The 69,122-nt window shown below is 46.9% G+C and overlaps 4 protein-coding genes and 1 non-coding gene across 7 annotated transcripts in view; 3 read left to right on the top strand and 2 right to left on the bottom strand.

The window, feature by feature from the left end:
- Nucleotides 1-10,093, top strand: part of RBMX (RNA binding motif protein X-linked) — a 10,386-nt gene extending 293 nt beyond the window's left edge. Inside the window, exons 2-9 of one of the 2 annotated variants that reach the window (XM_048959270.1) lie at nucleotides 1,117-1,243; nucleotides 1,431-1,537; nucleotides 6,776-6,947; nucleotides 8,021-8,137; nucleotides 8,464-8,578; nucleotides 8,678-8,803; nucleotides 8,895-8,983; nucleotides 9,482-10,093. In XM_048959270.1, the coding sequence (XP_048815227.1) occupies nucleotides 1,135-1,243; nucleotides 1,431-1,537; nucleotides 6,776-6,947; nucleotides 8,021-8,137; nucleotides 8,464-8,578; nucleotides 8,678-8,803; nucleotides 8,895-8,983; nucleotides 9,482-9,789 (1,143 nt within the window). In that variant the 5' untranslated portion in view covers nucleotides 1,117-1,134 and the 3' untranslated portion in view covers nucleotides 9,790-10,093. Of the gene's footprint in view, nucleotides 1-1,116; nucleotides 1,244-1,430; nucleotides 1,538-6,775; nucleotides 6,948-8,020; nucleotides 8,138-8,463; nucleotides 8,579-8,677; nucleotides 8,804-8,879; nucleotides 8,984-9,481 lie in introns of both variants that reach the window. The other variant, XM_048959269.1, reaches the window with a different exon arrangement.
- On the top strand, nucleotides 1,294-1,358 carry LOC125699985 (small nucleolar RNA SNORD61). Its single transcript, XR_007379752.1, has one exon. It is a non-coding gene; the product is annotated as a small nucleolar RNA SNORD61 (small nucleolar RNA).
- Nucleotides 10,094-16,827: 6,734 nt separating the features above from the next.
- On the top strand, nucleotides 16,828-47,401 carry ARHGEF6 (Rac/Cdc42 guanine nucleotide exchange factor 6). Of its 2 annotated transcripts, XM_048959545.1 has the most exons (22): nucleotides 16,828-17,048; nucleotides 18,041-18,124; nucleotides 23,591-23,675; nucleotides 27,878-28,005; nucleotides 28,401-28,602; nucleotides 30,737-30,807; nucleotides 31,746-31,840; nucleotides 32,841-32,936; nucleotides 33,518-33,640; nucleotides 34,395-34,533; nucleotides 35,513-35,572; nucleotides 37,328-37,474; nucleotides 38,078-38,164; nucleotides 38,915-38,993; nucleotides 39,146-39,279; nucleotides 39,360-39,485; nucleotides 41,704-41,724; nucleotides 42,691-42,784; nucleotides 43,288-43,377; nucleotides 44,083-44,182; nucleotides 44,984-45,038; nucleotides 45,335-47,401. In XM_048959545.1, the coding sequence occupies exons 1-22, from the start codon at nucleotides 16,884-16,886 to the stop codon at nucleotides 45,473-45,475; spliced, it is 2,322 nt and encodes a 773-aa protein (XP_048815502.1). In that variant the 5' UTR covers nucleotides 16,828-16,883; the 3' UTR covers nucleotides 45,476-47,401. The 2 variants fall into 2 exon arrangements, with proteins under 2 accessions (XP_048815502.1, XP_048815503.1); XM_048959546.1 differs by lacking the exon at nucleotides 41,704-41,724.
- Nucleotides 47,402-50,369: 2,968 nt separating this feature from the next.
- CD40LG (CD40 ligand) lies at nucleotides 50,370-54,589 on the bottom strand. The gene is made up of 6 exons (XM_048959519.1): nucleotides 54,360-54,589; nucleotides 53,135-53,272; nucleotides 52,290-52,335; nucleotides 51,999-52,046; nucleotides 51,748-51,810; nucleotides 50,370-50,901 (listed from the first exon to the last, which is right to left on the bottom strand). The coding sequence occupies exons 1-6, from the start codon at nucleotides 54,513-54,515 to the stop codon at nucleotides 50,534-50,536; spliced, it is 819 nt and encodes a 272-aa protein (XP_048815476.1). The 5' UTR covers nucleotides 54,516-54,589; the 3' UTR covers nucleotides 50,370-50,533.
- An 11,980-nt stretch (nucleotides 54,590-66,569) lies between these two features.
- Nucleotides 66,570-69,122, bottom strand: part of VGLL1 (vestigial like family member 1) — a 6,291-nt gene continuing 3,738 nt past the window's right edge. The window contains exons 4-5 of the mRNA XM_048959605.1: nucleotides 67,969-68,028; nucleotides 66,570-67,273 (exon numbers count right to left, since the gene is read on the bottom strand). Coding sequence (XP_048815562.1) covers nucleotides 67,233-67,273; nucleotides 67,969-68,028 — 101 coding nt within the window. The 3' untranslated portion in view covers nucleotides 66,570-67,232. The remainder of the gene's footprint in view (nucleotides 67,274-67,968; nucleotides 68,029-69,122) is intronic.

The following is a 69,122-nucleotide window of genomic DNA, read 5'->3' as shown; positions in this document are numbered from 1 at the left end:
AGCCCGGCCTGCCGCCTTCCCTCCCTGCCCGCCGGCCCACGTGCGGGGTGCAGGACGGCTTGGCGGGGCGCGGGGTCCCCGGCGCGAGAGGCGCTTGGCCGCCATTTTAGGTGCGGGGGTTTCTTGGAGCGGTCCCGTCGCGCGGGCTCCGCTTCCTCGAGGAGGACAAAGGGAGGGCTGCTGCAGGCGCGCCCTGGGGCCCGAGCAGAGGGTTCGGAGCGAGGCTTGGGGTGCGCGGTCCGCTCAGCGCTGAGACGTTCGTCTGGCGCCGGGAGGGAAAGAAGGCCCTGCTAGAGGTGGCCGCCATTTTGTGGAGGTGTGTGGAAAACGCGGAGGGTCCGGCGCCCCCTCCTTGTTCTCCTCTCTTCCTGGCCCGGTGCGCCGCTTACGAGGCTCGGAGCGGGGCGGCCGCCGCTTGTCCGCCCGCGCGATTGGGGCGGCCCGGCCGCCGGCGGCGCCTTGTGGAGCCCTTTGTGCCTGTGTGCCGAGCGAGCTGGGCGCCGGGCTTTCCCGCCACTGGCCTGAGGCGTGCGGTAACGGCGGTCTGCAAGGCTGGGCGGAACGCCAGATGCTCCGAGAGCACGTTTGTCTCCGGCTCTTCTCGTCCCGCTCCTCTAAGCCGTGTTGGGCTGGTATCCGTTCAGGCTGTCGTGTTGTGTAGGCCTCGGCTTTGACTTAGTGTGGATGTACTTAAAATACCATAAAAGATTGGGGTTAATTTTGAATGTTGGCGCACCTGACTTTAAACATTTCGGTTTTATCTTAAAGTTAGTTGTTTTCATAGAAGAAAGAATCTGTGACAGGAGTGTGACAGATTGAATGCTAAGATGACCATCGGGGGCAAAAAAGGCAGTAAGCTTAGCTTTTCAGTGTCCACCATTGTCTATTCTAGAACTGTTCTCATTAGAGCCCTGCTTTGTTTTCTGGAGTTTCTGCTGGAAATAACTGCTTCAACCTTGTAGTTATTCTTTTTCCCTTTGTGCTTAACATCTCTTCTTTGGTATTTTGTTCAAAGAAAACTGGCTTGAATTTGAGGAAGAGAGAATATTCCATGCTATTGTCCAGTGATCTGCTGTAGTCTAATGTTTTGTTAATGAGAACTGTATGTTTTCTTAGGTCTCTTGTATCATCAAAATGGTTGAAGCAGATCGTCCTGGGAAGCTGTTCATCGGTGGCCTGAACACAGAGACAAATGAGAAAGCCCTTGAGGCTGTATTTGGCAAATATGGACGCATTGTGGAAGGTAAAAAACAAAGGATACTCTTGCCATCTTGATTGAAACAACAGAAGACAGCTATGATGACTCTTATAATGTTGATCTTATGAAATGATCATCTTCTCTAAGAAGTTCTGAGCTTAAAGGGTAAATAAAGGTTAAGTTTTGTTGCTTAATTGCAGAAGAGGGTAACATGATTTTATTTCCACTGCAGTCCTCCTGATGAAAGATCGTGAAACCAACAAGTCAAGAGGGTTTGCTTTTGTAACGTTTGAGAGTCCAGCAGATGCTAAAGATGCTGCCAGAGACATGAATGGAAAGGTAGGAATTGAGATCATCTTTGCTGTTGCTGCTAAGCAAAAGTGCTGTTCTATGGAGCTAATTTAACTCATAATAAGACTTGGAAAGATAATGGACTAGAAGATTCTGGAGACAAGTCACAGGGTTAAATTTGTCAGGATGTCTTTATTTCCTGTTGTCTCCATGAAGCTGGACTCACTTTTCTCTGACTCTGGATTTGACAGTAGAAAGTGAAGCCTGGCTGTCATTTGGTTATCAATTTCTTTTTTAGTTAGCGATGGAGAGCTTTCTAGTAGACAGCTTTTCACTCTTGCATGCCTCCTCTAATTGTTTTGTACTTACTGTATTTGAACGTAATACTGCATAAATCATATTTTAGGGGAGTGAGTTACCTGAAAACTAGGAATGTTTCCCCTCATATGGGTTTGATGTGATTTGCCTTCACTGTGGTGTGTTGATGCATTGTTAATTTGTAGGTATCCTTATATATGTGGCATTTCTTGCCAATTACAGTAAAACTGTTTTGCAGTTAACCAACACTTGAATTTGTTCATACCCTGCAACAGAGCTACACAGCTTAAAAAAAAAAAAAAAAAAAGTACCAAACTAATAAATACTATGTCTTTAAAAAGGAAAACTGAATTTGGAGCAGAATTTGAGATTCACGTCAGGATAGCTTGCTGGAGGAATGTAGGTTATTGTGATCTGATATTGCTTTGGTATGTTTGAAAAGCTGAATGTCGGTTTGTGAGTTAGTGATCAACAACAGTTCAAAGAAATGCTCTCTTTAGATGGTGTAAGCTGTCATGTCAGTTGATTTGAATTTCAGACTCTTGTCTGTCATGTGCAGTCAGAAGAGTTCACTTGTAAAGATCATGCTGAACTGGGCTTTCTGCTAACAGCATCTCTTCTAAGGTTAAGAAAGCCTCTGTTTAGAATGGTTGAATAGCACTTGAGCTTTTGATAGTTGTTAGTGCGAAATAATGACTGATGGTTTTCTTTCAATTCAGCATAGTCCATAAGTAAAGCATAGCGAATACCTGCACTTATGGAGTAAGAAAATGAGTTTGTAGTGTTCACAGATGATGCTTATAATTAAACTTAGTTATTCCTAGTTTTGTGTTAAAGCAGACTTTCTGGTGTGTGTGCTGCTTAGTTTCTGAGTTCTTGAGGACAATCTGTTGATGATTATTGTAACTTTGCATGGAGATTTGCTTCCACTTTAAGCTAGTCATTTTTCTTAGTGTGGAGAATGATAAGTCAGATGTTCTTTCTATACCAGTCCAAACATCCCTAAAGGTGCATCTGTTAATGAATCTGTCTCCGTTGTGTAGCTTGCTACAGTTCTGAAGACCTGTTTACTGCAGTTTCAAAATCCTGATTTTCCTCTGAGTTAATAATTCAATTGAACCCCACAGACAGTAACTTTGAGCATCAACAACGAATTGTGGAATTAAAAGGAGTTCAGTCCCTAATCCTAACAACTGTTCATGGAGTGCAGCATTTAAATGAAAATAAATGGAAACTCAGAAAATAAACAGCTGTTCTAGGTCTTTAAATGTTGTATATTCACGCTGGAAACGTTCATAAAAGTAATGTTCAGTAAAGAAGCGTTAAATGGCATGTAGCTAATCTGAGTTTGCCTGTATTTTGGAATGCGCCGTCTGGATCACTTGAGAACTAGGAAGTACTGACTTGTGGGTGATCACTGTCATGGCTTCTGTCTTCAGAGCTGCAAATCTAAGCATACTTTCATCATCTTTGAAATTTGAACAGCAGTGTTTGGAAACAACATCCTCACTCAGGATTTGGGCAAGAATGGCCTTCAGTGTAAGCCTGCAAGCATAGCTGTGTATAGTTCCAATTCTGTACCTATCTAGCTTGGTTTAGTTGTGAATGTGGAAGAGGCAAGAATGTTATAAGGCAGTACTTCATGAGAAAGCCTTCTGGACAACAAGTGATGCCAATACTTCAAAAAGACTGCATTCTGTGTCAGAAGAGGAGTGATGCTTGAGGCATCCTGTGGGAGGAATTCATTCTAATCTGTCCAAAATGAGTTCTTCTGACTGTTTGGAAGTGATGGAGTGCTCATGAAACATCCAGGCATTTCAAAGGAGCCAGCAGCAGAAGCACTGTGCAGAAGAGCTCAGACAGTCTGTAATGAGAAACTTGACCTGCTTAGCCAAGGGGAAACAGGTGATGTATGGGCAGTGTGTATCTCAGTCTGTCATTCCAGTGAAATTCAAAGTTGCAGCCAGCAGAAGAGGTGGAATTGGTTGAATTCTGCAAGAACATCAGAACGTATCTTCAGTTGCTGGAGTTGAGGGAAGAAATGGGGTTAAATATTTCATTCTGAAATGGAACAGGCATGAATGAGTCTCAGCTTGCTTGTTGAAAATTTTAGTCCTGAGGAAGGAGGTCAGGAGATAATGGTTTTGGGGGAAGGGGAATTTCTCAAGTTAAATTACTTTCTCTGCAAAATTGGATCAGTTATAGCCTGAATGGCACAGTAGAAATCGTAAAGCATTTTACAGCAAATTCTTTAGGAAAAAAATCTTAATTGCAAGGCAGCGAAGTCATCATCCTTGTGTCATAAAATGCACTTTCTTGTCTGAGTACAAGGGAATACTCCCAAGTCTGTAGTGAACTTTCTGTTAAGCTGTTCTGTTCTTCATATTTGAAGTCCCGAGTACAAAAATCTGTAAATAAAGAGAATGTGATTTTAGAGGAAACATCTGGGTCAAGCCAAAGATAAAATTCCATTTGAAGCATTCCATTCTTCCAGTTGAAGACCTGTCAAGCCAGTTGGAGCATGTTAAGAGCTTGGAAGTGAATACTACTATCCACCACGGAAGATTATTGTCCTCTAATGAACAAACTTATTTCCAAATCTTCCTGTGAAGAAGTGTTATAATACAGAAAAGCTTGGATTGATAGGAAATGATCCTTGGTTCTTCCATGTATTTGATGAAGAAAAGTGCTCATGTTGTGTTGTCAAGAAACACACAAGTGACGATGGAATTGCAGCAGCATCAACAGTGAAGTCCATCAGAGAGGAAGCACCAGCATGATGTTAGGCTGCTGGTTCATGCAAGTTTCTTTGGAATATTTGAATTACAGCTACTCAAACTTTACAAATACACCTCATTTAACTTCTGTTTTGCAACATGGAGCAGTTTACAGGACAATTCTCTAATTGTTTGCTTCAGGTTCCTTGGGCACATTTCAGGACTGTATAGGTTGTTCATTGCACATGCAGGAGTTTTTAAAATTGTGGTTGCAAATCTACTACTATCCTTAAGTGAGCATATATAGTAGACTTTATTTTTAGCACCAACATAATACCACAAAATAGTGCCCCTTTCATATTAAAAGTACTGTTGCAACACTTGGAATCAAGATTATAAACACCAGTTGATGAGTGCCTGTTTTGACAGATGGTGTTTTGGACCCATTGAAAATTTCTTGCTCTGAGATAACTTGTCTTGAGTTCTGTCTCATCAGTTAGATGAATTTTCGTTTGACTGAAAAACCTATAAAAGAAGATGGTTTTCCCATTCCAATCTTATATTTTAAAACAAGTACCTTCTGGTTAACAGCAGCAAAAACAAAGATTTTATTTTTGACATAAGACATGAATTAGGCTGCTTAAAAGCAGTTTTAAAAGCAACTATGTTTTGCCTCAGTAATGTGCATAGGTGCAAGGCAGAAGAAAATAAGGAATAGAAATCATTAGGAAAACCATGCCTCCGGTGTTTAAGCAAACAAGAAGTTAAAAACACCAAGTTGGACTTGACATCCAGGTGTTCAGAACCCCTGCTGGTGGGAAGGGATGATATTTGGGTTCAAAAATCCAAACAAATTGTTAGTAGTCTGCCATAAAACAGGACTCCTGCGGTCATGGTAGCAAAACTTAAGGCTTTAAGCCTACCTTTCCCATTGTGAGAAAGGTGTCTGGAATATGAGAGATAGCAAAACTAGTTATGAACTAGGTATCAACTGTTAGATTCCAGTGATTAGCAGTGTTCATGCGTGCTCCTGGAATGTTCTGAGCTTGTCATGCTGAATGTCATTGAGAAACTACATAAGCTAAATCAAAAGCAAGACCAATGTTATGTTGCTAATTTTTTTTTCTCAAGATGGATTGAGTCAAACCTTTGGATATACACTCTCAGTTTTTCAGTAGTAACTACGACTGTGTATAGTGGTGGAATATGTCCACTGCTAGAGTGGATGATGTTGGAAAGGGGCAGATTTCATTGGACAAGGAAGAAGATACAGTTTTACCTCCATAAACAACCACTAGCAGTGCAGACTGAGACGCTTACCAGGAATTCTTCTATTGCAATAATGTGCAATTAACAAGACTGCCTTATTCATTAGTTACAGATATTTAGCTTACAAAAAGTCAAGCTGCATTTGCCAATAAAGATGTGCAGTAAACTAATTTCAATAGAGCTCTATCTTGACTGTTCTCCTGACCAAATGTGTATTGTCTGAAAGAGGATGCCATGGATACACTTGCTGAGCTGCTCAGTATGTCTTAACGCATGTTCGTATTTGAGGCATAATAGCTGGCTGCAGAGTTCCTGTTACTGCAGGTCTGTGCTCCAGAAAAAGCATCCACTTAAGAAAAAAAAAAAAAAAGTTCACTCTGGAAAAGCAAGTAATAGAGTAAATTGTGTCAGTCACCTCTTTTTTTTGAAAACTCACCTTGAAATGGTAGGAAAGGGCTGAATTGCCATACTCGGTCTGCTTTGTAGATGCTGAAATTACTTCTAAATACTTCAGTGATCACCGTTTAATCAGGACATCAAGAAAATGTACTTAAAACGGCCTCCCCATTGCCAGAAACCCCAACTGAAGCTAAGATATCTTCAGCTTAATCCTGTAACTACTGGTGCAGTCAGTTTGGTGCAAAAGTCCGTGGCAATTGGAAGTAAATTGGAGCTCATAAATCATATTTCATTTACGCAATAAATGACATGGGGCTGCCGTAGTTATTGGACACTTTTATTTTGACTGAAAGTGCTTTCTGATGCTGCTCTGTGTTTTTTCATCAATACCACAAGAATGAAGTACTCTAGAAATTAGGCCCAACATGCTGCTGAGTACGTGGGGACTAATACTGAAGACTGAATCTGTTCTAGAGTTGCTCTAACTTTATAAAATGGAAGCCCTATAATAGTGAAGCAAGAAGGGCTTAATTTAAGAAATACAAACATGACTGAGCAATAAGTAAAGCAGCTTCTTCTTTAGTCATTAGATGGGAAAGCAATTAAAGTGGAACAAGCAACCAAGCCATCCTTTGAAAGTGGTGGTAGGCGTGGGCCACCACCCCCTCCACGAAGCAGAGGTCCTCCCAGGGGCCTTAGAGGTGGAAGAGGCGGAAGTGGCGCGAGAGGACCACCTTCAAGAGGGAGTCACTTGGGTATGTATTTACCTATCTCATTATATACTTGGACAACATACAAGACAATCCCATTGGAAGATGACAATAATCCTACTGGAAAAAGTCAAACAGCTGAATAGTGCACTCCTTGTTCATTATTAAAATCATGAAATGTAATCTCGGCAGTTGAGTCAAATTTTTGATTAGGCAAGTACACCTTAAGAAAAAGGCTTTCAAATGTGAAGATTCCCTTCTACATCTAACGCTCTACTTGGCTTTTGGCTATGAAAGAAACAAAACTCCTGCCCTGCACGTGTGAAAGGAAGCTTTCTTGTATTCAAGGTGAAAAAGTGATTCTCTTCCACCAGGGTAAGGGAAGTGCTTTCTGCTCTTACTAGCAAGAGGTCTAAACTCACTAAACTGTAGCTGTTTAAATGATTGGGGTCACAGTGACAGTTAGGAAAGCTAAATGTTGCTCATGACATTTTTGAGTTGAAGCTCTCTGAAATGAAAGGATAGTACACAACTCGATACTGGATGTGCTTTAACTTAGATATACCTACTTATTCAGCAACTTTTCAGTACTAAAACAGTCACATAAAGCAGCATGTGTTTTATAACAGTAAAAGCTGTAGTGCAGGGGAAAAAAACCCTGACAATAGTGAAAATTCTATTCTTGGAAAGTCTATGTAGTAGGTCCTACGGTATCTCTGTTCCCTCTTTATGTAGGATCTTCTCTAGTAAGTCTTCCCAGGTCGCTTTTGTCTTCTGAGGACAGTAACTCGAGCATTTAACCTGACACTGATGACAGGAAAGAGTTTTCTTTCTCCTTCGCAGCACACACTGTGGCTTTTAGATCACTTCTATAAGACAGTTCTGAACAGGAACTTAAGCTGTGAAAAAAGTTTATCTGGCATGCTTTCAATTCTGTCAGCAGCATCTAGTAGTGACTGAAAAACAAGATAAAGGTATTTTTAGGGTCTAATGTTAGAGGTTTACTGTTGATGTTACCACTACTGTGTAAGATCAGTTAGATTACTGGAGTTGAGGCTTTAGGGGCATACGGGTAAGTATTACAGAAGTAACAAGGTGGTACATGGCTTATCTTCTAGGGTCTTCTCGAGGGCCACTTCCCATGAAGAGAGGTCCACCTCCACGAAGTGGAGGCCCTCCACCTAAAAGATCTGCACCTTCGGGACCAGTGCGTAGCAGCAGCATGGGAGGAAGAGGTAAGAACTTGATAAATTGCTTTGTTGTCTAGTCAGTGTCTTGTAATGCCTTACTCATCAGGAACTTATGGAAAGCATTGGTTTCTTTTTGAAGTTAAATCTTCTGTGGGCTAGTTGATCATTTTTATTATCTATCAGTTCTCATCGTTCTCTGGTGTGATCTGTTGTGCTCCTTTTAATGCTGCTTTAAGACTCCATAAGCGGAAAAGTATTGTGGATGTAGGCTGCGCGGTGATGCTTCTAAGTCTGTGTGAATCATTCAGTAGTAATTGCCTTGAGTCTTCTGTGTGGTTAAGTGCAACTATATTTTACAACTTGTATTTAAGCTCCTGTGTCACGTGGAAGAGACAGTTATGGTGGTCCTCCACGCAGAGAACCGATGCCATCACGAAGAGATGTCTACATGTCTCCAAGAGATGATGGCTATAGCACTAAAGATGGGTAAGTTTTCTTAATGATTTAGATTTGCTCAATGTTTTCATTCGTCAGAGGATTTTGATCCCTGATTACTCTGATGTAACCCAATTTTGTTTGTTGTAGTTACTCGAGCAGAGATTACCCCAGTTCCAGGGACACACGGGACTACGCGCCACCTCCCCGCGACTATGCGTATCGCGACTATGGTCATTCCAGTTCACGTGATGAATACCCCTCCAGGGGCTATAGGTATCTACTACTGCATTTCTGTCTGTGTCTGTTTGCTTCTGCTGTGATCGGACTGGTTTATACTGAGTCTCAGTAGCCTTTCCTCTTACAGCGATCGTGACGGATATGGTGGTGGACGTGACAGAGACTACTCAGATCATCCAAGTGGAGGTTCCTACAGAGATTCGTATGAGAGTTATGGTAAGAATCCATTTTGAGGATCATGCAGTAATTTGTACGGGTGTCGTGAAGTCTGACTTTTACTAGGTTGATGCTGTTTTAGGGGGAAGTGGCGCATTTTTTTTCCCCCTACAGTGAAAGTGCAGTTGTTGGTTATCATTTGATCCCATTGTTAAGCTGTAAGTTAAAGAAGCAAAGTCTACGGTTCAGAATTGCATCTATCTCTGGAAAATGTGGCTGAGTTTCTTCTCTAAAATAACAAGCTGTTCTGGAATGCCCAGTAAAGAGCCTGCCTGCATAAACACCGTCTTCATTCCTTCAAAGTCTGTTAAATCCACTCACTGCCTGATACGCAATTCCCACTTAAAATACCATTAACGTGGCAGATTATATAAAGAACATCTCAATGCATACAAAAGAGTAAAAGTAAACATTTAATACAGCAATTCTGTAAATTCAGATTGAAATTGTTTATATAACTTATGGTGTTGCCATATTACCTGACCATTGACCCTGCAGGTAACTCACGTAGTGCTCCACCTGCACGAGGGCCCCCGCCATCTTATGGTGGAAGCAGTCGATATGATGATTACGGCAGCACACGTGATGGATATGGAAGCCGAGAAAGTTACTCAAGCAGCAGAAGTGATGTCTACTCAAGTGGCCGTGATCGTGTTGGAAGACAAGACAGGGGTCTTCCCCCATCCATGGAAAGGGGCTATCCACCTCCTCGTGATTCATACAGTAGTTCAAGCCGCGGAGCACCCAGAGGTGGTGGCCGTGGCGGAAGCAGATCTGACAGAGGTGGAGGCAGAAGCAGATACTAAAAACACTCTTAACTTTTTTTGGACCAAGACATTACTTCTCAAACAAATTAAAAAAAAAAGTGGAAGTTCTATCTTTACTACCAGAGGACTACTAAAAGGAAAAGTTGTTTTTACCTTTTTTTATTGTTGCCTGTTAAGTTTTCCCCTCCATGACTTTTATGCTTTTGTGAAGAAAAGTTAAACCAGTGTTTAATTTCATTTCAAAATTGTTAACATTTCTTTCGAAAGGCAGATGTTAAATGTATAAAATTTGAGCTGTGTACTAGTGTTGTAATTTCCAAAGTAAAGTTTCCCTGAAATGCCACACTTCCCATCTGACTTTCCTCGTGAACAGAATAAGCAGTTCTTAAGATCTTCCACACGACATCCAACTATCTAAAAGGAGCTGGATTGTTCCACGCATTCAGCATCTCGCTCTTAAAGTATTGTTTGTGATGTGGAGGGTGGTGGGGATGTTCCACAGGAAAGTTCATTTTTGTCTAGAATTCCAAGTCAGTGTTCCCTGGAGTCAGTGTTCCCAGTAGAAAATGCCTTCAGATCCTTGTGTTTAAAAAAAAAAAAAAAAAGTCAATCCACCTGAAAAAACATGTGGATAATACTATTTTTTTTTTTGCCTTCCTCCTGTTTCTTGGGGAGTTTAAAAAGTTCTCCCCATCAAATGAACCATGTACATGTAAGTCAGCTACAGTATACTGTTAAAAAAATTAAAAAAAAAAATAAAAAAGTTTGACCAATTCATCAAAGAAGCTACAAAGCCATGCTTACTCATACTGTTTCAAATTTTTGCAACTCTGTAGTGTTTCACTTTTAAAGGAACATCTTTGATTCCAAAGGAGAAAATAAGATAAGCAAAGAAGTCTTTCTCTCCAACTTCTCAAAGGCTTATGGCTTCCTAAAAACAAGTGAAACTTTCAGCATTCCACAGCTGATTTAAAGCAGCAAATGCCTGTGAAACAGCAAAGATGGTAAGCAAAGCAAACTAGTTTTTCAGTCTAAGTCAAAATTGAACCAAGTTTCTTCCTCTAGTACGGTAAAACAAGCTGCACGTCATGGCAATGGAAGTGCTGTCTAGATTTAAAAAAAGTAAGGAAATGAAATACTTCAATGCATTAGAAGTTCTCAAAATTCAACATTTCTTCTTGGATAAAAGCATTTATGGCACCAGTTTTGAAACTAAAGATAAGAATGCAGCTCGCTTTAGAGAGAATGCTGTGAAGTAGGGTTGGGAGGGGGTATTTTGTGCCCAGTTTCTTTCAGTGAAGACGCTCAAACAGACTGCGTGTGCTGTTATTTTAAGAAAATTAAAAGACTTGTGAAGTCAGGAATTGGTTTAGATTGACAGATACCATCTCAGCTATTGGGAGTTTGAAGCAAGCCATTGCAAACTTGACATTTAGTTGGATGCCTGACTGTTCAGTTTTGACGCAGCGTTACAGGGATACCTGGTACATGTGGCAGAACCTGTGACAAGTTATGACTCAGGTAAAGCCATGAAGTTCAAATGATGCTCTTGAATATAGTATACGTGAAGACCTCCAACTAAAAGCAAAACCAAAGCTTTTTACTTCTGTTTAGTCCTCAGTATGTTTTGTCGTTCAACTTATGGATTTTACATGGCAGTGCACCATTGAAAAGGAATGAGAATCCATAAGCCATGCAACCAATCACTAAGTCATTCCAGTCCATTCCAAACCAGTGAATCCTCCACCACTTAGAAGAGAAGTAGTAAAACTTGAAACAGACTAATCTGCAAACCCAAGCTTGTGACTCTTGAAATGGGGGGAAGCACGGGGAAATGGGGAAATTGACTCGTGCTGTAAAATGTATTTTTCTCAGCTTGTTTTATTTTGATTACAGGATGATAACTTCTGGAAGATGCTTCTGAAGTAAAGCAGGTTCATCTGGTTTGGTGGCAGAGATGAATGATGCCTGTACTGGTAGATCAGGTAATTGCTGTGTTTCTGTAGTAGCTGTATGGAAGATTTTTGATGGATCTGTGTTGGGGTGGACATCCTTGGTGGTTAAGTAATCCTTTCATTTCTGAAAGCAAATTTTGGAGGAGCAGATCTGAGCAGGGTTTTTAATTGCCAAGTTAGAAATTTCAGTGAGTGACTTCCCCCTAAAGAAAATGGTCCACTTGGGAACCACTGATCATAAAATATGGTTACAGATGCACCATAAAGTGCATTTATGTATGGATGCACCATACTTAGTCTAGGAGTCTTCAAAAAATAAGATGAAAACATCTGGATTGGGATAACAGCAAGGGTCCTTGGATTAAACTGCGTACTTTCCATTTGTGTCAAAAGAAGCTTAAAACTTCGTAGTTTCATGTTTGATGAAACTACATGGAGTTGTGTTTCATGCCTTGAATTGTACCGTGTTAGAATTAATCTTCTGCAAGTGGCAGAACAAGTAGATACTGTTCAGATCTCATGTGTAATAGCAACTGTTGTGTTTCTCTGCTATTAACCAGCAAAAGAGGAAAGCAGTAATTGCTGTCCTGCTAACAGAGTTCAGGAAAACTTTTTCTCTGAAGAATCATCATCCAAAAAAAAACCCCACACCACCCTTACTGTCTTCATTGCCAGTTTAAAAAAAGAAACAAAAAAACATAGACTGAAGGGTATGTACAAATTGGGTTGGTTTTTTTTTTGAGAAGATTTGCCAGAATTTTTTTACTGTAACTTTTAAATTCATTTTCCAGTACTTAATAAATATTAAAAAATATTTTGCTGCTATTTGAAAGTACTTTTGAGGTCCAGCTTTTAAAAAGGTGAAAAGAAAATGCTGCAGTTGATACTGTGGTTCATCTGACTAATCATGTTTGATTTTAGGTAAGATCTATCTTGTATAAAGGAGATTACTGTGTACTGTGTGATATTGTAACGTCAGGTTGCTTGCAGTTTTTTCTCTGCGCAGTACTTTTGTCAGAATATGCCATTAATTATTGTACTTATTCCTAACAAATTCCTCCTCAATCTCAGGGTGCTGGATTTTATTTCCGATCAATAAGGGGTGTGATACAGTGACAGGACCCAGTAAATCAGGTTGGTGGCTGGACTGAATGATCTTGAAGGCCTTCTCCAGCCTGGATGGTTCTGTGATTGTGTGAAATACAGAAGCACCACCTGTAGTTTTTGCTTTGAGTTGGATAAAGTACATAGTTAAGTAAAAGCTGCTAACTCACCAGCCTTCTATTTTGCTGTTACTGTTCAAAAATTTTCAACAAACGAGTGTTAATTTCTGATCTTTGTGGTGCTCTTGAATGTGGCTGCATTCAAGTATTCAAATCACAAATCCTTCTGGAAGTGACACTGAATTATTGGGCACCTTTTTTCATGGAAAAATCACTGGTGTCAGTTATTGGGCACTGGGGTGGAGTCAGGAAATAAGTCTTGAAAGTGAGCTCTTCCTCCACCTGCCAAAAAATTAGTAGGGATCAGTTTTTAAAGTTTGAGACTGGTGCATCCAGACCATAAGTCTTGCTAACAAAAAGATGGCTTACTATCCTTAATATGCAGCATCCTGGGTGACTTTAAAAGGTCTTACCAAATCATCGTGCAGGTGGTGTCAAAATGTTGTCAATTTGTTTTTGTACTTACATGCCATGTTATTGTTAATTCTCTGCACCGCTTCTCTGGGAAGTGGGAAATTAGTTACTCCTGGCAAGTGAAAATTTCTCTCTTTTAAAATGAAGACCTTCTTTATCAGTTTACTAGATGTGTTTTGTCACTTACAGGTGCTTATTAGACTGTGTTGGAATTAATGAAGATAAAGCTGTTGATGTATTTTTTATTCTTGGGACAATTTGGAAGTAACCAAAATATATTCACTGTATGCAGCAACAACTCAGTGATGTCACTTTGTCTGTCTCTTGCTTTTTGAGAGCATACTAAGTTGAATTTCCTTTCTTTCAGGCTACAGGAAGGCAGTGCAGCAGTGGACATGCACTGGAAAATTGAAGAACAACAAAATCCAACTGGCAAAATTGACTTTTGAGTGTGGTGTCACCCAGTATTTGCTTCAGAGACGTTAACAGTTTAACGAACTTAACGTTACAGTTTAAGGAATTCTCTTTGAAAGTAGCCCATCTAGTCTCTTGTATCTAAGTGTTTCTTAGATGAAAATCAGTTGTCTCCTGTAGCTTACATCTTCCAAGAGCCAGGAGTTCTATTTTTATGCAGTAAACATGCATCAGTAAATTCTGCAGCAGAAGAATACACAGGGTTCCTCTTTACACGCACTGCTTTTCCTCTTTCCTGAAAGAGGAGCCAGTTATAGGAAAGTGAGTTAAAGTCCTCTAAAACATAGAGGACTAAATAGCTCCAAACTTCCCCACCAAGAAACCAGCAGTTTTACAGTATTGTTACTTGAAAATTTCCTAATTGTGTCCAGATGAGAGGAATAAAGTGTTGATGTACTGAGGCAGTATAAGTGATAAGTTACCAGAATGATCAGCGTTCTTTCTTACTTGCACTTGGTTCTTAGCAAGCTCCAGCAGGTGCCAGCAGTGTACATCCTAACAAGTGCATAATTCTATGGAAACAAGATGTTTTCTTAAATACTGCTTTTGATGCGTTTTTACCCTACCTGTGTGCTGCTGTGCCAGTCCATGCGAGAGTAATGCTCAGGCATGAGTATTGCAGAAAACTAACCAGATTGGCAGAGGTACTTAGTTAAGGCTTATAAATGTTATACTATTTCTACAACAGACAAAACTTAAACAGCTCTTGGTTTGTTAGTGAGTAACTAATGAAGAAAAAGCACGTGTACCCTTTCAAGGGCATTAAAACCATGTCTGGTTTTTTGCATTAAGAGTCTCACTTTAAAGTTCAGCTAAAAATTGCAGGTACTATGAGTAAACTGCCTTTAAATGGATAAAACTGCATTGTTTTCCAGCGTTAATAAATAAGTTGTTAAATAAAATGATTGTTTGTTTGAAATAAATTCTTATTTCTTGGTAGAAATGATTGCTGACCAGTATTACGTAGTGGTGGTTTATTGTTAGGTGTGGTCTCAGAGTGTATTGTGCTTATTCAAGCAGTCATACTGTAATAATGAGAGCTTGTAGTTGGAGTACGTCTAGGCTGAAACATTTAGCCTAGCATTTTAGCTGAACTGCAATGCCAGCATATGAGCTGCTGTATGAAAAAAGATAGACGTGTGCCCACAATGACACGGAATTTACATCAGTGGTACATTGTCATGCTTTCTGCCTCAGGCGTCATTGAAAGTCAGCAGTTGAAAGCATTAGTACATAATGCAGGAGTAAGAATCCAGTCCCCATTTGCATTGGGTGTTTACTGAAAAAAAAAATAAAAAATCAGTGCATAAAAGTGACTTGTGTACAGATGCTCTAGAATGTTTCCTGGATGTCTGAACAGCGGTCTTTCTTGCTGTAACTGACTGTATATGACATTTGTTAGCTGGATGTGTATCCCCCCCCATTTACTTATTTTTTAAACTGAGACTGTAACGTAGTCATTACTGATGAAAATCAGGCTACAAATGAAAGCTTATTGCTCTTTTGGGGGTAGAGATTGACTATACAAGAGGTGGTTGATGGTTGCATTTGTTACGTTTAAGTAATCTTTTCCAAAGGCCAGACAAGAAATTGTTCTTTGCATGGTGGGTTGTACCTTCAGATCCTGGGTTTTGCCACAGAATTAATTCTGCTGTGAGTGTGGGTGAATAAACTGGAAGATTTCTGGTTGGGTCCTGATGCTTTTCTGAAATGTGTGTAAGCTGGATTTGAAGTGGCTTATCTGAAGTAGAAATTTGGAGGTTTTCTGAATATGCAAGAGGTGACTTTTGAACTGTTGGTAAGTGTTCAAGATGTGGGAAATATTTTCATGTAGTAGTAGTTGAAACCATAAGCCCGATACGTGTTTGGCTGCAATAGCTGCGTGCACAACAGGCATTGATCTCTAGAACTGCCCATCTACCAGGGGAAAAAAAAGGTTTGTTTTGGAGGAGGCAGTTTGTGAAGCATTCCGTGTTCAGATGTGTAACGCTGCCTGGTGAAGCAAGTGTGCAATCTTCCCTCTACTGCAACGCTTCTGTGCAGGTTGGAAGCTGTTCCATTCTAGATGACTGTAGTGTCTTTTATTTACATACATTGTTCACAGGCATGTATGTTGACCCCAGTAGAAGAATGAGCATATGGGAGAAGAAAAGCTAAGCTATGAATGTGGAACTGCCAGTACTCGTTTCTACTAACAGCAGCGCTCGCAAGAACTGGGGGAAAAAAAAAACGACCTTGAAGAGTCTTGTAATTAGTCATAAATTTGAAGCATTTTGCACACATACGGATTGCTGTACATGCATGTTACCAGATGGCACTGAGGTCTGTGATGCAGCTTCAGGCTGCTGTACCATTCACACTGGCTGCTGCTTTGTGTTTTTTCACACAACATCCTCCTATCCTGCTAGAGGTTAGAAATACATATATATATATATAGCTATAAGACCTGGAAAGCAAAGACACAAACCCATTCAGATTTGTTGCATGTAGTTTCTCTTGCTGTTCTGTTTCTCCTAACCCCTTGGATTAGATTTTTTCAAAGATTAGATCCTGTAACTACAATACAAAGGCAGTTTTACTAGCAAGGCTTACCACAGACAGTTGATACTATTTAGTGTGGCATTCTTCCCTAGTCATCTTCAGTGTGAAGTTCGGTTGTAATACTTAAATAGCTCAGGCAAATTTACATTTTCCACTTCAGTCAGTAGCCACAGGTTAAGATGGAACCAGATGGTAGCATGGCATCTGTCTGAAGGAGAAAGTGAGTAGGTGAGGTCTTGGTGGACTGTAAGTATCCACATGAAGTACTTCTACTTCCAGTAACTTGCAGTCGTGGAGTGGAAGATCTGCCTTCACACTCAGCACACTAGAATCCATTTTGTAAAAAAGACGTTTCTTACCTTACAATAACTGAAGTTTTGATTTCTAAGCTTTGGTGCTGAGCAAAAAAAAAAAAAAGTTTCACATTTGAGCCGTGCAATCAGCAAAAGAGGCAGGAAGGTGACATCACGGATGTGGGTTAGGGCGAGCTGCAGCACGGAACCGCGCGGGGGGCAGCGGGGCAGCAATGAATCCAGAAGAGCAAGTGGTAACGTGGCTCATTTCGTTAGGAGTTCTGAACTCCCCTAAGAAAATAGTTGATGATCCAGAGGAGTTCCTGAAAACTTCTCTGAAGGATGGAACCGTGCTCTGCAAACTCATCCATCGGCTCCTTCCGGGGTCTGCAGAAAAGGTAACTGCTGTAAGATGTGTTTTGCTGGCCTGAAACCAGCGCGCTGCTCAGTAAAACTGCGGGTCAGCCTGGGATATGCCTCTCTGGTAAGCTGTATAAGCACTAGTGATGCACTGATGACTAATGCAAACGTTACTAGTTCTGGCTGAGGGCAAAATGCAGCTTGGATTTAGTTTCTTGATTTTTTTTTTCTCTTGCCATCCAGAAAAACGACCGCAGAGGGCTGCAGTTGGCTGAGGTAACACATGTTCATGTGGTGGCAGGAAATACTGGGCCTACCAGAGGTGGAAATGTCCTGGTTTTGAATAAGTTATGCAGTTTGTATTTACGTAAATACCACAAATTACAGCAGTGTAAATGTATGCTTTCAGACCTGACTGTAAAATATTTTGTCAATTGGAAAGCGCAGCGGAGAACAGGGTTGGGTTGGGAGTACATAAACCTTATGCCCAACGGCTTGAGCTGTTACACGTCCAGCAAATCCATTGGTAGCAAAGCCGTGTCAGTAGCTATCAGTTTCCTGAGGTGTGTTCATATGGTCCCACAGTGTGCGAGGTAACTGCAGGTGAAAAAAAGGGAAGGAGTCTGAGAGATGGGAAATGGCAGCACAGAAAAGCTGTCGAATTCGAATGAAATGTCCTCTGTAAGATAGCAGCCTTTTATTTAGTTTGTGAGAAATCACTCTTGCTAGCTCTTTTTGCTTGTAGATGATGGTTTGGGACACTGTGTTCTTAAAAGTCATCAGCTCCCACTGCCGTTCGGGGCATTGTCATATGTTGACATTCAAAACAAGATGCCGACCATTTCGACTCATGCATCACTTCCTCCAGTGGCTCTTTCTTCCTGGTTCGACAGCTTGCCTGCCACCCCCACCGCCCCCTCCAGAAGCTTCCCTAATTCGGCACAAAGCACACATGTCAATATTCATGCAGGCCTTCTGACAAGGCTGTATGGGAGGTAACGCAACCATCTCCGTGCGTTTTGTTCTGTAGTATTGTCTGGAGCCTAAAAATGAAGCTGATTGCATCGGTAATATTCAAGAGTTCTTGAGGGGCTGTGCAGTTCTTAAAGTGGAGGTAAGTCACCTTTTATTAGTATTATTTACATCACGTTGGTGTATCGTGCTTGTTTAATAAGCGTATGAAAGCCAGGTACCAGAGGGACAAAAGCAGCAGTCGTTCCTGATCTTCTGTATTAATAGCATAATAGGAGGATGGGTAATGTAATGGGAATGGAGCGCATGGGCTGTGAGCTGACAGGTTCCTCCACATCTCGGAGGAATCCGAATGCCCAGGTGGAAATGTGTGCAGCAGTAACAGATTCTGTCTGAACCATTGGGTGGTGAGGACCTGTTCACCTCTTTTTCTCCATTATTGCAGACAGGGGCTTGCAGTTCTTAGCTTTGCTTTACTATAAAGGGGAAATAATACAGCAGCTTTTTTTCACCCTTTTGTTGCGTGTGATTCTGCTGAAAATGTAACGTGAAATCAATCCTCATACATGCAAATAATCTGAAGACAAAGGCTGTTCACGACGCTATTCCTGAACCTGCACCTGCAAGTTCTATGCCAAGCATGGGTTGCATTTGCAAGATCAGAGTGGATCAGGTCAATGCATCAGATCAAAATGAGTTCAGCTCATTTTGCCATTACGTATTTTTTACTAAGTGCATATGGGTTTGAAATGTGTTCTAGATTTTTTGTATCACAGTAGAATTCCAACAGTAAGCAAGGAATCTGTAATTAAGAGCTGTCAGTGTCCCATTTAACATGATAACCTTGGGAAATGAATCTATATCCTGAAGAGAACTTCTGCCAGGAGCAGTGAGTGCTCTGCAAAACGTTCATACAGCACAGCGATGCAAAGTCCAGCCCATGGTAACTGTTCTGTCCTCCTTTGAAGCTTCAAGCAAGAAAAGAGCCTTTCTTCTTAGATCTCTTTAGCTAACCAGCATGACAATTTGCTCATTGCAGAGCTGTTTCACTGGCCTGTTGTTTCCCAATAATTCACTTCTAAAAGCCTTTTGCAACAGCCAGGCGTGAGAGCAGATACATATGGAGGCACGCAGGGCCTATCGCTCAGAGATCAGCCTGCCGGTCTGCTGGTGCTGCACCATGTGATCTCAGCTCCTCAGAGAGATTATTTTTCTATTTAAAAGCTAATCAGAAAGTATCTGTAGAGAACAGAAGTCTTGAACATCTAAAAGATGAGATAGAAACAGTTCTCAGCTGCTGTGTATCAGCATCTCATCATTTAAGCCGGTTGATATTGAGTCACTTTGCAGTTTTCAGATATAAGGGATCTGCAGCACTGTGCATCCAGCTCTGGGGGTTGCTCTGCTCCTCGCTTTTATTTATTCATTGGTTTAATTTAGGAAAAGATTTCTAAGTTGTTTTTTTTTCTTTTCTTTTTTTCTTTTTTTGACTGATTACCCACTCAGTCTTTGAAATATTCTGAGCAGTTTTGATAGAGCTGACATGGCTGCCCATCCTGGTCGCTGCAAGACCTCAAGGGCTGGATAAAGCTCAGACCTGTTGAGTTTGAATTTTGCACCCAAAACTTTCCAAACAATAGCTGTATTAGAGTGCCAGAGAGCTCCTGTACCCGGGGTGTGAAGAAATGGTCTGGTATTGGATCCGAGCTGGTTCTCCCTTGTGTCACAGACCTCTGTCCAGCTGCTGTTTGGAAGACCGTTTGCAGTGGGGATGTGCAGAGGGGTTACTCCTGCAGAGCTCCATACACGTGCTGTCCTCCCACCAGTCCTGTTGTCCTGGTAACTCAATCTTAGGGAACGGAAGGAAGGCACAGGAAGGTGGGCAGCACTGTCTCCAGTTTTACATGAATGATGAGACACACACTGGGGACTCAGTGGAAGGGAAGGGAAAGGACAAGAGTGAGTCCTGCCAAGGCAAGGCCGAGTACCAGTGGGCTGAGGGCAGGAGAATCTGTCCCAGGGCCAGATGGAGCCTGGGGGAAAGGGAAAGATAAAGAGGGGTGAAAGCTTCTGGCCCAGCTTCATCTTGAGGGCGTAAATGGGAATGATTCATCTTTGCTTTTGCTGTTGATACCACTGTGCATACAGTGACAGCAGCTGAATAGCTGAGCATTTCTTGCTGTTGGAGAAGTATAGGACAGTAATCTTCATTCAGCAGCAGTGTTCTATTGCATACAACCACAGAACTGCTGGCAAGGGGCTGGATGTTGTGAACTAAGAACGGTTTCTGCAACATAAATCAATATCTGGCTTTAACCAGGCTGTCCAGGGGGATCACAGAGCACACAGCTCGTCATTGCCATTGGGGGCAGCTGTTTCTGCAGCCAGAGCGCTTGCAACCTTCACCAAATTCCACTTGGACCAAGAGTTTAGGAGTGAGGATGAAAACCCATCACCCTCTTGCTCCCCATCCCCACCCACCCCAAGCCACACGTTGCTCCGGCTTCACTCCCTTCCTACCCCTCCCTGCCCACAGGGCGGCATTCCCTCCCTGCACTGCGAGGTGTCAGGCACACACAGCTCAGCTCAGAGGCTGCGTTCGGTGCGCCGAGCACACGGTGCTCTGAGCATGTCAGCACCTCAAGCTGCTCGGATCCCTGCGCTCTGCTGTAGCATTGCTCTTACAAAAATGCTGTAAATACCATTTATGCAGCTTGGATTTTCCTTTTTTTTTCTCTATTCTTTTACCTTCATTTTTCCTGTCATCTTTCTAGTGCCTTTCCTTTCCCAATTTTCTTTCCTTTCTCCTTTCCCCTTTCCTTTCTCCTTTTCCCTTTCTTCTGTCCTGTCCCAGTTTCCCAATTTCCTTTTCCTTCTCGATTTTCCTTCCTCTTTCCCCTTCCCCTCCCTCCTCATTCCCGTCCTTTCCTCCCTTCCCTTCCCCACCTCCCGCTCCCCTCTCCCCTCCATCTCCTTCCCGCAGCCGGCAGCGGGGCGGAGCGGGGCGGCGGCGCCGCCTGTCACTTCCCCTTCCCCTTCCTCCCCATTCCCCGCTCCGCGATCCGGCTCCGGGTCAGAGCCGCAGCGCCCGGCCCGGCCCCGCAGCAGCACCGCTGCCGCCATGCCCCGGGGCTGCTCGCCCGCCCGTCCGCCGCCGTGAGTACCGCGTTGCCCTACGCGTGATTTCGGGGCTCCCCACGCGTGACCCCCTGCTCACTTCACCCCCCACCCCGGTCTGTCACCGGCTCGGTTTATCGACATCACCTCTCCCACTTTTGTCCCCAGCCGCTCTCGAGCATTGCTGTCCCGCCGCCTGGCCCGTTCCCACGGGTACCGCCGCGCTTTGCATCACCCAGGTTGCCGGGCTGCCGGGTCCCGGGGGTCTCGGCCGTAGCGGATCGGCTCCAGCCCAGCGTCGGTTGCGTGCGAGCGTGGGATCAGTTCGTGCGGATAAGGGCTGACGCGCAGCCCGGCTCCCCTAAACTTCTCCGCGCCTCCCAGGATGGGATGCGGGCTGCTGTCGGCTTCTGGGTTTAGTTTGGTTTGGAGAAGCAGAGAGGCTCCTCCGGCAGCGGAATGCCCACCGCTGGGCTCCGCCGGACGCTGCGCTCCCCTCACTCCTCGCGGCGGCGCGGTGCGCGTTCTGTGCTGCGTTTCACAGCGGGGAGCCACGGTCCGGGATCGTGGAGCAGGAAAAGCTCTTTGTAACCGAGAGCGGCAAATGGCAACCGCGGATGTACGAGCGAGCTCGGAGCAGAAGGGCTTTTCCTCGCTGTCCCAGCTTGTCTTATCGTTAAGAATGGAATTAGGGATGGATTGCGCTGGAAAAAGTGATTTTTAGCTCTAAGCGAGGACTTTTCTGTATGATGAGTTTGTTCTGGAACGCGCTGCAGAGCACTTTCACATTGCAGCAGCTCATCCAGAGTTTTCCACACAGGCCGTTCCAGACAAATTCTCCATGAAGAAAAGTCCCAAAAGTTGCTTTCGTGCCAGGATTTTGTTTTACATGTCTTTACATGTCTTTTGCCACCATCCTTGGGACTTAATCAGTGTGATGGCTCCGAGCTCGCAGCATTATTTTATGCATAAAAAGGTCGAGGATGCATTTTCCCACTTTGGTCCTTTAAAAAAAAAAAAAAAAGCAGCTGTTCATTCAGGGCAGGACTCGTTTTTCTGGATTTACCGAAGTGGAAGCAAAAAGGCACGACTGAGCAAATGACACACCAGAGAGATGCACGCAGACGCCGCAGCCTCACCGCCAGCTTTGCGCTCCCACTTGGCAGGAGGTGACGGCACTGCTGGGATTCTGCATCCTCCAGCAGCTGCCAGCGCGGTCAGTGTTACCATCTCCTGTGCCACAGGGGCTCTGGTGTTGCTGCTGGGGGCTGTGGGTGATGCTCAGATGGTGCTGGTATACAGGGTGTGAAGGTGGGGTGAGCTCGGAGCAGCCCCATCGTGGACACGTTCCTGGGTGCTGGGGTGCAATGGGAGCTGCGCTGCTTCTGTTGAGATTGGAGAGACTGTGCATTTCCCAGAGCGTGGATTGAATTGCTCTCGGTCAGAGCCTCTCGGTATCAAGTGACTGAGTCAGTTTTTAAAAATACTCTCCATAAAGAGCAGCCTTTGTGTTGCTTGGATTGGACTGCGCTGCTGTGCGGATGGAAAGAGAAAGCCACGCGGTGAGCATCCCCATTCTGGGCTCAGAAAGGCCAATCCTGTCCCCTCAGAACACATTGATGGGCCAGGAGTGCAGAGAAGGGCCCTTCTAAAGGCAGTGCTGCCCTAAAGACAGTGAATGCTCTTGTACTTGTTAAACAGTATACTCTGCAGTGCTTTGGAAGTATTTGTACATTGTGTTTGGCAAGAGAGCTTGAGAATCACCTTTTGTATCTGTAGGATTTGCAGATCTGAGGTCTCTATCTGCGTGGGCTTGGGGTTGGTCCTCTGTGTCACTGAGCTCTGCTTTGTTATGAAGAAGCTTGGTGTGGTTTGTCTGAATGGAGGGCAGTTCTCACGTGCTGGAGGGGATGGTAGTGCTTTGGGAGCTGCAATTCTTTGTGGTGCAGTGATTTCTGAGGTTCAGTTTCTCACTAACAGCCGTTGCTAATTTGTTGTCTCTGTATTGCCATTGTGTCTGAGCAGCACAAAATCCTTCAGAGTTTGGCACGTGATCTTTTCTGGCTTCCCATTAAAAAACTGTAAACACCTTACCTATTCTGTATTGCCATAGCATTATATCTACCATGTTGCAAGAGCAGAAAATTCTCTGCTTGTTTCTTCTGCTGGGAAAAATGTGTGTATATGTGTGTGTATATGTACAGCCTCAATCTCTTTAGCTTTAGACAACAAAAATAGCAGCATAATCTCTCCTGCCTTCAAGGCAGCAGAAACCTATGCAGCTATCCCAGAGGATCCGCTCTCTGCAGCAGCCCAGGTCGGTCCCCGGGTGCCAATGCATGCCCCCAACCCCAGCAGTGCACCGCCCCGTGGGAAACATAGAGCCCTACCCCTGCAGGCACACAGCTGATTGCTCATCACAACGACGTGGGAGGCTCGGAGGCGAGAGGGAGATGTTTTGTGCTGAACTGACCACGTTCTCCTCTCGCAGCTGTTTGAGCCGCATGATTTGTACAGCGGAGAACAGTTCTCCAAGGTCCTGAGTACGTTGACAGCTGTAAATAAAGCTACTGAAGGTAAGGAAAAATCATGTTTTCTATTGTCTTTTCAAGTGCTGTCTGTATGTCTGCTGGGAGGGGGGAGGAGGGGTTATTTTTTTGATAGCTCACAGTTAGTGCTGATTCTGGAGGCTTGGAGAACTGTGCCTGATGCCGGTGGGTCAGTGCTTCACTTTGCCACCAGCTCGGGCTCTAAGGGTGGTGCATTCAGAGCTGCTGGGTGCACTTTGCACAGCGAGATTATCGCTTCACAGCCAGGAACCTCTACTCAGTTCTGATAGCATTAAGGGACCTCAAAGTAGGTCAGTGTAAAGGAGCCTCGATGTAAATGAGCGCATACCTCCCGAATGCAAATGTCAGGTTTCAGACAGCGTGCTTGAGAGCCGAACAGAAAAACAGATCCGTCTGCAGAATATCTTTACTGAATGTCAAAACAAACATCACTGCCAGATGCTCACTCGATTGTATCGATGTTCCTCTCTGTGCTTTGTGGATCCCACAATGGGGAGCCAAGCGCTGACAGTTGCTGCTGACGACTTCTCCTGTCTCTCTCAGTGCAGAGCTGCTGCTGGAGCAAAGCAAAGCGAGTCGCCTCCTCCTTTTTCCATCCCCAGTGTTCAGCTGGGCTGTGCTGTCCCAATGGTCAGGGGCTGAGGGACTGCACTAAGCTGGGAATAGCATCTGCCTCTTGCCCTCATCATATGAGGGCTGCTCCGAAAGTAGTGCTTCGTCTCTTATGTTGGCCCACGACCTCAGAGGTGGATGTTGGTGGGATGTTTTGTAGCTGAAAATTTCATCTATCAGTGTTATTGTGCGCTTCGTATCTGTTGTCATTTCCATGGAACTAAATAAGAGGCAATCTACCTACAAACACAGACATACAAGCACAAGGAGTCCTGCACACCGCCAAAACCAACAGCAGCAGCATGAGAGCTCAATTTCCCTGCTGGATGGCACATATTAGGTGATTAAGAGTAGAAAAATTCAAAACCCAGAGCAGCATTTTCCTTTCACAGGAAGGTTTCTCCATTGCCTTCTTTACCAACTTTTTGGCTGGAGCAGAGGGAGCACAGCTTTGCTCCTTTCTGACTCCTGTTGTCGCAGCAGTCCCCTAATTAGCAGCCCCGAATGGGGTTTTGCAATCACTGGGTGAAGCTCAGGACACGGCTTTGCCATGGAATAGTTTCTATCACGTGTTCCCCAAGGGGCTCTGGGGGAGCTGGGATCCTCTTGGTTTCATAGCAAACATCTGTTGGAGCATATGCTTTCTCTATTTAAATGTTAAAAAGCGCAATGCCTGTGATATAATTAGCTGCTCAAGCAGAGAGCACCCTTGGGAAAAGTACAGGGTAAAATAAATACATGTCTGAAAAGTTTGCTTTTTGGTGGCTTGGCCACATTCCTGAGAAACAGGAGCCTGTGTCCTACAAACCACCGCTGTGGATGGGTTTGTCTGACTGCTGGGGCTCCGGGGCAGCAGGACCAGACTGGTACATCCTCAGCAGGTCTGCACCTACAGTCTCTTCTGCAAGGCATCTGCACTGTGCGAGAGACAGCTGGGGAAGCAGCACAAGAACGTGCTTCAGAGCATCCATCCCCTTGAAGCCCAAATCCTTATGTCCTCACGGAGCAAGTAACTGCAGGCATCATGTGTGGTGTGTGAACTCAGGGTTCAGAAGCTGTCTGTCAAGTAACAGCCACACAGAGCTTGATGCTTGTATCTGAAAGAAAGGGTAGGGGAGGAAAAGCAGCTGTGATGGAGCAGGCAAGGCTCTCCTGCCTAAAATAGTGTAGGAATGTGAGCAGAAAACCCAGCTATTTTAACCATAGTTGAAGCAACATATGGCAGCAGTGTTCCATGCTGGACCAGGCATAAAATAGGACGCTGTCATGATGCAATATAAATGATACACTTCCCTGCCAAACTGTCAAAGTCAGTTTTACATTTGTTTCTAGGTTGCTGCAGATATTTATAAAAGCTTTGGAAGATAGGGAGGGGCAGGGAGAAAGAAGCATAGAATCTACAGTAACCGAGTCATTTCCGTGGGACTGTGGCTGATGGCTTGAATAAGCAGAGAAGCCTGGACTCGTGGTCTACGCCCTCTCTTTTTGGAAGGAATGAAGGGAAGAACATCTCAAAGTGGCAGCCAAGCCACTCCTCCTGGTCTGGAAGCAGCTGGAACCACTCTTGCTCAAATATTGGGGTGCTTCAGCAGTGACAAATCCTGTGTTTGCTAAGCGGGTTTTTCATACCAAGAGGTTCTGGTGTTGCTGCAGCAGTCTGGAGAGCTGGGAATTCACAGCGTGGTCATCAGGCGTTGTGTAATGAATAGGGCAAGAGAGAACACACTGACTCACCGATGGCATGTTTGATTTAATGTGAATTTTGTCCATTGCTGGAGCAGGGACTGGACAGACCAGTGCATGTTGTCTGTCGGCGCCTGGAAATCATAATCGTGGACCTGGAGCTATTGTGCAAGGCACTGTAGAAAGACAAAGCTGAAAGCAGTTCCCTCTGCAAAGAGCTTGCAGGTTGTGTTGCTCCAGGTCCATCTAAGGAGGTATCTTTTCTATTCAAACAAAAATCCTCTTGGGAGAATGAAAGCCCGGCTGAGTTCCTGTAACTCCCACCAAACTTCCCCTTTGGAATGATTTTTCCATGTTGACATTCAGATTGGAGGATAACAGGGGCACAACAGCCTTAAGTTTGTGTGTTGTGATTCTGGCACTCTCAGTGGCTTGATCACCTTCTCCTGCTGCAACCATTTCAAGGAGGAGCTTCAAACGTGGTCCAGTGGACCCACATCCCCAGCACAGCGATGCCTGCAGGCAGCATTCTGTTCTTCTCTGCTCTTTCATGGCCCATGGGCACTCTAGCTCTATGCTGCTAGATGGAAAATATCTTCTCTGGAATACATTCTTAAATCTGAACAAAAGCAACAAGGGATACCTCAAAGTGCTCCATGCTGTTCCTTGCAATGACAGCATCTCCTGTTGCTTCATTTCTGCAGGGTGGCACATAGAGAAGAGGGGATCTGATTGTTTTCCTACACAGTGGTACGAGGTGCAGTGATAGAGGACTGCTGGGAATTATAGTGCCTGGAGAGCCCTGTTTTCACCTCTGTGCAGCATCTGAGCAGGATTAGGGCTGATGCTGCTCTTTGCATTGAGGCCACTGATCAGGATGCCAAGAAACTTGCCAGAGGGTAAAAAGTCTCGTGGTCACTCTTGGTATCAATATAAAAGCAAATTGCTGATTGTGAAACATAGATCTGTGTCAGAGCAGCATCATGATTTCCAATATCTGGCATGCATTGTCAGGGTCAAGCCCAGAGACCAGTTTGCAGAGCACTGAGCTCTGAAGGAAGCAGCTCTGAGAACTGTAGGATGGGTTGGTCCTTTCCTTGTGCTGGGGGAGATGCTCCTGTCCTTCCTCGGAGGAGTCCGAATCCCTTTCTCACGTGGCTCCTGGCAGTGCTCCACCAGCAGCAATCTCTCAGCTGTATAATGAACCCAGAAGGACTTGTCTGAATAGAGACCAATTGTGCTGAACAGCTGCTCACATTCCTCCCCACTCTGCGGGGAAGCCCACGCTGCAGCTGCAGAGGTGACCTGAGGGCACTCACTTGTGAGCCAACCTTTGAAACACCTTCAGCAGTGCTTACTTGGATCCCAGAAGCACTGGGCTAAGCATTAGTCTGTTTTCAGCTGATTTAAGAGGAATTTCAAAAGGAAGATTGCATTTGAATGAGTGGCCTTGGCAATATGTAGAATCATAGAATTGTTAAGGTTGGAGAAGACTTTTAAGATCATCCAGTCCAACCCCAGCCCACCCCACCATGCCCATCACCACATCCTTCAGTGCCACATCCCCATGACTGTGGAACACCTCCAGGCCTGGTGACCCCACTACTCCCTGGGCAGCTGTGCCAGTGCCTCACCACTCTGTCTGAGAAGAAATACCCAACCTGAGCCTCCCCTAAAGCAACCTAAGGCCATTTCTTCTCATCCTATTGGGAGTGCATTTGGACTGCAGCTCATCTTCTTCCATCACGGAAGAGTTAACCCAGCCCAGAAAAACCATCCCCTTTAGGTACTGATGCTCCTCCAGCTGCTGTCCCTGCCCTTGTTTCCTCTGTGGGCTTCACTCTTTGCTTTGCAGCCATGTGAAGGCTTTGGGGTCAGTTGGGTGAAACTCAGCCATTGTTTTTGCTTTGCAGACCAGCCGTCCGAAGGGCCATGTTCGCATCCATCGGCTCTTAGCTCTGCAGCTGGAGGTGCCCACACTGACTCCAACAGCACAGCCTCACAGTCAGCAAAGGTCCTAAGGAGGCAGTCCAAGGCCGTGGTATCTTTCATTTAATATCCTATTGAGGGTGTGATGGCTGCGGGGGCAGAGGGATGGGGGTGGTACCTCTAAGCTCGAGCACGGTGTGTCCTGATCTCCATCATGGCTTTGCTGCTCTGGGTGCTGAGAGTCTTCTGCACCCAGAGCAGGCTTCTCTTTGGGAAATGAGGAGGCTGATGCTTATCTATTTCCTATTGCACTGTGAGACTGAATTAATTCTTGGGAGGGACCTTGTGATCCTCTGGCGGAGTGCTTACACAAGAGCAAGATGTTTCTGCTGGTGTGGAGTGCAATACTGAAAAAAACAGCTGTAACAACAAAGAACAATGGCTCGTCCTGGTGGATTCTGCTTTTTTGGACTATCCACTGATGTTTTTCCATGTTTCTTTCCTTAGGAGATGACCGAGAATGGCAGCCATCAGCTGGTGGTAAAGGCCAGGTTCAATTTTAAGCAGACCAATGAGGATGAACTCTCCGTTAACAAAGGAGACATTATTTATGTCACCCGGGTAGAAGAAGGGGGCTGGTGGGAAGGGACCTTGAATGGAAAAACAGGCTGGTTCCCAAGCAACTACGTCAGAGAAATCAAATCCACCGGTAAGCACATTGCTTTCAAGGGCTGATTGAATGACAGCAGTATAATGCAGCGTAGATCCTTATGCCTTTGGGAAATTGCTGCTATTTATTAAGGATGTCAGTGTGCTTAAGGCAGCAGTGCTAATGGAAGTATGAATAGCGTGAGGAGGGGAAAGCCCTGTCTCTCACATCACTTGAGAGCTGCTTCGCCCTCTTTCCTGCGTCCTTCTGTTGCTCTGCTGGCAGCACACGGCTGCAGGACAGGGCTGGAGGTGCTGTGTGGGTCTGCTTGCCTCTTGTTGTTACGGAAGCTCTCAGGTCACTCCAGTGTCGAAGCACAGAATTGGCTTTTTGTTAGAAACCTCCATCAGGCAGTGCATTTGCCTTCGAGCTTGCCATTTTTGGCAGGAGCGGAATTGATGCTCACGGTCTCTGCAAAGAAAGCAACAATAACTATATGGCCATAAGGAACGGTCCCCTCTTTTTGTGCATAGCCATGGCTGATTTCACAGAGCACATTTCCCCCCAGATGCATCTTCTGCTGCGAAGCTACGGGCGATATTGAGAAAGGGACAGCAAGGGAACGATCCGCCTGATGACATTTGCCTTTATTGAGCTGTGTCTCAAGTGTCCTTAACATCTTCTGCAATGTGATTTTAACCAGATGTAGGGTGAGGATGGCACGCAGCATGCCCCCGGCGAGCCAGGCAGCTTCACCCTGTTGTGCTTCTCAGGCTGCTATGTGACAGCAGATTTGTTTTTTTGACAAAATTCAACTTTAATTTCTTGTTGTGTCTCGAGGGCTTCCCAGAGATGCAGACCTGTTGTGAGGCATCAGGAGTGGTATGAAGAGTGGCTGTAAAATGCACAGCCCCCATTAGGTATTGTTGCTCCCACTCTTGCAAGCGGAAAAAAAAAAAAGCAAAGGAAGGAAGAACAAAACTAATGAGTGAGTGTTCAGAAATAGGTCAGTTTTTATTTCATTCTAAATGAAACAATCTTTGTTAGGATATCTCATCTCCCGCTATTTCCCTCTGGGAGATGATGTCTGAGCTGGAGCAGGACGTTGCAGCAGACTGAGGGCTCATCTGGCACAAGCCAGGAATCACTAATTAAGTCCGTGAGTGGAGAAGAGCAGCGTTTTATAAAAGGAGAGCAGTACTCAGTCCCATGGGGAAGGCTGGGAGGGAGAAATAGCAGCACCTCATGGAGGCAAAGGACAAATTCTCCACGAAGGTGGACAAAGCCTTTCCCTCCCTGCCCTCCCATCTCAGGTGGGAGTGGGATCCTCACAGGGTGCAGGCACAAAGCTGAGGATGCTCTCTCCAGGCTCACACTGCAGTGGTGCAGGAAGCACCAGCTAACCCCTGGTGCCAGGGACAGCCCTTGCTGTGAGCTGGGGAGCTGCTGTCCTCGCCTCCAAAGTGCGAGACGTGTCACTCGAAATAGAGTCGCTGTTTTTTCAGCAGTGTCTGCATTGCACTCTGCTGTGTCCTGAGCATGCCCTTTGGGTGGAGATAAGCAGGGACAGAGCTCCTGGCTGGAAGTGACAGGAAATTCTACAAGGGCAATAATTAGACAGTATGTCATGCTGCCGTTTCCCAGCAGCTAAATTTATCAGTTCCAGCTTCTCTCCTGCTATCGGTGTGAATGTAATTGCCTTCCCAAGTGTGTATGGGGAGAAAGGCCCTCTGAGGGACTCAGCACAGGGACAGCATCTCTGGGGATCAAATGCAGCCTGCAGTAGTGGGTCTGCTGCAGGGAATGTGCTTTTCTGGGGGAGAAGCACCAGAGCAGGGATCTGTGCGGAGGTGAGTGTGTGTGCATGCATGCGTGGCATCCACAGCCATTTGGCAGATGCACAAGAAATACAAGACAAGAACTGACTGCCAGGTTTGTGTGAGCTTTGTTTCTTCAAATCTCCCTTCGTTCACAGCTCTTGTATTGCAGGGTTCAGCTCACTGATTGCTGGTGGCTTCTAATGCCCTGTGAGTTGCAGGGTCCGTCCCTTTGCTCCCTGTTTTTATGAAGCAAACAGATCCCTGTGTGTTACATGGGTGATGTCATATTTGCTGGACATGATGCAGCAGTGACTTCTCCTGCTGGAGTGAGCTGTGCTCTATCATTTATTGATATATTTTTTTTCTCTGTACAGATAAACCGCTCTCTCCCAAAGCATTAAAAGGACTTGAAAGCACTCAGCTGACAAAGAATTATTACCCTGTGGTGAGTTTTAAAGTGCTGATCATACATTTTAATAACTAGCATATTATTAATCTTCTGAACTGGCTCCTTCCCTTAGAAATCACTGAAGCAATTTGTAACAATTGAGGAAGAGACTCTGTATTTAAATGCAGCTGTTGCCATTTCCTTCATTCGGGGCTGTCGAGACGATAAACCACAAATGGAAGTTGCAAAATGTCACAAAGTGAGACTTCAAGTGGACAGCTGAGATATCAGAGTGGAGGTGGCAGCTTTTAGAGCAGTGTCAGACCTCGTTGCTCAGAGAGGTGGTGGTGTCCCATCCCTGCAGACACCCAAGGTCAGGCTGGACAGGGCTCTGAGCATCTGATGGAGCTGTGGGTGTCCCTGTTCAGTGCAGGGAGTTGGAGCAAATGGCCTTTAAGTGTCCCTTCCAACTCAGTTGGTTGTATGAACAAGGTGTGCTGCATGCGGCTGCTGAGATGGAGCATCAGGATAAGGCTGATCTCGGCCTTGCAGTGGCCATTGAACTGTGCTCTGGTCTGGACTGTCCATATTTTGGCCAGTGTTGTGCCCTTGCAAGCGGTGGTCCCAGGGTGCACGCACACACCATTGGTTTGCATACCTTGGCAGCCAGTTCTGCGTGCAGGGTTAGACATGAGCCTCTTGAGGGACAAATCTTAAACTCAGATCTGAATTCACATTGTCTTCATGCCTTGCCAGAGAAGAAGGAGCCACCCTTAACACCTGCTGTCCAGGCCTCCCCCAGTTTGCAATGCACAATCCATTAGTTGGGTCCCCAGGGCTTTTCTGAGCATTCTGAGTTCTGCGTTAACAAATTTAGATGTATTTATGGGCATAAAATACACTTCTGTGGTTTTCCACACTTTGAAGCTGATGTCCTGTGTTCCTTTGACTGGTCCTGAGTACCAAGATCCTCAGTGCTCTGTCTCTCACCCTAGGTGTTGCAAAATATTCTGGAAACAGAACGAGATTATGCGAAGGAACTACAATCACTTCTGGGAACTTACTTAAGACCCCTCCAGTCTTATGATAAGTAAGATATAAGGGCATCTGAGACGGATAGAACTCTGTAAAATCAACCACAATTCATTACTTTCCTGCTTTTGAATGTTTAGGGATTGTTACTGCCCTTCTAGTAAAGCCCCACACCTCTTTGAACTAGAAAAAACAAAAACATTGGTACAAATTTCTGCTCTTTCCCATTCCCCAGCGGTCATGCAGGTGCTCAGCTGTTAGAGATGGGCATTTCTGTCTGGTCGAGGGCTGGCTGCTCCCATCCATCTGCAAGCTGCTGTGTGCATGCTTCCTGGCGGTGTGCCTTGCATGGCTTCTTCCCTTGTCATTTGTCTTGTGACTTCTCAGCCCCAGTCATCTCCTCATTGCGTTCCTCTGATTGGGGTTGCCTCTCGCTGAGCCTGAGCTGCTGCTGAGCAAGAAGCATTCTGCTTAAACTCCTTCCACATCTTGCCTTCCTTTCCCAAATCTTCATGTTGGGATGTCTCCAGCTGTGGAAATTCTCCGTGTTCTCAGCCTACCCAAACTGCAGGCAGCGAGTGGCTGAAGTGAGAGAGACAGAAGCAGGGTGACAGAAGCAGCCGTGCTGCTTATGGCGAGGAAAATTCCCACCTTAAGGAACAAAGCAATCCCTGCTTGTAGGGCTGCTCTGTTGGACCCTCCCCATGTAGGGGACCCACAGTATGAGCCCATGAAGACAAAGCTGTCTTTGTGTCTGCGCACACACCTTCCTCCCCACCCCTGGAAGAAATCCCATCTGTCTGTGTCTATTAGACAGCTCAACACGTGAGAAGATTAGCGTGATTAGGTGATTAAAATCCAATTAAGGTAATCCTTGGCAGCAGACATCTTCTCTAGGAGTCTGTGGTCTGTAGCTCACGGATCATGGATTTTGTGTTTCCCTGTGATGTGTCTTGGGAAACAAATCCTTGGTCCTTTTTGGAAGGGCTGCTTGCAGACACCATGGGACTATGCAGAGAGCTCTGCTTTGGTGCTGATTGGTGATTTGACTCTTCTAGGCTCAGTGCTGTGGACATCGCGTCATTGCTGGGAAACGTGGAGGAAATCAGTGCATTTCAGCAAACCCTGAACCAAGCCTTGGAAGATGTTGCAAAGTAAGCTTATGCCACTGCACTGGGGTTGTTAAGCTATTAAATTGCAGCTAAAAATAATAGAAAGATCCGTTCATGGACACTCCTCCTCACTTGTTAAATATAGAAAATAGCAGGATTGAAGAAAGGCAGCAGGTAGTGCTTTGGTAGGAAGGAGAAAAGAAGTTGACGTTTCTACTGTTAAGGTGTCTGCTGAATACTTGATGTGAAAGCATCACCAGCCCAAACGTGCAGACACGTGCAGCGTGTGAGATCTGGAAGGGATGAAGATGGGGGCTGCCGGTGAGCAAAGAGCAAATGCTCAGAGGTGGTGCTTTCCTCTGGGAGCCAGCTGCAGTGGGCTGCAGCATCTCATCTGCTGGGTCACCCTGTGTCCTGAGCTCTGGTGCTCAGTGGTACCACAGAACCTCAGTCCCACCTGCGTACCCTCCTCCTCCTCCTCGAAGTGAGAGGTGTGGGTGCTCCGGCTGTGCAGTGACCAACAGCCTCCCCACATACAGGTGGCTCCTGGGCAGATAGGTGAGCATGTCGTAGCTGCAGGGTGCAGATGAAGAAGCTCAATAACGGCGTGTTGATGTTCTTAGGCTCCCTGAGAACCAGCAGCGTGTGGGAGGCTGCTTTATGAACCTGATGGCCCAGTTCCGCTCCCTGTACCTGACGTACTGTGCGAACCACCCTTCTGCTGTCAATGTCCTCACGCAGCACAGGTGGGTGATGGAGGACATGGCTTTTGCCCCAGGTGTTGCCAACAGGGTGAGGAGACAGCATGGGATCCTACTGCTGGGAAAACTGCTAGGGGTCTGGGCTTTCCATTTGCCTCTCTCAGCCCTTGCGTAGCATCTCCTGTGCTTGTTATAGTCTAAAAGATCTGGGTGCTACTTCAGACCCATGGCTGCAGTGCTCACCTAGATGGGAAGATGTTCCCCTGTGCCACAATACTTCAGGCACATTGTTGCAAAGGGAGGATGTTCATTAAATCACCCCAAGTTGCCTACTTTAATGACTGAGCTGCTGTTTAGCTGGCTAGCTGCTCTGCAGTAACAGCACCTTCCTTCTCTTGAGCAGACACCTGAGTGTGTGTAAGGCTCTGCTAAAGAGCATGCTGAGCTGAAAGGCTGCAGCTGTGTCATCCCTGATGTGGCTCAGCTGTCCTCCCTGCAGCAGTGTCACAACCAAGACCCTGATCATACTGTGTAGTTCCTCCCTTTCTATAATGGAAGCTCACAATATAGTTAGTTACCTGCTGACATCCAACGTAGTTCAGCCTGGCAAAGCCCTGTGCACAAGCACCCACACCCCCATGCAGCATCCCCACTTCATTGCAGGGTATCCTTGCAGGGGAGGGTGGACTGCCTTTAAGAAAGCAGAGCTCAGAGCAGAGCACTGGCTCTGGGAGCCATCGGGAGAGCGTGCGAGGCAGCAAAACACAGCCCTGCTTCTTGTTGTTGCTTCTATTTATAGTGATGAGCTGGAGAAGTTCATGGAGAGCCAGGGTGCGGCCAACCCAGGCATTCTCATCTTAACCACGAGCCTCAGCAAACCCTTCCTGAGGCTGGACAAATACGTGACGCTTCTGCAGGAGCTGGAGAGGCACATGGAGGTAGGTGGGATGCAGGACCACCAGGCAGGCCGTGCCCCTGGGTGCCAGGGCAAGAGGAAAGCAGACCCAATAGGCTGCTTTAAAGTGGTTTGGCTTTTCCCTCTTCCAGTGTTAATTAGCAGATAATTACTCAGCAGACTTTTAGCCATGATTGTTCAAATCCACATCTGTGCCTGGGAGACCCTGCGCTATGGTGGGAGAGGTCCCCTACGTAGCTGCCAGGGGAGAGCTGAGCATGGCAGGGAGCTGCGTGCTCTTGGCAGGGTGCTGTGTGGGGTTGACAGTGGATTCGGGGACACAGACGTCATTTATTTCTCCTAGCTTCTAAGCTGTGGGAGTGGAGGTTTTATTGCATGAGTCAGTAGGATTTAAGTTGTGATGCCCTGGGAGAAGTGTGGATGTATGCAGCGTGGATGTGTGCCACAGTGTTCCCTGTACTCTTCTGCACAGCTGGAGGTGGGACAGGTCTGTTCAGGGCAGCTCTTGTCCTGGGCTCACAGGGGCTCCATCACACCCTGGTTAACTTATGATTTGCTTGGCTTCAGATCTAGATGGTGAAGACCTTACGATGTAGGGCCCTGAATGCCCAGGGTGCTGGGAGTATACCAGCATGCAGCAGCAGCAGCCAGAGATAAGAGGCAGCATCCTGCTTCCCCCTCTCTGGCCCAAGATGTGTCTTAAACCCAGGGCTTGAATTGCACCCCTGATGGCAATTCCCTTGCATGGGAGAAATCACACGCTTGATGGTGCAGTGGAATGCAAATAGAAGTTTCCTTTATAAATGTGAGACCAGAAATCCACCCTACGTGTTTGAATCGATTTTCTCTCCTCTTACTCTGTCTGCCTTATGTTCATTAAGTTAGTCTGTGGGGCTACCTGGGGGATTTGGGCTGCCTCTGGGTTTGCTGGGGCCATGGGGCACATATGGTGCAGGGCTGTGGCTGCTCGTGGCTCAGGGATTTTTCTCTCCCTTCACTAGGAGGCGCATGCAGATCATGAAGACGTCCTGAAAGCCATCACATCCTTCAAGTCTCTTGTGGTAGGTGGCGATTCTTAAAATAGAGCACTCCATTTCACGGGTGCATTTCATGAAGAATGAGTCAAGCCTGACATTTGTCTCCTCATTTAAAAAAAAAAAAAGAGAGAGAGAGAAAAGAAAACAACAAAAAAAGGTCTTTTGGGATGGAAAAGATGGTTGATAAAGATTCTTAATTTCAGGTTGCAAGCATCGTGTGCCCCTTTGGTCGTGTCTTTCAGCAGTTGTGTGCTGGCTCACAGCAGCAGAGATCTCCAGCTCTGAGTGCTGCTGCAGAGCTGTGTGTGGGCAGTGCTGGGGCCTTTTCATCTCCTTTTGCTTTGCACCTTCATCATGTGCCACCTGATGCTGTTGGTTGAGATGTGCCCCATGGGCATCCCTGGCCGAGGCGCATGTGTATGTGGCTCCTGGTGTTGTGGCCATCAGTGAGGAACGGACAAATGGCAGCAAAATGATGAGTCACAGGCACGTAGCAGTGCTGTTTCTGTGTTCTGTGCTACCTACTCCCCTCAAAGTCTTGGTACAATGAAACGAAAAAGAGGAGTGAAAGCCATCCACATGCACAAAGGTTTCATCTAGCAAAGCTTTTTTCAGTTATTATAAAAGCTATCGTCTCTCTTTCTTTGTAGTCACTAAATACCTTTCACTATAACCACTCCAGATGTGGTCCAACTTCCTTCCTTAGCATGGCAGATGCAGGTTTCATTGCTTAGCAGTGCAGATAAAAGATGGGGAGGAGAAAGTTCATAGAAAACAGGAAAGGGTGACCATGTTACATTTACTTAGAAACTCAACTCCCGTTCCATTTATTCTAGAAGGGGAATGATTCTGTGAAATCGTAATGTGTCATAAATCTTTAGGAATGCCCATACGTGACAAATGCCCATAAGTGATAGATGGTTTTACTTGAATTGTGCACTGAGCAACGCAATGTAATGATGGCAGGACTAGAAGGGTTCGGTGTGGGTTTGAGGTTTGATGGGCAGGGATGCTTCTCATGGTCCCACAGTGTCTGGGGTCAGAGAGGTGAAAGCAGGGACTGCAGAGCCCTGCTGTGTGCTGCCTCTGCTTAGTCTGTGAGGAACTGCTGTGCACTTGTAAGAATTTGTGAGCATCTATAAGCATCGCAGCAGCCTTGTGCAGCTCCTAAAGTTCCCTTCTGTGCTGCTCCACTGCGCTGCTGAAATGCTTTGCCAAATTCTTGATGCAGATTCTGATAAGAGAATATCTGCACATCCGATTTCTGGGGGCTGTGCACCACTGCAGGGATAACTCTTTTTGCTGCTTCAGCAAAATGGGACGAACCTCTCTGAGCACCAGCAAAATGAGAAACATTTAGCTGTGTGGCTCGCTTGGTTTGGAAAATGTGACCCTGTACTCTCAGAGGTAGGGCTGGTTTGGAAAGAAAATTTGCTCAGTGCAATTTGCAATTTGTTTGACATTTTAACGTATTCATTACACCATAAATCAGCGTGGTGTAATTTTTGACAAGATTTGTGAAGTAGAGCTGAAGCAGCGATGCTTCTACAAGATGGCAACTATTTTTCATGAGTGATAGTATTGACCTTTGCTGGGTTTTTGTCATCATTCTGGGTTCCTTTTGTGGTAAAGCAGTAGAACTGGTAGCCCTTCGGTGCAGTGTGATCCCCTGAGTGCTGAGCCCAGCATGGCTGATGGGTGAAACCATCTTTGTTGGAATGGTTTGGGGTTGTGCTGGCCCTTTTGCTAACAGAGTGCTCCATGGTGATTGATTTGCAGTCACAGTGCCAGGAGCTGAGGAAGAGGAAACAACTTGAGCTGCAGATCCTTTCCGAATCCATCCAGCGCTGGGAAGGAGAGGACATAAAAACAATGGGAAACATCATTTACATGTCCCAGGTCATGGTGCAGAGTGGGAGCAGCGAGGTGAGTGCATCTCCTGCATGAACACATCATGCCCTGATGCTCTATTAACACGGTGCATGACTTTCCCTCTTTTTCCCCCATGACTTACTCTGAGCAGTGAGAGATGAGGGTGCCTTTATGGCACGTATTAATGTCACCTGTTGCCACGTCCTGCATGCATTTTGCAACAGGCAAAACCCACTGCCCAAGTGTCACACCTGTGCTTTCAGCAGGCACCCACCAATAGTGTTAGACCCGTTAATACTGTGTGTTTGTTGTCTTCTCAGTGGGATGCTGCCTGTTAGCATCAACTTGGTTGCTTCCCTATGACCTGTTATACAAAGCCCTGCAGAGTCCAGTCCCTGAGTTCTGTTTGGGATGTGAAGTGCTGTGGACCTGAGGTCTTGGTGTTCTGATGGAGAGGGGAAATCGGTAATATCTTCAAAATCAGCAGGATGTGGATGGAACTGTTTGCTCAGAAAAGCCAATGCAGAAATAAGATGCTATTAAAAAAAAAAGCTAAAATGAGTGGTTTGGGGTTGGTCCTTCTTAGACTGCATGCAGGTTTGGTTTGCTGCAGGGAAGTGCTTCAGACTGGCCTAACCTCCATTCTTGTCCTGGCAGGAGAAAGAAGAGCGATATTTCTTGTTGTTCTCCAATGTTTTGCTCATGCTATCTGCAAGCCCACGGATGAGCGGGTTCATCTATCAGGTAGGCACGCTTGATTTGAAGCTGCAAGGCATCAGGTGTGGAAAGGATATCAGATATCTCTTTATCAAATTCAAATCTCTGTTGTGATGTAAATGGGCTGGGAAGCAGGGCCACGTGTGCCAGAACACACTGTGAGCACCTCTGTGCTGCCAGCAGGTTAGACAGCATTTGGGAAGTGTGAGTGCTGCGAAATGAGAGCACAAAACCACACCGTGCCTGTCCTGCATGCTGTTCTCAAGCATTTAGTGTGTGTTGGGTGTCCTGAGCTCGCTGTAGGGTTTTTCCCTATACAAACTGTCTGTCAGTGGACGATATCTCACAGTCATATGTGAAGGTGATGAGGCAGACGTTGAAGGTTTGGGAAGGATTTGGCTGAGTTTTGAGATGTCACCCAGCAGTGGGAGGGAGGTGAACGGGCAGCGCATCACGCAAAGCAGAAGCTCAGGGAGGGTGTTCAGAAGGACCAGGGGAAGTTGGTAGTCCTGGCTTCTGTGTAAAAAGGGTGAGTAGAAAGAGTGGCAGGTGAGCTGGGGGTGACTCAGCTGTCATGGGAGCCTCTGCTCAGTGGTTTAACCTACTTGTGCAGGGAAATCTAGATCCATACATCAGAGGCACCTCTTCCTGCAGTCTGAGGCCTTCACAAATTAGTTTCTAATGACAATTCCCAAAGAAAGGAATCAGCAGAAAGGAGCAGAACAATGCCCACACAGGAGGCAGTCTCAGACACTGATTCCTGCTCATTTCTCTTAGGGAAGGCTGCCTTTAACAGGAATGACACTGACAAAGCTGGAAGATGCTGAAGGGAATGAGCATGTGTTTGAAATCGCAGGTCAGTGTGTGGCCTCTGTCTGGCTGCCTCTGCAGCTGCCATCAGTGCCAGCCCTTCTTCTCCTCTTTGCTCTTGTACTGCGTGCTGTCCAAGTTCTGGGCATCTCCCTGTGCTAACCCAGCTAAAGCCAGTTGTTTGACCCACTGCTGCAGGGAACATGATGGAACGCATCACCGTGTCCTGCAGCACCAGCCAGGACTTGCACGAGTGGCTTGAGCACTTGCAGAGGCTGACCAAAGGGACGTGCAACACCGTGTCCAAAACGCAGTCCTGGAGCGCCCATTCGGTAAGCAAGCCTTCTCCCAGCCTGCCTGCTGCCCACTGTTCCTCAATGCTGGCTGAGCTTTTTCTCATTCATTTTCTCAGACATTTGGCTCCACTGGACAGATCCGTGGTCCTCTGGAGCCCCCCAAAATCCTCAAACCCTGGAGCTTGAGCTGCCTCCGTCCTGCTCCTCCCCTCCGACCGTCGGCAGCACTGAGTTACAAAGAGGTAATGCTGTGTGCATGGTGAGCACCGTGATTCCATAGCACTTGTGTTCAGGCATCTTACCCCAGAGAAGCTTTGCTGCTCCTTTAGAAAACAGGGATACTGAGATAAAATGCTGTGCAAATGAGTGATGCATGCTGGTTGCTGCAGCTGGCTTTGAGCTGCAAGTGAAGCATGACCGTGTGCGTTTGCAGGATCAGCCCCATCCCTGGTATCAAGCCCACAGCTGCACTGGGGGATGGAGAGACAGGCCTGGTGTTTTGTATAATTTATATATTTGTTTTGGTGGCTAGAGCAGGGCAGTGCAGCAGCCATGATGTTTGATTCCGTATTCACACACCCATCACCCACTGGGATATGTAGCATCCCCCACAACAACCCCCAGCCTGGGGTAGGAGGCGGCGTGGGGAAACCCAAAATAAACCCCCGCTCCCATTCTCACCCCCCACTGCAACTGCAGCACCGTCCTTCCCTACCTTGCGTTAAACTTTTGGGATTACTCACCAGTAACACAGCAACGTTCCTCTTACTGACTGAGCACTCTGGTTCTGACTCACCGGCCTTTCTGGGTACAGCAGCATGGGAGCATCACTGTCTGGGCTCCCAGGGGGATAGAGATGGGGTGGGTACAGGGCTCATGGCCAGCTCAGCCCCCCCAGCTCTCAGGGGCAACAGCCAGAGGGCTGTGGGGCTGTTGTACCAGGCAGAGATTTTTAGGTAGCTTCAATGTGTTTTGATATATTCCTTAAAATTCACAAAACAATGAGTTTCACTTTGGGAATTAAATTAATCCGAAACCAAATGAACAGGTGGGAAACCACCCTTAAGCTTTGCATGTTGCAAATCCTTGATGTAGACTAAACAGCCTTGTGCTTTCACTGTGCACTAAAATCTAGGGAGAGGCTTTAGTTAGAGAAGCATTTTTTTCTGCGTGAAAGTACAAGAGTGAGATTTATTTATAATAGAGGCCAAAACCACAGATTGAGTGATTTCGTTAGTACCGCAGTCTCCTTTGCAATTTCTCACTCACTCCCTGCCGTGGATTCTTTTACACCATTGGTGTAAAGGAGGTGAGGGGTGGTGCAGGAGGCAGGGAGCCCCGAGGGGCTGCACGCAGCACTTGGAAGGCCCAAAAATGTGGTGTGGGTGGGAGCAGGGTATCACAGCACCCCCAGCCTTCATGAGCCTTCATTGGCAGGCAGTGATGCAGAGCCCTCTGATAGCTGAGAGCTTCTCTACCACTTCCATGTGATAGCCCTGGGCATGCAGCCCATGGCCCTGCAGTGGCAATTGCAGTTGTTGACCCCAGATTATGCTGCAGCACAAAATGAGTGATGCTAACAGCTCAGCACAAGTCTCCTTGCTTCTATAATGAACAAATAGAACCATTTCAAGTGTCTCTTGCAGGGAAGAGCGTGGGGGAGTTTGATTAAAAGATGAGAGATTTTCAGACATCCATTGTTACTTTAATTGGCTTCTGATGGTGTAGGATGGGATGGCACAGTCTTGTGCATTTCCTCATACCTAGCTGTGTTCAGGAAACCCCAGAACCTGCTTGCGTACCGCACAGCACTGCTGTTATTTCCATTGAAATTGGGTCATTTTTCCTGTTCTGTTTCCAGTAATCATTTGCAATGACAGAGCAGGTGCTGTGGGTAAAGCGGTGTGCCCGGATTCAGGTTAGTTAGCAAACTGAGAAAGGTTTACAGGTGATTTCCATTTCTTTTTTTGTCAGTTGCATTAGGTGAAGGGTTTTTTTAGCACTGGGATTTGTAACTTCTGCTGGTCGGAGCAGCAGGAGAGCCATGCAGTGCCCTCTGAGAAGCCACAGCCCTGGGCTCTGCCATAGGTCGGGTAGAGCACTGCATCCCTTCATCCCCAGGCACCAGTCCTATGGATGTCAGCCCGTTTTAAGCACCGTTCTCTTAAACAAGCAACATCTACTGAAACCTCCCATTAACCCAGGAAGCATGCTCTCTATTTGGATGTGTTCAGAGTGGATTAATGCCCGCTTCCCATGCGTTTCCCATGTAACTTTTTCAGTTTTGCATGACGCCATTCTCCTTTGCATGCTGATAGCAGAAGCAGTGTGGAGGGTGTGACGAATTAATCACAACACTAACATTTAAATGTGTTTTAGAATTGTGGATTTAAAGGACTCGGTCAGTAAAATCATCAGTCTCTCACACTCATCTTCTCTTTCTTTGCATATTCATTGTAGAGGATGTCTTATATTTTGAAGGTAAGGGTAGATACATCTCTTTGGCTTGTTGTGGCAAAGACTGCTTGGTGCTGTTCATGCTTCTTGTGCTTGCAACCCTCGTTTTGCCTGGCTGTATCCATAACATAACACGAGAGTCAGTGGCAATTGGCAAATGCTGAGAGATCTCTCAAGAAGGATTTAGGACCCTGGTACTAAAACTTCCTGGCATGCCTCATCATTCCTTAAAATTGGAATTGCATGTAACCTATTAATATACTAATTCCTAATCAGGAAGGTGTGTAACTCAGTGAAGGAGACAAAGAGCTTGTGTTCCTTCCTTGTGAAGCCATAGCAAACACTAACTGTGTGTGTTTGTTTGTTCTCTGTGTATGTTGGGGGGTATTTGTACTCTCAAGCAAATGCTGTGCATTGATAAGCAATGTCATTTGCTATTTTTTTAATTAGAAATCTAATTGTGTCAAGGAAATAATATTTTAAAGTTTTCTGACAGAGGCCACATTACTGATAAGCAAACCCAAAGTGCTGTGAATGTGGCTGAGTTCTTTGGCCAAAGGCTGTTAGCTGAGGGATGTCTGCTAAAGGAGCGTGTCCTGTCCCAGACCTGCAGGTGCAATTAGGAAACATTTCTACTCAGCGAGGTGATGGGGTCACTGCCCCTGGAGGTGCTCCTGAACCATGGGGATGTGGCACTGAGGGATGTGGTGATGGGCATGGTGGGGAGGGTTGGGGCTGGCCTTGGGGATCTTAGTGGTCTTTTCCAACCTGAATGATTCTATGAATTCCCACCTCTGTGAGAGGGAGCGGTGGACACAGAACTGTACGTGGGAAAAGCAAAGAACACCATTTCCCCCAGTGCTGTCATTGTCTGCTTTGTAGTTCTGTAATGCTTTGTGCAGAACGCCAATAGCTGCATTCAGCCCGAGCTGCTCTGCTGCTGGAGCTGCCTTTGGTGCTGGTTAAACACAATGCTCTGTTTCCCTGTAGGACTCCAGCAAAAGTCCAAAAACCATGAAGAAGTTTCTTCCAAAAAGGAAAACTGAGAGAAAAGCATCAGATGAAGAGTTTGTTATTAGGAAAAGTAAGTGCTGATTCTTTCTCTCTTCTTTTCTGAAGTTTGAGCTCAGCAGTCTTCATGGGGCCTTGAGAAGGGCTTTTCTTACCTTGCAGGACGTGGCACAGCAGTGAGCTCATGTGCTGCTGCGACTCCAGGTGTATGCAGACCTTGAGCTGGGGGTGCATGGGGCAGCACCATGGCCCTCAGTGTGTGATTCCCACCACGAGACCACATGGCTGTGGTTTGTTGTGGCCACAAAGCCAAGGAGCTGCTTGAAAGTAGTGAGACACTGTGCTGGGCCCGAGTTCTGCCAGGCAGCAAGAAGTGTGCCTTCACACCATTTAGTCATGGTGCTCAATGTCACAGGATGTTGCAAAGGCCAGAAAATGTGAAGGAGCTCAAGAAGGAATTAGGGAAAGTCCCAAGGCTATCAGTCAAGGAAACAACACTCTCTTGCCCAAAGGCTGGGAGAGATGAATGCAGAGAGCTTGGCTTTTGCAGCAGCTGATGTCTGTGCTGTGTTCCAGGTACTGCTGCACTGGAGGAAGATGCTCAGATCCTGAAGGTGATCGAGGCGTACTGCACCGGGGCGGGCTTCCAGCAGGCACTCAGCTCAGGTGGGCACACAGCAGGTTCTTGAATGCTCCTTCTGCCTGTGACACTGATAACCCTCTGGGAAAAAACAGCTTGTTACATCAGTGAGCAGTGAGACTCATGTTAGGAAACTGTGTGGTGTTCAATCTTTGAGATAAGGGAGCTTCATCTACTCAGTGGTTTAGTTGCCATTGTTTTTCTTCTAAACACAGAGAATGAGCAGATAGGAGGGCAGATGAGACACAGCTACTTCACCAGCACTTGTTAGGAATTAAACAACCTAGTCAGTGCCTGTGGCTGTCAGCACTGAAAACCTGATGCTAATCTCAGGTTGCATGTAGCTTTAGAAAGGAAGCATGAATATTATCTCTCCATCAGCTGCGTATTTAAGAACGAGCTGCTTCATAAGAACCTATCTACCATCTTCAACTCTGGAAATAAAACTATTTATCACTGCTGGTAAGATGTCAAATTAAATCACTGAACTATCAAATAATGGCATGTTTGTGAAAGGGAGACTGTGTTCTTCAGAGAGCTCCTGACCCTCACTGAGGCATTTCATTTATAAGTAATGATGGAGCTTTGAGTGCTCCGAGTGCTCCTGGAAGCTGTCCCTCGCTGCTCTGGCTCAGCAGCACACCCAGCCCCTGCTTTGCCCTCCCAGCCTCTGCTGTGAGCTCCAGGAAAAGTCTCCCTTTTTCTTCCTGATGAGCACTTCTTGCATGCAGGCTCCCGTAAAGACTCCATCCCCCAAGTCCTTCTTCCCGAGGAGGAGAAAATCATCATTGAGGAAACGAGGAGCAATGGTCAGACTGTCACGGAGGAAAAGTAAGTGAGGCTGCAGACCCCTGGCCAAGCTGCTGCCTTGTCCCCAGAGCACCAGGCTGTTCCAGTGGCTATTTTCTCCCTTTTTAAGTACAGAGCTGCATTCTCAGCAGCTCAGAGATGGCTGCGTCCCTCTGGGAGCCCACGCACAGGTCCTGAGAGCCAACATATGGAGTCCCAGCGCTCCTCTGGGTGTAGTGAACTGGGTCAGGGAGGACAGAACCAAACAAGTGGCTTTGTTGTTTGTTTTTCTTTTCCAACTGCAGACACTGTGGTCTGCTGCTGCCCCTTGAAGTGCTGCCCGAGTGCTCCCAGGCTGCTCCATAGCTTCAGTATTGGGGTGGTGGTGTTGGCCCCCTCCTCTCACCCAGGCAGTGCATTCTTCCTAGGTTTACTTTTTGCATCACAGCCTGATGGATTTGAGGCTGCTCTGCAAGATACGCTTCAGTTTAAAAACCATTGTTATTATTTTTTGCAGTAGCATAAACAAGGAAACCAAACCGCAGACCTTGTTGATAACTTCAAGACAGCAAAGCAGGGTTGGTTTGGTTTGTTGGTTGTTTTTTTTTTTAAGTTTTGAGAAAAGAGATGTGAATTTTTGCTCTTGAGTGACCTCAGTGGCAGCAGTGCCTTTGGCCATGCAATGCTTGTAATGGAGAAAAAGAAAATACAAAGAAAAGAGGGAAACAGGAGATGGAAGCACATTGCCTCAGTCGCCAAGCTCCCAGTGCTGTTGCTGTTTTACTGCACTTCTGCTCATGTTTTCGTTTGATTTCTGTTTTCTTGCATTTTTTCTTTTTGCAGGAGCCTTGTTGACACAGTTTATGCACTGAAAGACGAAGTGAAGGAACTGAAACAGGTAATTGCAGGGGTTCTGTTTGTGCTCTGAGTTGGCCGGGCGATGTCTGGGAGAAATCTCACCTGGTCCCACCCTGTAGCTGCAGACACACTGCTGCTTCCATGCCCTTCTGCCAGTGTTGAGGGTCTGCTTGAACAAATCAGACCCCAAATAGCCCATGTGGTTCAACTCCCAGACGGGCAGTGACCCTGGCACTTTGTCACACGTGCCACATGCTCCTGGCACCTTGGCACCTTGGCTTGTGGAGCACATGGGTGTTAACCACCCCATTCTTCCTTTATTTTTCCGCTTTGTAGGAGAACAAAAGGATGAAGCAATGTTTGGAGGAAGAGCTGAAGTCCCGGAAGGATCTGGAGAAGCTGGTGCGGCGGCTGCTGAAGCAGACAGATGAGTGCAGCAGGGAGGAGACGGGACGCAAATCATCGCTGATTGCCTGAGCTCGAGGAGAAGCTGCTGGCAGTGTGACCTCAGGTATCTTTTGGGAAGCAGAACTGGATCCTTTGCCTCTTCTTCCTCCTCATTTTGTTGGTCCGGGGAATTTTGTTACCAAAAAAAAAAAAAGAAAAAAAAATAGTTTTTCTTCCATCCAATAAGGAAATCAAACAAACAAGCAGTCTATCACAACTCAAGCATCAGTGAGCGGTCCGTGATTCACAATCCATCTGCAGCAGCTGATACCTCATTGGAGCAAACCCAGCCTGTGCCAGTGACTGCCGCTCACAGAGGGTCTGGCAGCAGTTTCCCATCACTTCTTGATGCTTTCATTCTCTTCAAAAGCACCAGTACCTATTTATTGAATGAAAACATTACTGAGATGGCAATGAGCAGAAACCAAAAAGCACCATGCTCCTTTTTTCAGATAATCACGACTGGGGAAGATATTCCCATCCACCTTCTTCTTCCCCATTTATTGACTGTAGTGAACTACAGCCCAGCAATACTGCAGTTCCTGCGTGGCCTCAATACTGATTAAAACATGCAATTAACACAAAGGCGTTTTAATTCCTTGGGGAAGTCAAACCTGGAGCACCTGTCAGAGCACACGGGAAGGTGTGTTGCACAGTACTGCCTCCTAAGAGCTCATTGTTAGCACAACAGGTAATGCCTCCAGCCCCTTTTCTTAAGCATGACCAGGAACTCTTACCCCCTGCTTTCTTTTCACTTGGAGTGTCCACGTATTATATGAGTTTATAGTTTTGCTGTGCTTCCCCTCGCAGGATATGCTTTTCTCTATATGAAATGCAAACACTGCTTGACAGCAAAAACACCCCCCAGATATGCTCGTCCCCTGCTCCCTTCTGCCCACATTAGGCTCCTGCCTGAAGGCCAGGATGGCCGCTTCTCCCCCATTGCCCCAAAGGGGCTTTTCTTATAGGAAAAAAGGAACTTTTGGGATAGGAAAGGTATTTATATTTAGTCTTTGACAAGAGCTGGAATGCTCCTGGGGCAAGGACGTGCAGCACCTCCCAGATCCCTGCATAGCTCCTTGAACACAGCACACGGACAACATGCATATGTATCCAGTTATCTTCACTTTATTTGGTGTTACACCCTAGTTTATCACTGATGTTTTCCTTCCTTCCTTGCAACATTTACAATTAACCTCCTGTTAATTATAAGCCTTCAGTGTATCACATGGCAGCACGGTCCCTGTGCATGCAGACGCACTGCAGCTCCTTACAGTCCTACGTCGGTCATGAAGGATATAACAGAGGCAATAATTACAGTTCTCTCCTTGCAATTAAAATTCAGACAGAACATAGCAAAGAGTCTTTAGGGAGAGCTGGACCCTGCTGTGCTGGTAAGCCATTTCCCAGCATAACCACCTTCCTGCATATGCTGGGGCTTGGCTGCACTGCTGTCTGCCCCAGCATCATCATGCCCAAAGGTGGGCTGGGCTGGGGCTCACACCATGCAGTCAGCACAAGGAGGAAAACCAAGGGCCATTTGTACACCTAGGAGAGGGTAGGAATGTTTCCCCACTGCCCACAGTTTAGTTGAAACCCGTGCTGTGTATATATGCATGTTTGTAAGATGTAAGGTGGCGGAGGGTGCACTGGGATGGGTTGGATCAGGCGTTTGTTAAGAGCTAGAAGCCAAAAAAATAAAATAAAAAGGAAAAGAAGCCATGCCGGATGGACAGCAATGTTTCCATATTTACTTTGTTTACAGTGCTTTGTAAATAGGTTCCAGTGAGTCTGTCTTTAGATGGATGTTGTGTCAGCTGCCTTCCACTTTATCTTTGTCACGTAGGTTTATTTACTGTAACTACTTGTGCAAGTTCAACTTTTCTAACATGTTTTTATTTTGGACAGTTTTTTAATTGACATTTTCAACAAATAAAGGATAAAAATTGCTTCTTAGCCCTTTGTGTCCATCTCCCCTCTCTCTGGGGCTGCACCCAGGGAAGCAAGTTGGTGCAGCACGAGAACCTGCTGAGCACTCAGCAAGTACAGCAGCACTTGCTATGGGCATCTCTTATTTCAGAGAAAAGGGACTGAAATGCTGCATTCTGCACTCTGACACACTTGACACTAGGGAAATGCTGATGTGGATGGTCACCATGGCATTTAGGGGTCATTCCCATTGGTGCTGGGGCAGGGAGATGTGTTTCCATCCCCTGAGCCCCAGTTGTGTCCTGTTGTCAGGAATGCTTTATGGAGAGAAGCTCTTCTCCATCGTGCCACTTGGTTGCTGTAGATAAGCCACTTCCTGCCTGTTTTAATTTTTTTTTTTTTCTTTTTTTTTTTCTTTTTTTTTTTGTTACTGCTTTATCTTTTTTTTTCTGGGGATTAGGTGTGGTGACAGGATTTCCTTTGGTCTACTGCTTGGACAAGTCCTCTCTTGCACCCTGGTATCTTTAACTCTTTGATGGGACACTCAGTGGTACTTCAGGAAACTGCAGAGCCAGAGCAGTGCTACATCCAGACCTGAGTGTCCTTGAGCATCAAATGGTCCAGAGACCAAACGCAAAGCAACCCTCAGCTCATTTTGGAGGGAGCACCTACCTTCCCACGGCCCCATGGGGCCAAATCCAGGTCTTAACCAGAGCCCCCCACTCTCTACTGAACATGGACCCCATTTATCCCCTTCTCTTACACCAGGTCCCTTTGCACAAGCAAAATAACACAGGCAGCGCTAGCATCCTCCAGGCAACAGAGCTGGACATCAAAAACCACCAGTGTGAGAACAGACCCAAAAAGCAGCTTAATGTGTGCAGTTAGACCCCCAGAGAGGCTGGGGCAGCCTGAGAGGTGCCCATTTGGTGCCACGTGCCAGGGCAGCTGCCACCACAATGTATTCATCTTCCCCTTGGCCCCTTTTCACTTCTTCGCTCAGGAAGGAGAAAAATCAGCTTAGAAACCGTAAATTCCACAGCCCAGTAAGTGACAGCGGGGCCCTGCAGTGAGGGAAAAATCAGAGTATTGATAATCTTCAAACTTTCCACGGGGAGAGGAAAGCTGCAGCACCACGGAGGGGAGGAGAACAAAGCAGCCCAGGAAAAGGCCATGGGCTGAGCCAGACAGCTGGATGGTGACACACACATCGCCTCTCCTCCCACGTGCAGCCTCTCATCAGCATCCCACAGGCTATTTTTGGCAAGTGAAGAAACAGAGGCAAGAAACAAGAGCCCCAGGAAAGGCAGCGGTGCGAGGCTAGGAGACTCGCTGGAAGGGAGAGATAGCATTTAACAGCTTTCCAGCCCAGCAGCACCTCTATTCCTGAGGGCGCTACCCTCCTCACCCAGATCCTTACAGGCTCTGACCTTGTGCACCACACCATCCCATCCACCTGCTGCAAAGCAGGAAGGAGAACCTTGCATCACCCAGGCAAAACAAAAGACCTCTTCCAGCCAGGTGCTATAAATCCCCTAAATGAGCCCCTCCAGCTGTACCTCATGCTACCCTCCTGCTCTCCTGCCCTTGCTTGGAAACGCACCCAGCCCTGCCCTGCATCTCCACTGTGTCCCAATGTGTTTGGGGCCAGCTGTCCCCACTGTGTCCCTTGCACTGTCCTGATGCCCTGTTGATCCCCATACTCTGTGTAGGACAACAAGAGGTCACACTAGGAAGGGTTTGCAGCATTCAAAGCAGACAAAACCCCCATCCATGGGGCACAATGTTGTGCAAAGCCCCATTGCAGCAGGTGCTGTGGGGTGCATGGCTCAGCGATGCTCTGCAGCCTGCATGATGCTTCAGATACACTCAGGAACGGAGACCCCAAATGTCAAAATGCATTGCAAAACACCACCACAGCCACATGCAGCTCCTTCACATTGTGCAGTTTCCCATGCACTTTGGGCTAGTCCCTCTGTCCATAAATATGAGGCAGTTTTAGCTCAAGTTAAATAAATAGTTTTTATACAAGGCATGGTACAAGAACGCTCCGTTCTCAGACAAAGTTATGCGGCTTTGGAGAACAGCCACAAAACTGCAAATTAAATTATGACAAAACCAAGCAGGCAGAGCAATCCTGCTCTCTGACTCTGTGGAGGCAGCAATGGGCACCCACCACTGGTATGTCCAACCTGGCAGCACCTGCACTTGAGCACCGCAGCAGGACCAGGCCCACTGCCTCATGATGCCATGCAAACCCTAGGAAGCACCCACATCTGATATCTCCTCCACTTGCAGACTTGTTGCCTCCAGGAGTGTTCCCAATCTCTGTGCATCACCTTGTGCTCCTGCCACCTCAGTGCTTTCCTGCTCCCATTGAGGACAGCTAGAGAGAGGCAACATGTCCAAACCTGACAACAGTGGCAAAAGCCCCTTGCACAGGGGCTCTCTATCTGGTATGAGAGCATTCTCTTGGGCAAATTTGGTTCACCAAAAGCAGAACAACACCAGTGCCTTACCAGAGCTCTGGGTTGAAAGCAGCAGCCACCCCCAGCCATCAACAGTGTTTTTGATGATGGTTGAATTTCAACCAGCGCAAACTTGGCCATGTTGAGCAAGAAGGCTGAGTCCTGTAGGCAGTTATGAGTGGAAAAAAGGAGTTCTCAGCATAATACACTTAGAGTGGCAATAATGTATCACCAACAGCCAACACGCAGGGACAGTGCCTGGCTGATCGATTCCTTTAGAGGAGACGTTCTTCAGCCTTTTAACGTTTTTTTTCCGTTGATGTTCTGTAAGCAGATGGGTACAGGAGATATGCATGAACTTAGCATGGCTGGAGCACCCTGAGCCGTCCTATGGTGTTAGGAAGGAAAGAGCATTGGTAGAGTTTGCTAAATTATGGGGCGTAATTGGGCCAGCAGAGCAGGGCATGGTGGACCAGACACGCAACGCTACCAATGAAAGAAAAAAGAAAAGTGCAGACAACGACAGCTTCAAACTTTTTTCCTTTCCTGTTCTCAGGGCCCGTTGGCCCTCATCAATAAATAACAAAATATACAATATAAGAAACAAGAACAACAAAGAGGCAGGGGAACATAAATACGGGAAACAGGGAAAGCCCCTTGGCTCAACAGAGTCGGGCTGGGCCCCTCCTCTCTACAGCTTGAACATGCCAAAGTAGGTGTTGCCGGGGTTGGTGTTCACTAGCGTTGAGTCCGTCACGTTGACGAAGACCATGTCGCCCTGCCGCAGCTCAAAGACACCGCCCTCCCGGATGGACTGCAGCTCACAGAGAGCCGTGGAGGTGCTGTGTGTGTCGAGTCCCTTCATCAGGAGACGGTCCTGTTCCATGGGGAGGTACAAATAAATATAGAGGGTGAACGGCGCCGAAGCCGCCGCCTTGGTGCAGAAGCTGACTTGTGCGTAGATGTAGTAGAGCCCTGCTTTTTCCACTTTCAGCTTCCCCTCGTGGTAGGATATCAAGCTGCTTGTTGGGGCATAGCTCGTCGTCTTCCACTCCAGCACTGGGGAGAAAATATGTCTATTGAGCTGGGATAGATCTTGCTCGGGAGGCTGATTTTGCAGGGCAGCCCCTTGGACATTTGGCATCACAGCCTCCAACCCCAGAGGGGCAAAAGGGGGTTCCTGTCCATCCCACGACACCATCCCCAAACCATGGGACACTGATTCCCATCCCTGAAGCTGGGATGCAGTTGTTGGCGAGACACAAGGCCTTGCACTGGTGTGAATGGAGAAGCGCTTTGCTTCCTTCATCTAACCACATGGAAATCATAGAATCATAGACTGGCTTGGGTTGGAAATGACCATAAAGATCAGTGCTTGGAGCAGAGGTAAGACTTCTCCAAGGAGGTGCAAAGATGAGCATCTGGTGCTGCTCCAGGAGCTCTGCCCACAGCGCAGACCTGCTGCTGCCATTGCTTCTGGGGCACGAGTGGTGTCCTTGGAGCAGCTTGTGAACATGAACTCTCATGGAGACATCTCCTGTGCCCCCCACTGCCGAATCGCAGAGCTCCTGGCAGCCCACTGAGATTGGGACTGCTTTGTAATTGCAACAGGTGCTCAAACAGGGAGTTTCAAAATGCAACGAGCATCTCGATTCTTTGATCTTATCTAATTCAGAGCTTTCCACAGGTAGACTGAGCTCTGGGTGAATTGCTGCGTCAGAGATGGAAAGAGCAGTTGCCGATTACCGGCAGTTACTCCAGAATTAAATCAAAGGTGCTCTGATTGAGAAGTCCTTGCGAGATTGGAAGGCTGACCCTGCAAACTCTTATTTGCCTCGGTAAGCCACGTGGGATGGCACGTAGCTGAGGGCCGTGCTGGGGACAAAGCCACAAGTGCTACCTTACCTCGCACTGCTCTGTTGCTCTTCACCCCTGCCAGGTGCGTTGCAATCGGCTGCCTCTTCTCCTCTGCAATTTGGAAACACTGGTGTTACTGGGGCCCAGCACTGCTCTACCCCCACAACCTGGAACTCCCAGCTTGAGGCTTCTCCATGGTGCACGTCCAGCCCAGAGGCAGTCCGCAAAGCCCCCTCCCCTTTGAATGAGGCAGGATCTGGCCTCAGCAATGACGTGACCTGGATGTGCCCGCTGCTTACCTGCCATAGATGTCTCATTCCTACTCTTCAAGTGGGGGTGCTCATGACCTGCAAGGAGAAAAAGGGAAGGATTTAATTTTGAGTTCGTTTTCATCAACTTTGGTCAATGCAGGATCTTGGCAAGACAACTGTGTCCACGTCTGTGCCAACCCCCCTGCCATGCACAGAACCCCATGGAGATGCTCTGCTGCTCCCAACAGACTCCACCAAGGGGACCAAAGGACCAGACCCTCTCTCCTGCCCCTTGCAGCCACTCATCTCTCCTCCCTTCAGCAGCACCATGACACTCACCTCTGTGCATTTCAAATTTTGGCAACTCCTCGCTGGCTGTCCTATCCTGCAACAACAGCAAAAATATATACTTGAAGATATGTATCCTTACATTTTTTAAAAATAATGCACTGTTTTAAGATGTATGAATCAAACACCATTAAAGTCTGTGCGTAAAGGATGCTCTGGACAAAATTCAGTTGGTTCTGTTTGTTACCAACAGAAGGTACCAGAAGCCATCACATCTCCCAGAACCTTTCCAGAATTGGGTATGGCTGTGGGCTGCCCTGCTCTTTGCAGCATGAGGGTTGCAGAGCTTTTGTTCTTAGGTCTTTAATTTTAATAATGCTGTGCAATTAAAATGCTCTGCAAGGTGGTTCTTCTGCACCCAAACATGAGAAACTTCTGCAGTAGGTGGAGGTGATGTTCCTAAGCCATGGGGAGGCATGTGAATGGCATCCTCCTCCTGCTCCTCGCTGGACTCACTCCAGCTGATCCAAGCCATGCACTGTCATTAATGGCTGAGCTTAAAAGTGCTCCTAACATCCTCCTTCCCACTGCACAGCAACTGAGAGAGATGGAAGACAGCAGAACATCAGTGTTTTTCAGGCCAGGATGGAAGCTCCATCCCCTCCTGCCTTGGGCATGCTGAAGTTGGACCTGCTCTAGCCAAGCTTTGGGGGAGAAGTGGATGAGATTTTTCATTGATGTCAATAGTGTAAAATTATCATGTAAAAAAAGGTATAAAAAAGAGCACTTGTTCTGTAGCCCCAAGATTTCAAGAAGGCTTTGGGTGATGGTTTGTGTGTGCCTAGGAGTCTCCCTCCACCTTCAGCAGGGGTTGTATCCACCCAGCAGCAATCTACCTTGCACTGAAGGTCCTGGAAGCCTTTCAGAACTTTTCCACAGTCCAATAATGTCGATTTCTGACCTTCTTCCGTCTGACATTTCTGCACTTTCCTCAGGAAGATGTAATCTTCATTTAAACTCAACACTTCTTCCATCTGCCGGTGGGGGAGAGAAGAGAGAGGGTCAGTGAGTTGCTGCTGGGGAATGCAGATAAGAGGCATCCTCTCCAAATCACAGCTTGGGAAGGTCAGTGGTCTTTGCTCAGCATGGGGAGGAGAGGGACACCAAATGCTCCCACCATCCACCAGCAAAATCCACTGCTGGGTGCCCCAACCCAGAGCTGCCCCACTTTGCTCGGCCAGGAAGCTTACGCCCCAGGCTGTCACCCACTTACATCTTAATTTAGATCAAGACAACACATTTAAAAGGTGCTAATACCAGTCTTATCTTTGCATCTGTATTCTGGGTTTAAGATCTATTCCATTTCTGTAGTTTATTTGTTTTCTGCTTTGGGGGAAACAGTTTTAGATTGGTGATTTTAAGCATTGTGCAGCGCTGCTGCAGTCACAGCAACTTCAAATAGAACTTTTCAGCTTTTCTGTTTTTGCTAAGTGAAGTCCCACGTGTGGGACAGGGTTATGGATACTACGCACCTTCCATCAAAAAGGGTGAAGTATTAAGATCCACTGCTTATTTTCCCAAAGCAGAAAGGATCCCAGAATCATAGAACTTTTTGAATTGGAAGGGATCTTTAAAGGTCATCTAGTGCATATCCCCTGTAATAAACAGGGATATCTACAGCTCCATCAGGTGCTCAGAGCCCCGTCCAGCCTGACCTCAAAAAACTTCATTTCTGGACTCTCTTACCCCCTGATGAGGGTCCCAGTGCTGCTGTGGCACCAGCACGACCACCAGGAACCCGAAGGCTAACACAGCACCCTGGTTCACCCAGACTGCCTACTTCTGCCAGGTTTGCTCTTAGCAGCTCCTCTTTGTCAATCCATTCTCACTTCGTTAACAAAAGGAACAGCTCTCTTCATCTGTGTACATCTTCTCTTAGTGGCAAGTTAGAGCAGAAACGAGAACATATAAAATGGTGTATAAACCCCATTCCTGCATCAGTCCAGTGGTCAGCAACATCTTGCCCAATGTTCCTCCTTTGGGTGACCAGCCCTCTCCATGCTGAAGGCAAATGGTTTCAGCAGTCCAGCAGAGATAACTTTTATCTTATCCAAAACTTACCTTATCCATCTTCATGTGAAGATATAAGCAGAAAAGTACGGTCCCAATGGTCTGTACCACCATGAATACAGCAAGGAAGCACATAAACATTTTCATGGTGCTGGGAGAGGTGCTGCTTATGGGTCGGGGTGCTGCAGAGCTGTAGGCTTCATTCATCCTCCGGGCACGGTGCTGGTGCTCCTGCAAATGAGCTGCTTGCAAGTAGCATGAGAACTGTTGTGTGAGCAGCCGCTGCTCAAGGGATACAGGTTGCAGCAACCTACACTTCCTGGAAAAAAACCTTCGTAGTGGGTAGGTTTGTTCACCACCATCTCCCACAACAAAAAAGAGGTTGCTTAGACGTTCTTCTCTGGTGCACTTCCATACTTTTTCCTACCGTCCTACCAGAAGCAGGTAGCAATTCTTATTCTGAATTTTCATATCTGCCTCTGAAACACTCCTGGTTTTCCCCAGTGTTGGTTTTTCCTATTGTGGATGAATGTCTCATGACTAGTCATCTTCAGAGCAAGGTAGACCATGAGTCAGTGGGCAGTATCGCCAAATTGTGGTGGGGGCTGCCAGGCATTGGGAAGCTTTTTGGAACTCATTCATTTCTCAAAATGGGAAGAAAGGCTTTCTACTCTGTTTCCTTTGTGAGAGGGACAATTTTGTGATACTTGGGGGAGGCAGATGGGTTGTGCTGGTTCCTGTCCTTCCTTTGTGCCCTCCAGAGGTGAAGTCTCCCCAGGTAGAATGAGGATGGGTGCTCCTGGAGAAATGGACATCTTTGTGGGCACTGGGACAGCAATGTCCCAATGGGCATGGCTTCATCTCCTGGACAACAAGACTTTGGGTCTTTGTGCTTGGCCATCAGTTTGGAAAGACACATTTTGAGCAGCTTTTCCACTGTCGTGGTGAAGTGCTCACCCTGCAACCACAGGCACAAGCATCCTCAGACTGTGTCCCCCACTAACACAAATCTGGGCATGGAAAGGGCTGCTGGGGACTCTGGGCACTGCTACCAGTCACAGACCTCTGCCACAGACTGGCTTTGCTCCATGCTAGAGCAAAGAGGATGAAGCTGGGCTGCCTGCATGGGGGGCTGGGTCGATCAAACTATCATGCAAAGTTGTTTTGAAAGTAACAGGCTGAAGGCAATGCTCTTATCAGATGTGCACGCAGCAAATAAAGGGCTGGATCCTGCCAGAATCAGGGTGGTGCTAAGCAGTGCTTCTCACCCACAGTGACAGCAGAGGAGGGCTCCCAGCGCCATGGGGCTGCACAGCACAGCAGGATAGGCTCCAGCACTCGCTTTTGCTATCTACCCACTCTCTCGCATCCTGTCCTGTGTGGTTAGGGTGCTCTTAGCTACAAATGCAAGTGCTGGTAGCAAAGCACAAACATCTTTGCAACCCAGTCAGTATTTGACCTTGGCAGGTCACTGTGTTCCTAAATATAGCCAAATAACCCAAATATAACCCAAATCACAAATGCATGACAGTGCGAGGGTCTTTGTTGGCAGCAATTCAGTGGCTGATGGATCTCCAGGGTCCTGTGCCCCCTTGCCATGCTGACTCTGCCACCTTCTTGCACAGAGGGGAGCACCGAATTATAGAATCATAGAATCATGGAATCATTGAGGGTGGAAAAGACCTCTAAGGTCATCAAATGCAATCATCAACCCATCCCCACCAGGCTGACTTAACCATGTCACTCAGTGCCACATCTCTGTGTTTCTAGAACATGTTCAGGGACGGTGACTCCATCACTTTCCTGAATACCCTGTTTGGGATGGGACTGCAGCCCCCATGCAGTTTGTGGGCACTACTGACCAGTGCTTTCCTTCCCTCTCATGCTGTAGTCGGTATTACCTTTGGAAATACCAGCCCTGGTCCCTGGCAGGTCTCTGAGCTGACAGAACTGTCCCTGCCATGGAGGGTCTGCCACCTGCATCATCAAGAAGCCCAGGGAAACCCCATGGCACCGGGGGCCACAGCAGCCCTTCAGCACACTCTTAAGTCCTCACCCCATGCCTCAGCCAGAGGGCAACCAGCGACATTTTCCAAAGCACTTCAGACTTTCCTCCAAATTTAATACTCATGCTTGGAGGAAGTCTTCATATGAGAAACAAAATGACACGAGAAGTCGTTACTTAATACTTTCCCCGAATCGCCAGTGTTGGGACCCAGAGGCAGTCAATAAAGTGTGAAACCACAGCAGTGAGTGATGCAGAGAGCAGCAAATAAGGTTTTGCACAGCAATCCCTGAGCCCTGGCCATCCTCAGCAGATGAAATCTTCTCAGAGATGTTTCTGGATAGCCACCTGTCACCATCTCACAAAAATGAGAGAAACGTGCAGGGAATGCCAGAAACCCCAGCCCCATAGCACAAACCTGCAGCTCTGTGAGGATAGGGAAAGGCTTCGCTTTGGGGTCCCCAACACAAAATGTTGATGGAGGCTCTCTGGTTTGCTCTGAAAACCAGGAAACACAGCCTCAATAATCACCAGCGCCCTGATGAAAAAGATGGTGTGGAAAATACGACGGTGGGGATCCCAGCAGAGATTCGTCAGCGTGCCTTGTTAAGAGGGCAGGCTGGTCGCTCTTCTTCAGGAAAACATTTTGTTGTGTTGGCAATCCAGCCCCAACCATCTCCTCTGGCACCATTACCAGGTCCTGTGGTTGTTCTGCACCACACCTGTGGGATGAGGGGCTCAAAACCCTCAAAATCCACGTTAGCTCCTGCCAGAGCCAGGTTGTCTCATGGCTGCACATTGTTGGCCACTTCCTGCTGTAGAAACTTGGGGGAGTGAGCAGAGAGGCACAGAGGGATTATGGAGGACCCAGTGCCTACCTATGTGGGATTCCCGCAGAGAAGATGAAGTTCACTTGCACCTGGAGACAATCCCACCACTGGGAAACCAATAGGGTTTTCTTTCACCCCCAACCCCCATGAACATAACCATGCCCATCTGCTCGGGCACCCAAACGAATGAAGTTCTTCCAACCCGGGTGAGACGATGGGAAAATGTGATCCATCGCTTGCATTCCTATTGACCTACTTGCAGTATTTCCGCTGATCAGCAAATCGTCTCCACTGCACTCGGTTTTGTTTACTGAGAAAATATCCGGTTGCAAGCCCTGGTGATGTGCCAAAGGCCGGGAGCAGTTCTGAACGCAGCAAGGTGAAAGATGATGACAAGAGAGTGAATTTTTTGGGTGCTTGCTGCGGTTTCTTGTAACTAGCTCTTTAAAACATGCTGCTCACCTCACCAGCTCGTTACACTTGACAAAAGCCAGGTGCTATGCACCACTAAGAGCAATACACTCAGAAAGAGGATTTTATTCTGAGTCACAAAAGGAGTTTGCCTGCAATGCTGTAGGAGGGATGCGGAAGGAAACCTATGAGAAAAACCTGATTTAGTCCTTCTGACCATGAGCAGAAATTTGAGCTTTTCCATCATTTATTTTATCAGTTCTTTAGATTTTCTTTTCTCGTGTCTCCCGAGATCTCATGACTTCAGGATTACACCCGTCACAGGAGAGAGAGGAGACAGACAGAGCCAGAACATCACAGAAAATATCACCAGCATCCGGAGAAGGAAAGGTTGCATTACAGTTTCCGTTCATTTTTTTTTAAACTTTGTATGACTTAGAGAAAGCTCTGGAGCGCAGAGCAACCTCAGAGTTAGTAGGAAAGGTCTGGCTTGGGATGGTCTATGGAAGAGAAGGTAGGAGGTGGCAATTGCAGGCTTCAGCCTGGTTGCTCATGGTGTCCCATGCCCACAGAAAGATACCTGTGAGGCTCAGCAAACACTCCAGGCTCCAGCAGGCATGAAGTGAGCTGCCACAGGTCACTGCAAGGCCAGGGGAGAATGCCCAGACATGCGAGGGAACACCTCTCCCTTCTCTGCCACCCTGCTAAGAGCCAAGGGAAAAAGCTCCAGGGGACAGCACTGGGTGCTGCTGTCTCTCTGAGCTAACCAGCTCCGGGGGATGCCATCTCCTAAGCCCCTTCCTACCATCCATCCCTGCTGCAGCCATGGGTGCACCCCAAGCTAGTGATCCCAAGGGACTGGGGTGGGTGGAGGGCCAGGAAAAGCAGAAGAACCAGCCTCATTGCAGGATGGAGGGCCCCGAAAGGCACGTGACTCTCACCATATCTGGGCAGCACATCTGGGCAGCACACACTACGTCTAGGTGGTATGTGCCACACAGAGCCACGCAGAGAACGTGCCTCCAAAGTGCTGATGCGAAGCCTCAGTGCAGCCGTGAAACCACAAAAGGCACTAGAAACTTCTCGCTGCCACGGCTGCACCTCTCTCTCCCAGCTTCCTAAAAATAGAGGCTGGCACAGGGCGAGCTGCAGCCCTGTGATGCCAAACAGCTGTGAGTCACTGCAGAAGGAGGGCAGGAGCACCCAGCACGCCCCAGGGTGCTGCTCTGCCCAGCTCAGGGTGCACAGGTCTGAGACCATCAAAGCCAAAACGAAACGTGATGGGGATGAGCAAAGCCCACGGGAGGTTTTGCACCCAGCGGCCACCTCCCACGGCAAAGTGCTGTGGTGTGGGTGGGGGGGGGCCGACATCGCCTGCACAGCACCCCTCATTCCTCTCCAGGGATGGGACTGAAACAAAACCTGCATCTGCGTGGGGCTGGCGAGCAAAACAAAAGACTCAGGGCAGAGGAGGGATGTGGCTGCATGGTTTGTACCAGTTCAGAAGCTGGAAATCAAAGGTGCACTGCGCTGTGCTTCTTTCTGTCTCATCACTTGGGGCGAGATCAGCCACGCTACATGCAGTGGTAGCAGGGACCAAAGAGCTTGTTAAGTCTTGCTATTAATGTTTCTGTTTGCTTTAAATTAGAATTAAATACAAAGAGGAGGTCAAACACATGGCCAAAGCCCCCCTAAAATTGCTGGGCAGTGGAAGGAGCAGTATTTGCTGGAGGAGCAAAGGATGCACAGCATCTCTGCCCAATGAGATGTGGCCATGCTTGCAAAGAAAAGCATCGTGTCAGTCCCAGCATGATCCTCTTGCTCAGTGGGATCCCCACAGCATCCAAGAGGCTCACACTCATGGTAATGACAGGCAAGGGGCGGTGAGGGTGTGTGAGGGTGAGCCTGTTTGAAAGGGACAGGCAAGGAGAAAAGCCCTGGATAGGGACCAAACCACAGAGAAGGCAGCACCTGAGTGTAAACCCACACACTGCCATGTGCTCTAATAAACGCTAAGGCTGAACACCTGGACAAGGCACACGCATGGCTTTACCTACAAAACCAATCCAGAATCTTTCTCAGAGGAACACAAAGGCAGAGCAGCATCGCTGTGAATGGCATGCGATAAACTCTGCGACGGTAACCCACAGGGGCAGCAATGAGGATTCGAGCTGTGGGCAGTGCATTCCCACTGAGAGCTGCCACGCTCAGCCAGGGCACAGCTCGCTCCCAGACCATGCTGCAGTGCTCTGAGCCCTGGGACATGATCTTGCTAAGAAATCCAAAATAAAATCCCTGTGAGCTGCACGGCATGGCAGAGAGTAGATGCTAAAACAACTCTGCCATCTGCTGACTCTTCCCTGCCCCATCCATCCACCTTTGGCTGCTGCTGCAGAAAGGATCAGAGGGAGACAAGAGGACAAGGATGTCACCTCAGGGTGTTTATGTGGAAGAAAATGGTGTTGGCACAGCAACAAATGCCAAATATGCACCTTGGTGGCCAAGCACAGGCTCTCCCCACAGTCTGCTGGGGAGGTACCAGATGGAAATATTGCCATGGCGATGCAGCATTGGGATGCTGCTATTGCTGCATGGTGGGGGTCCCTGATGCCCTCTGTGTATGTGCTCGGTGAGCAGGAAATGCACTGACAAAGCTGATGTCATGGTAGCTGCACAGAAAGGCTGTTCCACAAATGGAGTATTTTCCTAAGGGACATATTTCCTTTCCAATGTAGGCGCCAATGACCACAGGCTTCTTGGCAGCTCCAGCTCTTCTGCCTACTGGCACAACATCTCCATTAGAGCCCGGCACATTTGTCACCAGGAAGATATTTTGGATAATTTCATCACCTGCTGGAGAGAGGCAGGACACTGAGCACCCTGCTGAGCTACGCATCCTTTCCACAAAGGCTGTTTCACACTTGAAAATGAGTACTGAGCTCAGCAGATGGCCAGCCCACAGCACAGCCTGGAGCATCCCTTCTGCTTTGGGTGTCCAATGGGTAGAGCCATGTCCCTGCCCATGAGCAGAGCTTTGTGCTCTCACTGATGCTCATCACTCATTCCCTCTGCCAGTGCATGAAATAACAGCAATGCACACAGCCTCTGGGGTGGTCGTCAGGATTTTCAGAAAGGGGCTGCTTGGGGTTTTTTGTTAGTTTTGCAAGGCAAGCACATCAATGGAATTGAAAGTAGGTTCACACCGCAGTGCCCACCCATGCAAAGCTGAAACGAACCACAGCACCAGGCAATTACGCAACCTTCTTCTAATACTTACCAGGCTTGCTTTCCGAGCATTCGCTTCTGCTTCTGCAAACAGCTTCAGAAGGATTTGGTGGTGGAGGCGACTCCTTGGCCTGTTCTTGCCAGAAAAACCACTGAGCATATCCTAGAGGGCAGGAACGTATTATTCAGGGTTCTAAGAAAGAGTCTTGGTCTTCAACTAATCCTGCAAATACTCAGATTGCTTTTGGTGCAAACCCACCACCTCGTACATCTCCTCCCTCATGGAGCTCAGCTCAAAGGGAGAAGACATGAAGCAAGGTTCCCTCGCCGCATGGCATGCACAGATGGGCATCTCTGGGAGGAAGGTCCTGGGTGCCTGCAAAGAGCAATGGAAAAGGCAATGTCTGTATTAACATTAGGCAATGGGAAGCTCTTCTCCCCTATGCTGAGAGCTGCCAAGCACTCCCACCCAATTCCAGGTGAGGAACTGGTACAGTACCAGTTGCAGTACCACATATGGCTCTAGCAGATGTGAGTGTGGGTAGCCATAGAGACCACACGATGCATACGTAATATTCTCTCCTCTACAATCCTGCTAACGCAACTTCTATTAAAAACTTCTATTAAAAACCTCACAGAAATGAAGATGAAGTAAGGAGCAAGCTCCAGGATTCCCTGAGAAATGGTATGCAAACACACCTGGATGCAGTGGCATGTGAGCAGCCCTGGCTATGGGAGCTGGAGACCTCTACTTGCAAGGGAAAGCCCTTCTGGGCACACATAACACAGAGCTATGCTGGGACTGGTCATGGTGCCATGACACCTTCCAAGCCAGAAGACAGATAACACCATCAAGGTTTGAAGCCACTTCTTCCTTCCTCTGGGCAGGTTTCAAAAAAATCCTGAGAAAGCTCTCTCTGGTTGTGTATAAGGACTCAGGAAGATGCACAGCTTGCAAGCCCTTGGCCCAGGCAAGGCCATGCCCACCTCTCCTTGCAGCCTTCTCTAAGGCACTACTACAATGCTTTGTGATGTTGTGGCTCCCGCTGGGCGAAAACGCACCAGCGGTTCATTCATGAAATGGTGCCTCAGGTAGGAAAGAGGTCAGAGTTCTGCACAAGAAATGAAATGCTCTTGAAGTTACATAGCTGTTCTGGGGATATTAACATACAAAATTAATGAGTGTTGCATACATCAGCCCAGCATGCTGCCTCGGTGAACACCAAGCTCTGCTGTTGTTGCCTTCTTTTAAGAACTGCAGCACCTGCAAGCACTTGCAGCGTGCACAAGCTCTGCATTCTCTCTCTTCCACTGGGCTTTGCAGTATGCTTTTCCAAATATCTTGTTTTGTTATCAGGCAAAAGGACAGGATTTGCATTCCTTGCCTCAAGTCATTTCTTGTTCATGGGTTTTCCACATCCATCTTGGCCATCAGCAGCACGGAGCACCACCCACATCCCAGTGGCCATGCAGAACACACCTGTGCCAGCGCGTTGCTCATCCTCAGGTGTGCAGAGCACTGCTGACCCACCACCATGCAGCAATACCACATGCTCAGGCAGCTGGCAGTGACCCCTGCTGTGCTGACTGTGGATCCGAGCTCTGAATTGGACCCTTTAGAGAAACAAGGAATAATGAATCACGTTGATCCCTGAAGTAAATGGCAGCGTTGAGCACTCAGGAAATACAAGCCCAGGCTAATTTCCTACATGGGAAAGAACAACATCTTCTTTCACTCCATAATGCCTGCCTGCTCCTGAGAGTTGTACTGTGTGCCAGATGTTTGAAACAGAGCCTCTTGTGTTAAAGCCACCAAAGACACAGAGAGGAGTCAGTGACACCGTTGTGTTGGCCAAGGTTTCAGAGGAAGGGCTCCTGGGGACACACAGCAAAGGACCAAATTCAATCACAGCCCTGAGAGAAGGGCTCTTAGATTCACAACCCCAATGAAAACCTGAGTGCTGACAGCTTATCAGTTGCACGATTTACCCAAACCTACTGCTAAATAATCATGAAAGTAGCTGTCAAGTGAGAGCAATCTCAGTAATGCACATCAAGAGCCAACATAGCAGCTTAAAAAAATAGTTCAAATGCATAGACAAGGCAAACTGTACAGTTTGACTCATTTAATTGCTTAAATCATGCCAAATTCCAATTTAATAACATGCTTATATACAAAGAATATGTCACAAATAATGCATCAACAGAAATACATGTTTAACACAAAGAAGTTAAACCGGTTCTGTGGCAGATGCTCGTTTACATATGCATTGATTTAATTACAGATTTCTCTCCCTCTTTTCAAGATTGCTATAAAAGATCCAGAACACAATCCCTGAAACTCTCGAGTTGAGCCAGACTGACGAGATGCACCAATTTTCCCTTTGGTTGTGCCGGCAGAGATGTGCAACAATTCTGCTCTACTGACGCAAACAAAGTCAGAGGGAAGGGCAGTGCTGGCACAGCTGAAGTTGGCAACGCACCACTGGATGTAATGAGATTTGTAGCTGTCTTCGTAAGAATGAAAGCTGGAACAGGGCTGGAAGATCCTTGAATTCCCACCTGCAGAAAGGGCATCCCCAAAATCAGATGCCTGCACCTCAGAGGTGCTCTCTGTGCCCCACAGAGCCAGCAAAGCATCCTGCCCTCATGCACACTGCAACTGCTCACCCATGGACTGGGCACAGCCAGTTGCATCCATGCCTGAGCAACAGATCACCCAGGAGATGCGTTAGGCAACTATTTCAGGCTCCATCAGCAAATAAAGAGATCAATGAGTGGCACATGGAGACTGTGTGGAGCAAAGTGGGAACAACTCCTGCCCCTCCTGCCCCAGCCTTTCAGCTCAGCACGAATTGCTCCCCATGTTTCCTGATGCTGTGGTTCAAGTGAAGACCTTTGTGGTTCATGAGCCAAGTCATGCCCAGCTGCCCTTAGCACACGCATAGTCAGCACCTATTACTAACACAAGGGCAGGGAAAAGTGTATTCAGAGCACCGAGCTGAGCCAGCATCAACAAATCACAGAATCATTAAGGTCGGAAAAATCCACTAAGATCATCTATAGTCCAACCATCCTCCTACCACCAGTATTGTTCACTGAACTACACCCCTCAGTGCCATATTCACCCTTCCCTTAAAACACCCCCAGGGACGGTGATCCCACCACCTCCCTGGGCAGCCTGTGCCAGTGCCTGACCACTCTTTTGGAGGAGAAATCCTCCCTAGTATGCATCCTGAAATAATGCACAGTGAGAGGAACTGATGGTGTAACACTACTCAAATGCCTCAGTTATGCAGTAGCTTGACTGAAGTCAGGAACAGTTCCTTAAAATCGACTTAATCTACCTTTCTGCATCGAAAAATCCAGTCAGAGGAATATTCCAATTGCTTATCATTGTTATTTAGCCCTGGCTTTTCTCTGCAGACATCTGAGTGCAGTACCTGCTGTCTTTTGATTGCATCCACCAGCAGTACCTCCAATAGCAGTGACTGGGTCAGCTTCAGAGAGGCAGGACAAAGGGATGGAATAACAAGTAACAGGTAAACAAAGGGAAGAAACGACTGAAATTATTGACAGGAAACCCCTCTGCAGAAACACAGCGTGGTGCAGGCTCTGGGCTGAGCAGTGGTTGCTCCTCATGTAGAGCACAGGCAGCGTGAAACAGGCAGGCAGCTTGGGATTGTTGTAGGCTGTGCTCAGTCACACGAGATCCCCGTTGGGCGTTCAGTACATTCAGTCTCCTTCCATCCGTTCAATTTGTTTTCCCAGCTGGCAGAAGGATTTATTTTAAGAGACTTCTCTCTTTTTTGTAAATGTGTGGCCTTATAAGCTAAAGTGGGTGATTAGTAACAATGCTGAGCATAGAAACTTTTGGTTTTAACTGTGAGAGGTGTTATGTTATCCCTACCTCAGGTAGAAAGGCAGTCTGTCTGTAGGAAATGTATGAAATACAGGTCGACCCTGTTGATCTTGCTGTGTCCATCACTCAGCACCTCCCAGCTGAGCAAGGAGATTGAGAAAACACAGCTCATTCAGGCTCAAACCCAGTGCTGCACAGCCCATGCTGAGGCAGCCCACATTGGGGATGTGGGAGCAGCTCAGGATGCTCTCACACTTTTGGTGTTGATGTGAGCATGAGCTGCGGCTCTTCTGTAGGCAGATCCAGCCTAGCTGAGTCTGCACCGCTTCCCCTGCATTGTGGGACCTGGGATACCCATGGAGTGGTGCATAACAGCACATGGGGACAGCCCAAACACTCGGGGAGAGCACTGCTGCTAATCCATGCTGGTCACCATGGGTGGTTTGGAGGGGATGTAGGCCTCCCTGTGTGCCATGCTTTGGGGACCACCCCATCTCAGCCAGCTCTGCTCCACAGTGGTCACCCAAAAACTCCAGCAGCAGCCCCACACCATGACCCTGCTGCTGCCTCCCCATCACCTGTGCATCTCTTCAGCACAGAAACCACAACCATGACTGGGGTAATGTAACCACAGCCCAGCTGCCTGCACAGCAGCAGTGGCACGAGGTGGCCCAGCCTTCTGACTGCGTGACACTGAAACAAGGAACAGGACCCAGCCACAGAGGCACCGACACCGCCAGTGTGCACCAGTTTTCTGTTGGAGCTCTCTGAGCATAACAGTGCATGAGAACTCAGAGGAGGACTCTCCAGCCAACTGGAAATGGGGTGGGCAAGAGGTTCAATATTTCTTTCCACCCAGTTCATTTTTCTTCTGTCCACTAGGAAAAAAAAAAATGGAAGAAAGCCATCTGTGCAGAGAAAATAACTCTGAGCTGGAGCAGAATGCTGTGAATTTGCACGTAATGAAAGAAGATAGCTCAGGTGGTTACCAGAAACATCCCCTCCATCCCTTGGAGTGGTTACTGCAGCACTGAGAGCTCAGGGAGGCAGAAGATGAGCACAGCTCACACGTCCTTTCTCCTCCCATCACCACAGTGACTGCTGCATTCAGAATGGGAACTGAAAATAAACGTGGGAAGCAGCAGATGGCCACTGCTGAATGCATGATGCTGTTTGCCAAGTCCTGAGCAGAAGAGCACACGTACAGAACAGGACGGAGCTGCTGGCACCAAGCACAATGGCAGCACCATGGATGCAAGCGGAAAAGCAAGAACCACTCTGCTCTGCACAAACAGATCTAGAGGAAGAAATTATACATATGATAGGCTCTCCGTGGGCTGTCCAGGTGGTTCTCCTGTTTGCCAGACCTGCTGCACTGTGGCACAACGAGGACAAGGCATCACCACACCTTGTAGTGATGGAAACATTCCCACGTCACGGCAGAACCTGGCATCCTTGAATTTGAGCAACTCCCTCCAGTGCTGTCCAACTCAACTTGCTTGCTTCGCTGGGAACACTGACTTTGAGTCAACTCAAATAGTTCCAGCTGTGACACGCACAGGACTAAGCTGTTCCAAGAAAAATTTAAAAGCATTTAAGTATACTCTTTCATGTCTTTCCAGACCTTAGGGATAATTCATTTAAGCATTTTCTTTTGGGAGAAATGGCAGAGGGAGACAAAGATTTGAAAGCAATAATTTCACTGGAATTACAGCACAAATCTGTGAGGAGATGGAGGGAATGCAGCACAGAAATCATCGCTGTGGCTCACAGAGGAAGTCAGATTATTTAACCACGTAGCCTTAACATTCTGGAAATGGTCAGCACAGTAACAGTGAGAACTACACTGAGAGGTACTCGAGCTACAAGGGAAGAAAAGCAATTTTATAGAAAAATCAAAACCAGGAGGGATTTTAGGACATCAGTAGGATGCTGGCCTACCTTTTATTCACTTAGTTAACACGGTTCCTCTTGCATGCATTTTCATGTATACGCTAGCTCTTGTATACACTAGAGTACACTTGTATTATACAGGGTGGGATTTTCTTACTCTACTTTTTTACAGCTGCTGAACTAAGATGAGTTCTATCAGCCCAGGTGCTGTAATGGGCTACAAATTGCTGTATGTAGGAAAACTAAAGATGATATTGAGCTTTTCTGGCCCATGGTTGTCTTGAAGTTTTTTTGCAATGGAAGCCCATGGTCTACAACTATTTTAAACACTACAGAGATATCAAATCAAGATAAGCAGCTGCAGCTAATTGCAGCCCTCTGTGATATAATTGTGCTTCTTATCAACAGTGATTAAAAAGTGCTAAAAGTCCTTTCAAAGAGGGTTAAGTGTGGAAAGCCATACAACAGACAGCGATTCTTCACAACAAACACAGTCCATCAGTTTCAATGCCACAACTATTAGAAATATTTACTGAACACAGAGAGCAATTTTTAATTCCTAACACAGTAAATAGTATTCTTCCATCTGAGAGACAAAGCAGAGAACAGCTGCAGTTCATTTCTTCTTGATTCACAGTCACAAATAGGAACAGTTCATGGCAAGAACTTTGTTGGAATAAAGTAGAAATGTCCCGTGGCTAAAAGTACAAATCCTGTCTTCTGTCATGAATCTGAATACCTGAAAGACACAGCATTAACAGGACTGTCAACCAGAGCGCTCCATTCAGTCCCCTCGGATGTTGCACAAACAAAATTGCACCTTTGGGTCTTCTCTGATGCAAGAGGGCTCTTACGATAATAACCAGAATGAGCCATCCAAGCTCTCCCCAAAACATTGCACAGCCACGGAGCAGCACTGGGGTAACCTCCCAAGCACAGGGCACAGCTCAGGAGACCAAGAAAAACGCGGAAGCCTGAATGCTTTGGGAGTCATTTTGTACAGTCATCAAGGTTGGAAAAGACCACTACGATCATCAAGTCCAACCATCAGCCCATCATCACCGTGCCCACTAAGCCATGTCTCCCATTGCCATAAGCAACGCTGCCAGCAGCGCAGTGGGTTTGTTGGTGAGAGGGGCACAAGAGATCAGGGGCAATGACAAATGGGTGCATTGGGAGGCAGCAGGCCCATGCTACAACAACAAAAACGGGAGTTGATGGAGTTAGAAAATCACATCTCACTTTAACAAAGTGTTTTCCCTCTTTCTAGGTACAGGATAGCAGTGTGCATTACCAGAGAAAAAAAACCAAACTTTTGAAATGCAGTCCAGAAGCAAGTAAAAAAAAGGATTCAATTCCTTGTGCTTAAGAAAGGCATCTGTCCTCTATAGACAAGCACTAATTTGTTACAAACCTGCTAATTTCATTACTCACCTGCAGTGGCATGGCTTGCGCTGGGGTTCTCTGAGCCTTGGTAAGAGCTGGCTTTCCTCTCTTAAAAAAGGAGAATACTGGAGATGAGCAGAGATTCGGCATAGAGCTACAAGTAGGCAGCAGTTCCTAAAGAAACCTTGTGCTTTTGCAGCCCAGCCTATAGCACAGGTGCTGGGGAGCTCTGTGCTGTCTGGCACAGCAACATACACTTCCATAAATATAAATATCAGCTGTTCTTAAACATGACACAGCACAATGAGGAGTGTATTGAACAGAGCCAAGAAACAGGGACTCCGACAGCCAGACTGGATGCATACATCACAGGGGCTTGCCAAAGGCATGGCCAGTCCCTAATCTGCTTGGGTTTTTTGGGTTGCTCAATAAGCAGACGTACAGCATTACGCATGTGCTGTTGTGAGGCTCCTCAGATGTTCAGAAAGGTGTGAAAGAAAATACTTCTTCTGAAGATGGTTGGGGGACACTGAGCTGCTTCATTATATTTCCTTATGATTCTAACTCAATTCTGTCCTGAATTTTTGAACTGAAGTCCACTACAGTTAGCACCATCTCCTCACATCGGTTACATGCAACATGTTTGTGTTTCAGAGCAGCTGGTGCACTGGGCTGACAAGCCTCCTTGGGCTTACATTGCCCCCTGGGGGGAAGAGGGCACCTTGCTCTGTTCTAAAATTGAATCCTTAAATTTCACCTTCCTTAAAGCAATTCAGCTATCATTTCACTTCCTCAAACACAGCCTCAGCTAAACCTATCTAAGTATGCACCACGAACAGAAAACATGCAATCCAGATGGAGACTCTCCCCTTTCCATGCATGGGCAGCTAGACCTTAGGAATAAGTAAACTCCAGGTAGGACATGCTGTGTGCCTCCCGCAGACCCCCTCAGCAATTTCACAACCCTTTTTCTTGGAACCCAGCATCAAGCTACCAAATGGGAAAGCCCAGCAGGGAAATGCATCGGGACCTCACAGGATACCCCGGCAATGGGCAGGAGTCTGGTCACTGACAGCTTCCCAAAGGCAGAGAGCACTGTCTTCACAACTCTTACATGAATTGCATTAGGGCTGGGGAATGTGCTGCAGAGAGAAGTCACGGTCTCTGACACACAGGGTAAGGACAGCAATTAGCTGTGGGGC

This window comes from Lagopus muta, chromosome 13, assembly GCF_023343835.1.
Source record: "Lagopus muta isolate bLagMut1 chromosome 13, bLagMut1 primary, whole genome shotgun sequence".
Lineage (NCBI taxonomy): Eukaryota > Metazoa > Chordata > Aves > Galliformes > Phasianidae > Lagopus > Lagopus muta.
Note: the sequence above shows the minus strand (reverse complement) of the source record. Positions and strands in the feature narration are given on the sequence as shown.

Coding starts and splice junctions, on each gene's coding strand:
- ARHGEF6 (XM_048959545.1), top strand. CDS start 16,884: ATGAATCCAGAAGAGCAAGTGGTAACGTGGCTCATTTCGTTAGGAGTT. Junction 39,280..39,359: donor AGTCCTGGAGCGCCCATTCG/GTAAGCAAGCCT, acceptor TCATTTTCTCAG/ACATTTGGCTCCACTGGACA. Junction 41,725..42,690: donor GGATGTCTTATATTTTGAAG/GTAAGGGTAGAT, acceptor GTTTCCCTGTAG/GACTCCAGCAAAAGTCCAAA.
- CD40LG (XM_048959519.1), bottom strand. CDS start 54,515: ATGAATGAAGCCTACAGCTCTGCAGCACCCCGACCCATAAGCAGCACC. Junction 53,273..54,359: donor TTCACATGAAGATGGATAAG/GTAAGTTTTGGA, acceptor CCCCACCGGCAG/ATGGAAGAAGTGTTGAGTTT. Junction 52,336..53,134: donor TCCAGGACCTTCAGTGCAAG/GTAGATTGCTGC, acceptor CTGTTGTTGCAG/GATAGGACAGCCAGCGAGGA.